The sequence below is a fragment of the Lycorma delicatula genome, chromosome 12 (assembly GCF_047948215.1).
Source record: "Lycorma delicatula isolate Av1 chromosome 12, ASM4794821v1, whole genome shotgun sequence".
Lineage (NCBI taxonomy): Eukaryota > Metazoa > Arthropoda > Insecta > Hemiptera > Fulgoridae > Lycorma > Lycorma delicatula.
Window position 1 is genome coordinate 30,009,418 of NC_134466.1, and position 56,273 is coordinate 30,065,690.

Genomic DNA, 56,273 nt, shown 5'->3' on the forward strand with positions numbered 1-56,273 from the left:
TGCCTAAGAAAAATCTTCCATAAAAATTAAAAAAATAAAAATATTTATTAAAAGGTACACTAAATCACAAAAAGACTGTTTCTATCATAAGACATTTTTTGATTAAAGATAAAAAACTTTTCGTAGGGAATTCATTTTCAAATTTTATTTTATTTGTTTATTCGTAATACATTTTATAATCAGTATTATTTGACAATTTTACTAGAAGTGTTCCCGATTAAATATAATTTATAAAATATTTTTTTATCATTTTCATTTTTTCTCAACTTTTTTTGCAGTAAGACCGTATCATTTCGGCTTTCCTTTTTCCTTTCCTCCCAATATTCTTTCATTGAAAGACCAAAGGCGTGGAAATAATGAAAGATATCGTTCTACATTAAACTCGAAAACATAGGACCGATTATTTTCTTCCGCGATATCGCGCACCACACGCCCAACTTCTGCGGGTGTAATTGTTTTTCGTGATAAACGTGGGGATTTTCAGCGCTCCAAATTCTACTGTTTTGGCTGTTTACGTAGCCATCCAAATGAAACCGTGCTTTATCTGTGAAAAATAACGAATTCATAACGTTAAATCTCTCACGCTAAAATCGACGGAACCGTTGACAATATTGTAGCCGTTTTTCTTTGTCGGGCTCAAGAAGTTGATGAACCGTTTGAATGTGATAAGGTCGTAATTGTAATTGTTTGGTCGCCTGATGAAAAGTCGATTTAGACAAATTAATTTCAGCAGACAAACGTCCGATCGATTTATTTGGCGAGGCGAGTAATCGGTCTTTGATTACCGGTTAAGTGACTGTATCTGTATTCAACACTGACGCAGATCTTTTGTGTTCCTTGTTATTAACAGAACCGGTCTCTCTAAATTTTGCGACTAACCTTAATACTGATGTTTTGTTAGGAGCTAGTTTATAAGGGTACTTATGGCGAAACAAATCTTGCACTGCAACCGCTGATTTCGTACTGAAGTACGACTCGACAATGAAAACACGTTCATCTAGCAAAAACACCATCTTGTCTCTAGTAATACACTGAACGTTATGATTGCATTGTTGTTACTATCGGTAGTGTTCTACTGCGTCGCCGCGATGTTTAGATGTTGGACGAGTCCATTTCAGTAACGAGTAGGGGAGTAAGCTTGACTTTTGAAATTTCATGGATGAGTGATTGATGGGTTGCGTTTTATATGGGACACTGTATTTATCTGCTCAGTATATATTTTTAATTTTATTAATCAGTTGTTAACACGGAACATAACACAACCACCACATATTATTAAAATGCTCATGAATAAGACTTATCGTATCTGTAAAATTCTAAACAACAAAAAGCTTGTTGGCTTGTTAGCCTTAGGCTTTTAATAACATAATCACTTCAGTCAGAGTGATAACTGTATTAAATGAGTGAACAGTGAAATCTCACAATGCCGCGTGACTGTGGAAATAATTCGAAGATTTTTTATTAAGAGTATAGAATCACTTAAGAAAAACATTACACCTTTAATTAAAAGAGGTTATAAATTGACTTTGACTAAAATCGGTGATCGGTACAAAATATGAGCTCCTCATATAATATGTAATAACTGTGCGGTTGACTTACGAGAATGGCTAAAAGGCACGCGAAAGACCTTGCCATTTGGTGATCCTATGGTTTATCGTGAACCAAAGATCACTTATTTCTGCTTAACTAATGTGTCTGGAATTTCTAAGAGGTTTAAACACTGTATTCTATATTTCATTACAATCTACGCTCAGACGTGTACCTCACAGTGAATCCATTCCAATTCCTAAGGTTCCTGAAAATTTGTTTCTTGAAAACAGTAATGAAGAAGTGGACATTATGGAAAAAGACATCATGATTCAGACTTTGAATTATAATTCAGTGAGCCACATCTTATATCACAAGATGAGTTAAATGACTCGGTTAAAGATTTAAATTTATCAAAAAATCAAGCCGCAGGCTTTTAGGCTCAGAATTTCAAGGTTGGAATTTACTTTTAAAAAAATAGAAAAATCTCGTGATATCTAAGCCAACAGATGTTTTATCAATACTTTGTAGAAGAATATTACTTAGCTTATTGTACAAATATTATCGATGAACTTATGTTACAGTTAGGGCAAGTTCGTGAACCTGAAGAGTGGCACCTTTTCATCGATTCCTTGAAGTATATATTAAAGTTCGATACACGTATAATACAGTTCTGCTTTACAATAGTAATAAATATCCTCCCGTACCGATCAGTAAATCTGAATTCACAAGGAGACTAAAAGGAATCCCTTTTATAAGGCGTACAGGTCCGTTTAACAATCGTTCTTTCTAATACTGTCCCTGGCACGCCTGCAACAGATGTTTTTCAATGAGAAAAATTACTGGTCTAGGATAGGAATTTATGGGAAAATGTAAGGGTGCGGATGATAATTCTCTCACGCTTCAACAGTTAAGGGTCTGGTTCTGCAGGTCAAGAGGATAGGAATATAAATACCCCAGGATCGGTAACTAAGAGAACGAAATTGAGCGGGTAATGCTGTAGAGTGTTCGACGCGATTAAAATGACGTCACAAGCATTCCAGTGTGGACTGTGAGTGAATGCAGAAAGTTGTTCGATGAGTTACTGACAGACAATTGGTGAAAGAGATAAAGTACTAAACTCGTTTATAAATTTGTAGGATAGTTTTATTTGTAAACAGCAAAAGTATGTCCAGAGAATGGAATTGAATGAACTTTAGACTAATTTTATCTCCTTATTAATAAAATACTACTTGCAAAAGATGTTAATACTAGCGTTCATTATAACGTATTTTGTCAACTGGACTGAATTATGGTTATTACGACTTAAGTGCCTGTAAATAAATCCTGTCCTTATTTGAAATTTTATTTTGTTGATTTATTGATTACTATTTTTGTCATTATTATTATTGATTTGTCTTATTTAACTTTAAAATAATATATTGTAATTATATGAACAATTTTAATTGTTAAACTCTCAATATCCTGATCGAGCCGCTAATCCGCGACAAATGATATCTAATAACATTAGTTACATAAAGGATTTTAAACCTTTAATTTCTAATAAACTAGGATGATAGAATGATTTTATGTAAAGGTTTATAATGTATAAAAAACACAATACAGAAAAAGGTATCACATTTACAGAAACATTAAAAAAGTTTTATTTTGTATATCAATTTAATAAAAAAAAAGAGATGGACAGAAGATAAAAAGTATAGAAGAAATAAAGATTGGAATATATAAAACAGATAATTGAGGAAAAATATTATAATAAATATTTTAAGGATGAAAGATTAGCGTACAGTGTAAAAGAATATAGAATAGCATAAAACCATTCAACAAATAATTCCCCCCCAAAAAATGGACTTATTTCCAAAATAAAAAAAAATAAACACACGAGTAAAAATTTAAAAAAATTTCCTTGTTTTAGAAAATTAACAATAGAATAATTATTATAATTGTATACAATTAAAGAGAAATGAATTGAGAAGAGTTATTTTTTACAAAAGGAAGAAGAATATGGAAAAAACATGTAATTTAGTACATTTTAAATGTTTAATAATTTTAAATATACGTTGAAGCGGAGGGGATAGAAACATTTATTGCATAGGTAGATAATAAGTATAGTAATTAATTAATAAAGATTATTTCCTTCATTTATCTCCCACTACAATCTCAATAACCTGTATGTACAACTTCTACCAACCCCCCCCCCCCCTAACTAATTATAATAAATAAATTTTTCCTAGGGATATATGTACGTAAACAATTTTTAATGTAACTTGATTATACATAAATACACACACAAACATATACAATAATAAACAAGGTGAATAGTATATATATATATATATATATATATATATATGTATATACAAATCTATATATATGTATATAAGGGTGATGCTGCATACTTATTGTCCAGTTAAGCAGTGACCGCAGGCAGGTACGGTTAAGCTTACTCTGGACCTTGGTAGTCCTTTCTGTTTAACAACAATAACAATATATATATATATATATATATTAAATTACATAAATAGGTATATGTTTATATGTATATATTTAATAAATAAATACATGTAATTGTTGTTATAAAAGTTTAATATTAAATTTTTTTTAAATATATATTGTTTAATAGTAATTAATAATAACAAAATGAAGGCAACAATAAGTAAAGCAGCGGTTACAATTGTACTTACATTGTTGTTAACGTTGGAGTATTCTACATCTTTAAAATTACGTAAGTACCAAAAATATGTATTTAATTAATCTATTTCAATTATAAATATATAAATCACAATTTTGGGTATTTATTTGTATTCAATGTTCGATTAAAAAGTTAAGAATTAATTAACCGAGATGTTTTTATCAATATACTAATTAAATTTAAAGAAAGATTTTAGATAATTTTTTTCAAATTTCTCCATTATTATTGAGTGAATAGTAAAATTTTAATTGAGATCACGGTTTATTTTAAACCATTTCTTTCCCGTCTAGATAACACTGTAGTTCTAGAATGGAAAGTATTTTAATCGGTCCAATTTGGTCAAATACAATTTTCACCGGATCTTGACGTTTGACATCTAAGGAATCTAAAAATCCAAAAAACCAGATCTTTTCCGGATCTTAATGTACGTATGTGTGTTCGGTATTGGCCTCCAAATCACCTTATATCTCCAGAACTACTGGATCGATTTTGACAAAACTTAATCAGATTACTTCTATATATGGGGCATTGGTGTCATTAAATTTTTTACTTAAAAGGTCAAGGGAATGAGGCTATAGAGCAAAGTCACCCTCAGTATCTCGAGATTTTACCTAATTAAGGTCATACTTTTCTTAGACGCATTTTTTAATGATTAAAAAGTAATAATATGCAAAGAAAAATAATTTTGCAAAATCGTATCACCATCTCAAAAAAATTCTGTTGTATTCGTCTATGTTGTGACGTCACAAGTAAACGGTAGAAGTAAATAAATTAATAATATTTAAAATTTAAAAAAAAACCTAAGTCTGGCTGGATCTCGAACTCGAACGCCCGGTTTATTCGGTACCTGATGCATTAAATCACGCGGCTACACAGTTACCGACAGTTCAAGCGAAATTTGTTCTTTGTAAGTTAGTGAAATTACATTAGTTTGGTTAGTGCTGACCGTCGCGGCTTTAGCCGCGTGACGGGAAAGTCCTACAATCGCGTAGTCAGCTTTTCAGCTTTTTTTTCTATTGTAATAATAGTTTTATTCATTAAATATCATTTATATTCTAACAGATAACTTTTAGTTTTTGAAAGTAGTTTTAAAATATTTAATATTGACACATTTTTATTGTGGTATTTCATTATTTTAGTAAAAAGGAAAAACTATTTTCGAAGTATCGTAATTTTTATTATTTTTCCATATTTTTTTTAAGGGATAAAGGTTATATAATTTCCTTTACGAATTTAATATTTATGCATTTTATAAAACTAATTATTTTATTTTCAGATACTATTAAAAAAAATAATTTAAAAAAAAATGTAAAAAAAACCTAATATTTATCAACTCGTTTTTAGTTTACTTTTCTATTCATACGAAATTCTACGAACATCAAAAAATTAAAAAAAATCAGGTTTAATATATTTTTCAGAATTAAACAGATAAGTGTCTTATATAACAATTATATAATATTTTTATCTTTACTTAAAATATTTAACTTTCTGGAACCTCTTTTTTAATGAAAAATTAATTTTTTTACGTTTATAAATTACAGAGAACACCTTAACAAAATTATTATTTAGCAATAAAAATTATAATCACGTTTTGGTGAAAAATTTTATTTCTTAAATAATTTATGATTATATATGTATAATATATAAAATGTGGAAAAACAGTTTGATGAATGGAATAACCAGATTAAGCAATTAATAGATCTTTTTTTTTATTTTTTAAATTCCCCAAGACGACCAGCTCACGCTAAAAAGCTTAACACAGTCGCCTCAGGTTTTCATGTCAGCGCAGTCTGCCCTCCCTAGCTCGTCCGAACTCGGACATCCCATCGGGGTTTCTCGTGCCTCCTCGAAAATATATTAAACACCTCTTCCGGTGATCAGAATTTTTCTCCGCAGGAGAGCACGAGAAAATATAATATATATATTATATATATGTATAATATATATAATATTAAAAAAAATAATATAAATAATAAAATATAATTAAATATTATATTATATATTATAATATATATATATATATAGTTACATCAATAATTAAAGTCATTAGCGACTTCTCAGTGCAATTTAACTGTACCAGTAAATGTGTAGTCTTGAACAACCTCAGGTCGACCATTCCTGAGACGTTTGGTTACTTGAAACCCAACCACCAAAGAGCACCGGTGTCCTTGATCTAGTAGTCAAATCCAAATAAAGGCAACTACCTTTATTAGGAATTGAACTTAAGAACATCGACTTCGAAATCAGTTGATTTACGAGTTTTATCACTAGTTCAACCTGTTGGTTACATTTTTTTTTTACGTTCCTGATCAGAATGTATTTTAGGAAAAAAATCACGAAATATGAAGAACTTTTTTAATAATTAAATATAGAAAAAAAATTTATCAAATACTTCCTCCCCTACCTTGAAACGATATACTTTTTAGAAAGATATTACAACGTTGGAAGTACTATATACTACTTTTGAAAGTAGTGGTAAAAAATATTAAGCGATCCCCATTTTGGTAAGAATTGCGGTAACTCAAAGTTTTTTCAAGATTTTTGTTTTTTATGATCTTAAAATGATGTTTCAAAATTCTATCATTTTTTTTTAACATATCTGAGCTGTTTTGCATGGGATTCCACTGAACGCTTGAGCCTGCGATAATCTGATACCGTAAAATAGATTGTTTTGAGATATGAGAAATTTTATTTTTTTATATTAAACTATTGACTATTATTTAACGGTTGTTAACACTATTTACATATTACACATCATTTTAGACAGTCACTCAATTAAATAAGTCTGGAAAATTCCTGATAGTAGGACACGCACGGTTAGTTGTCACCCATAACAACTCTATGATGATAACACTAAAACTGTTCCAACAGTGCAAATCGCATCCTGATTAATATCATTAAAAATCTTTCCATAGAAAAATACCGTACAGCTGATTTTTCTATGACATTTCTGGTAGATTTATAAAGTTTCTTTTATATTAATTTTGTTTTTTATCAGGAAAGCAAAGTTAATAAATAATAATAATCCTGATTATTAGAAGAAAATTATTAGATAAAAATTACATGTGTAGGGTAAAATATAATTAAATAATAAAAATAATAATAATAACCAATTTAAAAAGTAAATAAAAGAAAAAAATGATTTATGGTGCTAATTTAATAAATAAAACACTACAACTGTCTTTGTATAAACTGTTTTATCAACCAAACTGTCGGCTGGCTTTGGTGGGACGGGCAAGCGGGGTTTGTTGGCTATCAATCCAGATGACATTATCCGATGACACATTTGTACATAAAATGCAAACACAACAGACTAGTAAAATACAATGACTAGTACACTAGATACAGTAGCTGGCGAGAAGCAAACTTTCAGATCACGTATTGTAATTATGATCAAAATATTTTTCATCAGTTGTTCCCGGTAAAAAAGGTAGAAAGAAATAATTGTGTAGGCAGGCAACGTTTGGAACATGTAAAATAAATTTTTAGGGATACAGGATGTAGGGGTATACTAAAATGAAACGACTAGCACTAGATAGGAAATCTTGGAGAACTGCATCAAACCGGTCAAATGACTGAAGACAAAAAAAATCCCTAACTGTCTAAACTACAGGTAACATATTACAAGTGAAATAAGAAGCTATGGTATTAAAGGTTTCTGTCTAGACGCACCAACACGTTACATTTCTTCGGATTTAAATAAAATTTATTTGTACAACACCAGACCAATAAATTATTCATCTCTGCTTGAATAAAATCGGGAGTCACAATCGTTCTCAAAACATGGTAAATTTTAACATCGTCGGCATACATATGAACATTTACACGTGAAAAAAAAACAGGCAAATTATTGACAAAAAACATAAAAAACAGTGGCCTGTATTAGATCTTTGGGGAACCGCAGAGAAAATACAATAATTATCAGGTAAAATGTTTGAGTAATTTACATACTGCCTTCTATTCATTAGATATGATCCATTCAACTGCAGTAACTTATTACAGACCCAAAATAAGCATGCTTTATTTAATAAAACAGCATGATCAACAGAAAAGTTTTAATAAAATCAGTACAAATAACATCTACCATAACCCCTTTTATTTAGAACTTCCAAAACATCTGTTGGCAATAATAAGTTAATAATAGCTGAACAACCTATCATGAACTCATGATGGTTAAAATAAATTTAAGGTATGACTTGCCATTATAAATGTTTGTACAGTATTTTTTCAAACACTTTTAGCAAAAATAATAATAACTGAGATGGAACGATAATTAGACACATCGTTACGTCATCGCTTTAAATACTAGAATAAATTTAGCCATTTTCCATTTATCAGGAAACCAGCTCGTCTTTAGAGACAAACCGAACGTTAAGCAAAACTGCATAGCAATAACTTCCCCAAAATACCCTAACAATATAAATTAGAATACGGTGAGGATGCCAATTCCTAAAATTATTATTATTTCCAGGAAGGATTAAGGAAAAACAGTGACAAACAACATTACTGTGTACAAAATTATAAACCGAAAACGAGATTGTGTAAATTAACAAATAAAAATAATGATTTTATGAAATAATTATGATTCAGCTATGAAAATAAATAAATCTAATCGGTATCCAATAAAATAACAATTACAATTTTAAATGCTGTAATTGCTAAATATTGTTAGATAATGACATATAGCACTATTCCATCACTTATTGAAATGATTATTGCAGTTCAAATGCAATACAAAAGACTTAATTGTTAGGATTGCCAACATATGAAATAAATTATTTGAAACAAATTTAGATAAAATTAATTTTTAATTGGCTTTAAAGATGTGTAACAAATTGTTTTATTTGATTTTTAATTCTGATTGTTTATTTTTCTAAAATATTTAATTATTTTGTTTTGTAATATTTATTTATTTATTTTTTTTTGTCTTCAGTCATTTGACTGGTTTGATGCAGCTCTCCAAGATTCCCTATCTAGTGCTAGTCGTTTCATTTCAGTATACCCTCTACATCTTAAATCCCTAACAATTTGTTTTACATATTCCAAACGTGGCCTGCCTACACAATTTTTCCCTTCTACCTGTCCTTCCAATATTAAAGCGACTATTCCAGGATACCTTAGTATGTGGCCTATAAGTCTGTCTCTTCTTTTAACTATATTTTTCCAAATGCTTCTTTCTTCATCTATTTGCCGCAATACCTCTTCATTTGTCACTTTATCCACCCATTTCATTTTTAACATTCTCCTATAGCACCGCATTTCAAAAGCTTCTAATCTTTTCTTCTCAGATACTCCGATCGTCCAAGTTTCACTTCCATATAAAGCGACACTCCAAACATACACTTTCAAAAATCTTTTCCTGACATTTAAATTAATTTTTGATGTAAACAAATTATATTTCTTACTGAACGCTCGTTTAGCTTGTGCTATTCGGCATTTTATATCGCTCCTAATTCGTCCATCTTTAGTAATTCTACTTCCCAAATAACAAAATTCTTCTACCTCCATAATCTTTTCTCATCCTATTTTCACATTGAGTAGTCCATCTTTGTTATTTCTACTACATTTCATTACTTTTGTTTTGTTCTTGTTTATTTTTTTGCGATAGTTCTTGCGTAGGACTTCATCTATGCCGTTCATTGTTTCTTCTAAATCCTTTTTATTCTCGGCTAGAATTACTATATCATCAGCAAATCGTAGCATCTTTATCTTTTCACCTTGTACTGTTACTCCGAATCTAAATTGTTCTTTAACATCATTAACTGCTAGTTCCATGTAAAGATTAAAAAGTAACGGAGATAGGGAACATCCTTGTCGGACTCCCTTTCTTATTAGGGCTTCTTTCTTATGTTCTTCAATTGTTACTGTTGCTGTTTGGTTCCTGTATATGTTAGCAATTGTTCTTCTATCTCTGTAATATTTGTAATATTAAAAATTAATTTCGTTTAATATCTAGTTAAAATCTGTTATATTTTATGTTTTTAATAAACTACGAAATTCGTACGTTTGTATTTAATTTCGGTGAAATTATTCATACCATTTTACTTAGAATCAAATTCTCTGCAAGCTTTGTTTTAGACTTTTATATGTTTGTTACATGTTAAATTCTACGACTTATTTTATTTTTCGGGTCAGATTATATAAAACTACTAAATTTACCTTTTAATTTTGGTCTCAAGAATTACACTTTTGCTTAAGTTTACAGAAAGCGCAAAAATCAGGGCAAAATCTTTTGTCAGCCTACACGCTAATAAAGCGTTTCCGAACCTATTTTTTGAACTTTGTTTTTTTATTTTCACCAGTAGAACATGTCCTGAAAGTTTGATACATTCTTTATGAATCATTCTATATAAAACTGACTAAAAGAGTAATATAATTAATTGTAAAAAAAAACTTTTCATGTAATTGAAAAAAAAAAACAAAAAAAAAAAAAAACAGAATGATTTAGAAATTATTTATACCATTAGGTAAGCTATTAAAAATGGAAACTGATGGATAATATGCACCTTCTAGAGGCTCCCAATCTTAATGTAGTGTACCTTGAAATTAATTATATGGGTTGATACAGGGAATATTTATTATGATATTATATTATTAAAAATAAACGTCGGAATTTATAACTGTTGAATATTTTCTACTCATATTAATAGACCTTATTTTTTTATAAATAATAAATATCAGTTTAGAAATTTCTAAAACAATAATAAATTCATTGTGCTACCTGCAGGGATTTAAACAATTTTAAAAATTTAAAGTTATAAAAATGTGTTACTTTTTAATTCTACCAGATACTAAAAAGGAACAAACGTCAAATAAGTTTATAAATTATGATTAACGAATGAATCAAACAATAATTCTTAAATATATTATAAAAACATACAATAATCTTGAGTTAAGTAGAAATTAAAGACAATAGCTTTCTTAGAAATGTATTAATAATTGAGATCGCGGTAATAATAATAAAAATGTTCATTCGGGTAAATCTTACAAGACTCTTCATTGATATCTGGTTTACGTTATAATATATATTGATGTGTATAATATATACATCATTATATAAAAACCTTGATAAACCATCCAAACATTTTTTCTTCTTTGTCGGTTCTGTATAAATAATCTTAAATATAGACTACAGCTTATATAAAAAATAAAACAAGGAAAAATCTGTACGGATGAATTCCAATTACTAAATAACCACAAATTTATTACATACGGAATGATTCACGAAGAATATGACAAACTTTCATGACATAGCCTATCGATGAAAATAATGAACAAAATTTAAATAAACACAGGTTTAGATTTTGCCCTGATTTCTGCACCTTCTGTAAAATTAAGCCGTATAGCAATTCTTAGAACCCAAATTAAGGGATAAATTTAATGGTTTTATATGAAATCTGATTTGAAAAACTTTTTAAAATAGATCCCAGAAATGTATTTTTATTATTTTTCGAAAAATCTGGAATAAAAAACAAAATATTGGGGTCGAAAAATATACTACTTTATATTTGGCGTAAAATAAACCTTTTAAATCAAACCTGTAGAGAATGTTATTTTGAATAAAATGGTATGAATAAAGTGCACAGAAACCAAATACAAACATAAAAATTTCGAAGTTTAATAAAAACAAAACATAAAATGCGGTAGTTTTAACTATATACAGTGTTTTTAAAATGGTGGGATGGCTATACTTTTTCGGATTCTATTTGTAAAACTAAACAAAAATATCCTTGAGAAATATGGCAATTTCTTCTTCGTTCTACCCCGTCCGTCATTTTGTTATTTTTATATATATAAGTTTATATCTCAAGTTCGAATAGACGAATCATATTATTATTTGGTAAACGTGTTGGTAATAAAGTTTTAAAATTAGCATAAAATCAGGACTTAAATACCTTCAAAAAATTACAAAATGGCGGCCATGTTTATTTTACAATCCGTTATATCTTCATAAATATTAATCTTATCAAAATTTATGTTTTGATAAAATATCAAACCTTTTATTTTGAACAAAATGACATTTTATTTTTTAAAATCGGTTAACAAATAGTCGAGTTATGGCAGAAAATTGATGCTGTAATTACGTGTCTGTTTTCATGTTCTCCACTTTACGCTCAATTGGATGAAATATTGTTTTTATCTATTTTTAATTCTATAATGTATCAAATTAAGTAATAATTTTCTCAAAATAATAGACATAATAATTATGGCAGAAAATTACAACACCAATTTTCTCCCATAACTCGACTAGTTGTAACCGATTTAAAAAAATAAAATGTCATTTTGTTCAAAATAAAAGGTTTGATATTTTGGCTAACAAACATTTTGATAAAACTAATATTTATAGAGAATATAACGGATTGAAAAATAAACATGGCCGCCATTTTGCAATTTGCGAAGATATTTAATTCCTGATTTTTTGCTAATTTTAAAACTTTATTACCAAGACGCTTACCAAATATTAATGTGATTCTTCCAACCGAACTTGAGATAAAAATTTTTATATAAAAATAACAAAATGACGGACGAGGTAGAACGAAGAAGAAATTGCCATTTTTCCCCAAGGATATTTTTTGTTTAATTTTACAAGTAAAATCCGAAATATAGCAGCCCACCATTTTAGAAATACTCTGTATATATTTTTTTCCTAATAATTTAACTATTATTAGTCGTGCATACAATTTGGAAGAGTTTTTTTAAAATTAAAATGTTTAAAAAATATCTAAGACATTTCAAGGAAATGGGGCGTGAAACAAAAAGAAATTACGCTAGTTCATGTTTCTTCTGATGACAATCCCGGATTCAATTCTGTAAAAGATCACTTTGTTTTGCAAACGAGAATAAAAATAAAATGTAAAGATCAAGGGCGATAAAATGTAAAAAAAAGTGTATAAAAAAGAATTTACGTTTGATAATGATTCAGAAATAACATGTAATTACATACAGAACCGCTAATAATTGTTATTCTTAACATCAGAATGCAATTATAAAAAAATATTTTTTTTTGTAAAACAGAAATAAGAAAAATATTATAATTGTTTATTTTTAATTGCTTTTGTAAAATAAATAAGAATTCATGTCGTGCAAAGTTGTAGGAATTTTATACAACTTATATGTGTTCGTTTAATAATACTGAAGTACATTCAAGGTCAAATAAAAGTATAATATATTCCGGTAGTAATATGATAGAAAGAAAAAAATTAATAAAAATAAATCGATATTGTTATTTAAAGGTATTCATTTTTACTTCCATGTACGAAGTAAAGGAAGTACTGTGATCACGAAAAATGTCGGTTTCCAGATTTCAACGGAAATATCCATTTTGACCATCCCTGAATTCAGTTTGACTAGTTTCGGCGTGACGGCTCTACATACTTACGTATGTATCACGCATAATTCAAAACGATTACCTGCAGGATGTTGAAATTTTCAATTTAGAACTGTTGTAACATGTAGTTGTGCACCTCCCCTTTTGATTGCAATCGACTAGACTAAAAGTGTCCAAAAAAGCCCAAAATCCAAAACATTTGGATTTTGGACTTTTTCTTAAATGCAGTAATAAGCCCTCATTGAGAGCTTTTCAATGATATATCATAAGTGGTATTTATTTTCATTGGTTCCAGAGTTATAGCCAAATAAAAGTTTAATTAATGAAATAATTGGATCTTACAAGGGGAAGGCACATTGGTTTAAATATAACATCATCTTTCGATTTTTTAACTTTTTTTTAAATTAAAAATATATTGATTATTAATAATTTATTAACCTCAGCAATAATTTATTAATCTCCTTATTGTAAAAAAATGTTTACAATAAATAATAATTCAATAAAATAAAAAAAAAAAGATGAAAAAATATCAGAAGTTATTATTGAAACAATATCTTATATACTTTTAAAAATGTGTACATGTAATTTAATAGGCGTACAAGAAAGTCATGTAGTGTCTACATCAGATTTTAAATAATAGCTAATGATATGACGTTTCGTACATTTATCTTCAGACAGAAATTTATAAGAAGCGAAATTAGTTCTAGAGCATAATAGGTCTAAGCTACACTGTAGGGAGGAAAGTATGGAAATCAGCAAAAACATGGGATATGGGTTTTTTCATTTCTCCAAGTTTCATGACCCAGGGACCTAAAAAAACAGAGGAGAGTAATGCTAGTACGTACGTATATATGTACGTGCGTTGGCGTAATTGAAATTAAATAATTTTTTACTCTTTTTTTTTCTGTTTAGCCTCCGGGAATTACCGTTATGTATTACTTCAGAGGATGATATGTATGACTGTAAATGTAGTCTTGTGCAGACTCAGTCCGACCATTCCTGAGATGTGTGGTTAATTGAAACTCAACCATCAACGAATACCGGTATCCACTATCTAGTATTCAAATCCGTATAGTGGTAACTGCCTTTTTTTGGCGTTTTCGAAGAATATGGGGTAAAATACAAAAAACTGGGGACGAAAAAACATTATTTTGTTTGCCGTAAAATAACTTTGTTAAAAGGACAATACACACATAAAAATTAAAAAAAAATATTTCTAGAAAATTTGATGTCAAATAAAATTACAAGAATAAAGTCAATAGAAACTAAATACAAGCGTAGGAATTTTGAAGTTTATTTAAAAAAAAAAAAATGTAACAGATTTTACTGCGTATTAAAGAAAAAAATTGTTCAATATTAAGAAACAAAAAATTAAATATTTCATAAAAATAACAAACAAATTGGACTTACAAATAATTAAACTACTGAAAACATCTTCCGCAAGAGTAGTTACAACTCTGCGCTACAAACAATATTTATGATGGTTTTCCGTATTTCAAAAGGGTTTTTTGTCTTACTTATAACGCACTGAGAATGCTAATAACAAAATTTTTCTCTTGAATTACGCTTTTGTTTGTATACTAATAATATCAACTGGCCACATTAAACATTTAAATATAATTATATTTTTTATTTTTTCTAAAATATTCGTATTTAATTCTTTTGTTCTGTAATACTGAAACTTAGAAAATTTCTTTTAAAACTTAGTTAAAATATGCCACATTGATACGTTTTGTGTGTAATGAACTTCGAAAATCTTACGTTTGTATTTTTACTTACTTTATTCATAACATTTTACTAAGAATCAAATTCTCTACCGGTTCTGTTCAAAATTTTTATGTATTTATTGCTCGTTTAATAAAATTATTTTACGCCAAACATAAAATAGTGCGTTTTTACCCCAATCTTTTGTCTTTTACCCCAGACTTCTCGAAAACTACTAAAAGTAAAGTTCTGAGACTTTTTTCAATTTTTTTATATCAGATTCCACACAAAATTACTAAATTTATCCGTTAATTAGAGTCTTAAGGATTACAATCAGGCTTAATTTTACCGAAGACGTAGAAATCAGGGCAAACTCTTTGCCAGTTGATACTCTCTAAAGAAGCGTTTCCGAACCTATGTTTATACAAATTTTCTTCTTTATTTCCACCAGTAGAATATGTCCTGAAAGTTTGTTACATTCTTCACGAATCACTCTGTATATGCTCGGACATTAATCAATAACTACCGCTATCCAGATCAATCAAAAAATCAAACTACATGCTCCAGAGTGAGAATGGATGGAGAGAGGTAGAGTGGCTCGTCTCGTACTAACAGCGAAGAGGGAGGAGGAACCCCCTTGACGCGCACACGGCCCTCGATGTCATCAGAGGCGTCGAGATGTGTTTTATTTTTGTAGTTGTTAATGTACTTTGTTAGGTTAGGAATTTACGATCGTATTATGTGTCTTTGCTCATGTTGTTGTTGGAATATGCTACCGGATATATCGATGGACATGGAGTGGGGGGATATTGTGTGCGGTGCTCTACCGCTGACGCCGAGGAAGACATGGCGCAACAAGTAATGAGGGGTCATGGGAATGCGTGGGGGATCGAGGCAGGTACAAGTCCATTTTGATGCGTGTAGGGGCCAGGGAGGCAGCCTCTATGCCTAGGGTGTTCGGGCCTATTCACGCGCAAGAGTGGGTGGGTTGGAGCTCCCCGATTATGGCATGAGGCATAAAAGTTTTTCTTAATTTTAATGTGGAAATCTTTTTTATCCCCTACTTAACACCGGTGAAATCTACCTCCACCTTCCGGCGTGCCAAAGGGATTTTTTTTACATGACAATCAATTCATACTTTCACCTTTATTTCGCCGGGAAAGTAAAAAATATGTAAGATCTAATGTAAAACCCAAACATTTATTGATGTTTTAATGAGATATTTGCTTCAAAAGTTAGAAAATACAGAAATAAATGATGGAATTATTTTATTTTACCGATAATAACAATACGCTATTGATAAAACCATAAAAAATAAAAATTAAACTCCATGTATTAATGCGCTTCGATGGAAGTATGTCTGATCGGCCGAAATGAAGCCGCTCTGCTCGGCTCGTGGTTCTAGGGCCTTCAGACCTAATAATGATTTAATTATTACAAAATTTGTTGCTAAGAAACAAAAGAGGTTTGCCAAAATCAAAGTCGCCAGATGCTTCTTGGGGTCTCTCGCATCCGGCCAAAATATTTAAAGCATTTAATTTTTTATTTATTTCGGATCCCTTTCCGTATATACAAATATACTCTTATTTTAAGTTTTCAGTTATTTAAAATTATTAAATAATTTTTTTTTGTAGTAACAGATAATAAAAATATTCAAAAAAACTCTGGAAGTTCATAATAGTATAGAACAAAAATGCAAGGATTTATATAGTATAAGAAACTCAAATGTTTATTAATAATTACAATATAATAGGAAATGAAAGTTGATCAGTACATCAAAAGAAAAATAACAATAACCTTGACAAAAAACCATTTAAATGTCAGTAAAGTAATCGTATAATAAAATTGCTTTAATAAACATGTATTCTTTATTAACCTACATTTTACTTATGTAATATACGTCTACATTAGGCTGAAATATCATTGTGTCTGTAAAACCATTCAAGTAGGTAAGTAGCCAAGTCTGTAAAAATCTGTGTAATCATTTGTGAGTTTATTTTCAATTTAAATATTTATGTTTGATATGTCTACGAATTTTTCTCCTTTTTTTATTCCTTGTACGCCTATTAAATTACATATTCTCATTTTTAAGAATACATGAAATGTTATTTCACTAATAATTTCAAATTTTTTCATATTTTTTTTTATTGTTCTTCTTGAATTATTATTTATTGCAAAACTTTTTACAATCAGAGGTTAATAATTATTAATAAATCAATATATTTAAATTAAAAAAGAAAGGCGATGAAGTCTAATTCGAACCGATATGTCTTCCCCTTGTAAGATCCAAATATTTCATTAATTAAAATTTTATTTGGTTGTAACTCTGGAACCAATGAAAATAAATATAACTTATGATATACCGTTGAAAAGCTCTCAATCAGGGCTTATTACTGCAGTTAAGAAAAAGTCCAAAATGCCAATTTTTGGGATTTTGGGCTTTTTTGGACACTTTCGCTCTAGTCTATTGCAATCAGAAAGGGGAAGTGCACAAGTACCTCCCCTTTTGGCCTCCCCTCTTCGAAATCAGATGATTTGCGAAGACGCGTTCAGCACTAGACCAACCACGTGGGTGTAGGAATGGTCGAACTGACATTGTACAAGTCTACATTTCATTTATATTCATTCACCCTCTGAAGTAATACCTTAAGGTCGTTCCGGAGGCTAAACAGAAAAAGAAAAGAAAGAAAGATGCTACAGCAGCTGTACGTTAGTGCTATTCTAGCGCTCCCTGTAGTGAGAGCGGGGTACTAATGATGCACTATACCCACTTAGCTACTAGTTTATTTAGAACATTTTTTGGAGTGAGAATTCGATTTTGCAAATTTAAAAAAAAATATTATTTTATAATTGTAAACAAAATTCCTAAGAAAAATAAAATCTTAATTAAGCGAAATCTCGAGATACCGATGATGACCTTGTTCTACAGCCTCACCCCTTCACCATTTAAGTTGAAAATTTAATGGCATCAATGTCCGATATATAGAAGTAATTTGACCAAGTTTGGTCAAAATCGGTCGAGTAGTTCTAGAGATATAAGATGTGAAACACCGAACACCCTCACGTACATGTGAACGTCAAGATCCGGTGAAAACCGCATATGCCCAAATTGGACCGATTTCAATACTTTCCCTTCTAAAGTTATAACGCTAGGCGGGAAAGAAATAATTTATACCTGTACTTTTTAAGGGTAAAAACGTATTTTGCAGCTTCTTAGCGTAACCCCGATAAGACGACGAGGAGCTGACCGTACTTATTTCTAACTTATTAATTTTTTTCTTTATTTTGTTTTTAACTTTGTTGTCTTTGTTGTCGGACACACTCCGGAAGCTCTGGAGCAAGCCAAATACGGTTGGACTCTCTAAGTAAAGACCAACCATTTGAAGCGTTTGACCTTGTGAGTAATTTATTACCATCAAAAATGCAACTTTAAACTGAATTTTTGATAACAATAAAGCTGTCATCTGAAACTGGAGGCGCTTGAAAGTGAAGCGCAAGTCTAAAGAAATATACGCCCTACACTGTTGCTCCTTTAAAGCTACTTTCCTCGATAACCGAAAAAGATATTTAAAATGACAAAGGAACCTTTTTATTAGACACTTTAATTTCAAATATTGTTTCAACAGATTCGATTTGACCGACGGTTTTGCCATAGTAGAGTTGAATATCGGCTGAATATCTCACAGAATATGATACTTTCAATTCTGTTCACCCCAAAGTGATACTTTCGATTGGCTCGACATTCTGATATTTATAGCAACAAAGAAGGCATTGGAAAAAAAACCCCTTCACTTCTCAAATTTCTTAGTAAGCATAGCACGGGATGTTTGTTATTCTTAAAAACTTATACGCCACTTTTACACACAGGCGTAAAAATAATTAAAAATAAATAAATAAAAATCATTGTTCATAAATAATTATATAAATAAAAAGAAATGCTGCTATAAATAAACGGAAGTATGTATGTATGATTTATCCAATTATTTATATGTTTTACCACGAAAAAAAGTTGAAGACGTGTACATTTCTTCTTATTTTTCCCAAATTATCAAGACTCCCGTTTAGAAGTCAGCGAATTTCCGCCAGAAAACTCAAACACGAGTGATAATAAGAAAACGAGAAATGGGAGTTATTTACAGAAGTGGTTAAGCTTATTACGAAAAGTGCCAACTTACCGTTCCCTAAAAAAAAACATGAACATAATAACCGATAACACTGCTTTGTTTGCACTTTTCTTTATATAAAGTTATTTTCGCTATTAAATATATCTTATCGCACAAAATGATCCGCCATTTTTATTCTTCTTCAACAGCAAGCAAGCGTACGTTGGCTTTAAAAAAATCTGATATGGACACCACATGACGTCCTTGAACACCTATTAAATTACATACACACATTTTTTGTTGCTCTTCCTTTAAACTTATTTCATTTGAAAGTGAGATACGATCCTCCAATTATGTAATAAAGTGGTCGGTTACACAATTGCTGAAATATTATTTTTTATTAATATCAAATATTTATATAATTATTAATTCGACAATCTTATATGAAATAATAAGACACGAGTAAAAGTCCCTTTATTACTCATATTACTAGATCAGTATTATTCGTATCTTCGTGAGTTGCTGATTAACAAACGTTACTATTCCGTTTAGTGAACTCCTGAAAACAAATGTTAATTTCGACCTTACCGTGTAAAATATTCAGTTTATTTGATTATTTGATGAATCAAAAATGAAAAAGAAACAATCATGCAGGAAAAATAAAGATAACATAAAGAAATATATCTCAAAAAAAATGACAAGAAGATTAATATGAAGAGAAAGAAAATGTTAAAACCAAAGAAAGAATAAAAAGGAAGAAAATGTTCCAAACAAAAAAGTAAACGGGAAGAAAATGTTGCAAACAAAGAAAGAATAAAAATATTAAGAGAAGATGATAAACATAAAGAGGAACAAAATGTTAAGACCAAGGAAAGAATAAAAAGGTTGAGGGGATGATGAATATAAAGAGAAAATTTAAAAACTAGAGAACGTGTATACAAATTAAAATCAGAAGTAATATATCAAACCAAAGAGCGATTAAATGATTGACAACAAAAAACAAATAAACGAAATGATGATCAACTCCGACTAAGGGAGAATGTTGTCCGACAATATCAGAGGAGTAATGAACTAAAAGATAAGAATTTTTTGCAATCATCAGAGTTCGGGCATATATGCCTCAGTGGCAATAAGACACGAGTAAAAGTCCCTTTACTACTCGTATTACTAGATCAGTATTATTCGTATCTTCGTGAGTTGCTGATTAACAAACGTTACTATTCCGTTTAGTGAACTCCTGAAAACAAATGTTAATTTCGACCTTACCGTGTAAAATATTCAGTTTATTTGATTATTTGATGAATCAAAAATGAAAAAGAAACAATCATGCAGGAAAAATAAAGATAACATAAAGAAATATATCTAAAAAAAAATGACAAGAAGATTAATATGAAGAGAAAGAAAATGTTAAAACCAAAGGAAGAAAATGTTCCAAAAAAAAAGTAAACGGGAAGAAAATGTTGCAAACAAAGAAAGAATAAAAATATTAAGAGAAGATGATAAACATAAAGAGGAACAAAATGTTAAGACCAAGGAAAGAATAAAAAGGTTGAGGGGATGATGAATATAAAGAGAAAATTTAAAAACTAGAGAACGTGTATACAAATTAAAATCAGAAGTAATATATCAAACCAAAGAGCGATTAAATGATTGACAACAAAAAACAAATAAACGAAATGATGATCAACTCCGACTAAGGGAGAATGTTGTCCGACAATATCAGAGGAGTAATGAACTAAAAGATAAGAATTTTTTGCAATCATCAGAGTTCGGGCATATATGCCTGTGTATATGTTCTTGTGAGGGACTATTTTTCAGCCACTGTGTAGTTAACTTTAATGTAGATAAAAATAAACAGAAATTCCAGAATAACTGAATAAAATTAATTAGAAATTAAACTAGAAAATTAAAAAATAATACGATTCTAAATTATAATTTTCAATTAATATTAAATAATCAAATCTATTATATATACACATACTCGTATGTAATAATGACTATTAAATTTCATATATCTTTAAAAGTACATAAAATTTTATTTCACTAATAACTTCTGATTTTTTTCATATTGTACATTTTTAGTTACTTTTATACGGATTTGAATACAAGATCGTAGATACCGGTGTTCTTGGGTGGATGGGTTTCAATTAACCACAGATCTCAGGAATGGTCGACCTGAGAATGTACAAGACTACACTTCATTTACACTCATAATCATCACCCTCATTCATCCTCTGAAGTAATCCTGACGGTGATTCCGGAGGCTAAACAGAAAAAAAAGAACAATAAGCAACCTCCCATTGGCCCAATAAAATGAAGATGATATATATAACATGTAAATGAGGTGTAGTCTTGTATAGACCCAGGTAGACCATTTCTGAAAACGTGGTTAGTTGAACTTTCTAGGATTCAAATCCGAATAAAAAAGTAAATAACTTTTACTAGGATTTGAACTTCAGAACCTTAGACTTCGAAAATCAACTGTTAAACAAGTGAGTTTACCACTATACCAGCCCGGTGAGCTATTACTAAATAATAAAAATTAATAAATAATACACATATATGAAATAACTGTTTTTACCGGGAAAATCGGCAACCACAATTTAAAAGTAAAATGGTCCATTTGTTTTTTTTTAATTTTCCGTTTAGATAGCGCTGTAGCTCTAGAAGGGAAAGTATTGTAATCGGTCCAATTTGGACATAAGCGGTTTTCACCGGATCTTGACGTTTTGACGCCTAAGGAACTCAAAAAAATGGATGGAAATTTTCCGGCTCTAAATGTTCGGTGTCGCAGTCTAAATTACCTTATATCTCTAGAAATACTGAACCGATTTTTACCAAACTGGATCAGATTACTTCTATATATGTGGCATTGATGTCATTAAAATTTCAACTTAGGTAAAGGGATTGCGGCTGTAGAGCAAGGTCACCCTCAGTATTTTAAGATATCGCCCAATTAAGGTCATATTTTTCTTAGGCACATTTATTAAAAATTAAGATATAATAATATTTACAAAATTGCAACCCCACTCCAAAAAATGCTGTTGAGTTCTGCTATGTTGTGATATCACAGGTGAGCGATAGAATTAAATAAATGAATATTAATTGAAAAGTAAAAAAGTAACTCGGTCTAGCCGTATCTCGAATCGATCGGCCGGTTGACTGGGTAACTAGTGCCACGCGGCTACGCCGGTCTGCCGATCGTACAAGCGAAATTTGTTCTACGTTAGTTTAGTTAGCGCCGACCGTCGCCGCTACTACCCCCACACCCGCGCGAATTAAATACGCCATGCGCGTCCGCTTTATTTAGAATCATTGAATTAAATAAAGGAAAAAATATTACCTTTAAATAAAATTATATTTCCTGTCACGCGGCTAAAAGCAGCGTGAAACTGTTTAGAAAAATCAAGCAAGATACTTAATCGTTAAGGCGTCTATTTAGACTAAGAGTAATATTATTTTACTATTTAGTAGTTTGTAATTTAAACATCCCCCTGGCGAGTGAATCTTTGTAATTTTAAAATTATCAACTTTTGATTCGGGGCAAGCAATTATTTTTTTTGGGATACTTTCATGCTGTAAGTGTTTTTTGGAGAATTGTATTATTCACCATTTATTTGATTTCATGTTTTTCTCATAATGAAATTCACTAACAATTTTACAATGACATTGTTTTTTTGGTGGTTACAGTAAATAAGATTAGAATAAATTAATTCAACCCACATCCTTGGTCTAGTGGTGAACGCGTCTTCCTAAATCAGCTGATTTTGGAAGTCTTGGAGTTTCAGCGATCAAGTCGTAGTAAAGTCAGTTATTTTTACAAGGATTTGAATACTAGATCGTGGAGTAACCACGTAGCTCAGAAATTGCTGACTTGAGACTATACAAGACTACACTTCATTTACACTCATACCTATCATCCTGTGAAGTATTATCTGAAATGTAATTACCGGAGGCTAAACAGGAAAAAGAAAAGAATAAATTAATTCAAACCTTTAATTAATTAAATAATGTTAGTTTTTTTATCGTTTAAATTAGCAAGTAAGTTAGTTTTTATATAATGAATAATTAAAGTTGATATATGAATAATATATTGACCACAAATTTCTAACGTTAGGATTTTAATATACGAAATTTCTTAAATAAGTAACCTGAGGGTTAGAAAAAAAAATCATAATTGATTAAAGGCTAGAAAATAATTATTTTATTTTATTTTTTTATCATCTTTATGTTACAGCCAATTATATTAAGCCATGCTCAAAAAATGATCCAAAATTGAACGAGTGCGCTTTAAAAAATGGCAGAGAAGCAATACCAAAGATAATTAAAGGTAAGTACTCGTACATATTACTACGTAATATTATCGCATTTATTTCGATTTAATTAGATAATATCGGTAAATCATTCATTAACATCTTGCGATAACTTAGAAGAGTTATATATTTTGAATCGACTAAAGGAAAAATGTTTTGTACCATATTAAAATTTGATTGTTTTTTTATTCTATTCATTTTTAAAAATAAAACTGTTGTAATTATATTTTGTAATGGATAAAAAATACTGCCAATTTTCTCAGTAATGTGATTTCAATGTTCCATAACTTCATTAATAAATAATACAAAAAAACAGAAAGTGTATATAGCACGACCCTGCTATAACTCGGCTATCCGGATACATGTTATACCCGCGTTATTTCTAAGATAATAGGATAGACGAAAAAAAATTAAACATTGATTTAATATTGTAACACAATTAAAATATTACAGAATTTTACAGCTAAAAAGCGGACAATAAAGTTGATATATTTTCCTGGTATTGATTATTTATTTTTGTATAGTGAAAAAAATGATACGTGGAAAAAGTTTTAAAAAATTCTTTTTTTACTTTTTTTCTGTTCCCATTTCCAAAATTAACTCCTAAGAAATTTTTTTTCTAGATTTGTTGATTTTACTACGTTAAGTGGAAAAAACTAAAAAAAAAAAAAAAAATGCATTGAAAAATGTACAATCAATAAAAAGTTAATAGAGATTTCTTATTTTTGTGAATTATGATGAAATTTGATAATTATTGAATTATTTTGAATTTTGATGAAATTTGTAACATTATTATTAAAAGTTTAAATAAACCAAAATTTTTTAAATATTCCAATAATCTATATTTTTAAATTCTGATTTACTCCCCTAAATATATATATATATTTTTTTGCTTTTTGGATTAATACTACTCTTAGAATAAACAAAAAGTCGTTTAAAAAATATGGAATAAATAATAAGATAATTATTATTTTTCAATTTTCAGGAAAGGAAAAGAATTTGTGAGCACTTTTTTTAATGATAAGATATACATGTACAGAGATTAATACATAGTGGCATTATGTTTTTGGTTTGCTTGGCATTTCTCCCGCCACTACCCCATTCGGTCGCCTTAAACCATAAGAACGAACGTATGTCTGTGCCACAAACGGCTACTGAGCCTCGAAACAGTTTAGCGACCAGTGTTCTAAATAACTCCTAGAGCTTACCTAACAGCGTGAGCGGACTAAGCGCGATGTCATACACCACCGGCTTACGTGTCCCAACCGCTCACTTGTCATATATTTACTAAAATGGGTAGGTGCAACCCGTCAACTACTAAAAATATATATGACATCCATAAATTAAAATTTATTTTGTCAAGACAGCAATTCGCTGCCACGCCTAGGTCTCTGAATGCTAGCAAGTACCTGTCCACCATATTCAAGCGCTTGGAACTCTAATTGGTTGGTTATCAGCCATGTATCTCAAGGTTAGCTTCCCACAGCAGTGCGTTAGGAGTCTTTCCCATAAGTAAACTACTGATGTTGGTTGAACATAGCAGCAACCGCATCAAGGAACTACTACACGGTCCGACAATGCGGCTTTCGCCATATTGACTCGCCGCTTGTGAGTGGACAATTTTTCCCTTGACTTTTAAGTTCCAGGGTGGCCCGGTCTCTGGTTCCCACAAGAGCACGGCAGTCAAACATCAGGTGTTCATTTGACTGGACCTCCCCGCAGACGCACAGCTCATCAGCTGCCAGGCGGAACTGAAACAGATATTGGTTCAAATTAACATGGTTGGTGAGCACCTGGGCACCCGTTGCCCTTAAAAACGAAATCGAGGCATACCATCCCCCCATATCCCGTATAAACTTGTACAGGGATCTTCCCTTAGTCGTGGTGTCCCATTCCAATTGTCATGCTTCCATCGCGAGGCTCTGTAGCCTCTTTTGCAGGCGGGAGATTGGCAACTGAACGAAATTTAGATCCGGTGCATTGTGATCGCCGTTCCGTTCCGGTACTGGCCCGGCTCGAAACCGCATCCCAAATACCTCGGCCTCACGGTCTCTTCGCATTCTCCACATGGCTGCCCGAACTTTCACCACTAAATCGATTGGGAGAGCCTTTCCCAATACGGTGGTAGCCTCCTAGGAGGTTATTTTAAAAATTCCAGTGCATACAATTAAGGCTCTGCGCTGGGCACTCCTTAAATTTTGAATTTATATCCAACCTATGCACTCACGTGGCATTATGTTTGCAAAATTGGATATGACATTTTTGCTTTATAAATAATTTCCATCTAATTTTTCTACCTCGTAAAAATACGTGAGTAGCATGTCCGTGAAAATAATTATTAAAATGATATATGTATACATATAAAGTATGACGTGTTTGTTGTGGTCAGAAAAGAAACATGAGTATATATAAATTATTTTCATTAGTATATATATATATATATATATATATTATACTCATCAAATTAAACAAGATGCAACAATCATTTATTATAAGTACAAAAATGAAAAAAATAAATTATACTGTAATAAAATATGATTGGAATATAAAATATACATAAGTATTTATAACCGACAAGAAATAAAAATAAATGATTAACCAGTCGTCCTTGAAAAGAATACGTTTAAGCTCAAACAAATAAACAAAATTAATACCCAACTAAAAAATCTATTTAAAGTAAATTACACTTTTCAAAAGTATAAAATCTGAAGTATTATAATTTTATTAACATACTTATGGTAAATATTTAAACCATAATACACATTCATGTGGGTTGGAACGGTCTGGGATCAGTATGTAGGTCCATCTGCCTTTTGTCGGTTGATCCCATAAACGTCTATAATCTACCAAATTCTTGGTATACAAACGTATCATTTACCGAATTATGTTTGTTTTCAATTTGGCCATTGTCAACAGGACTAGAAACTTTTATTTTCTCTATTCTGTTGTTTTTTTTTTTGTTTTTCCAATATTCCTTAATGATTTCACTGCCCCATTTCTTCCTTTTTTTGACCATTGCATCATAATTCCTGGGTTTTTTAATTTCCTTATTAAAGGAAAGAAAATGATTACAATTTATATAATGGATAATTGGGAATGAGGAAAGTTGTAAATATATTTAGATTAAAAAAAGATTAGCATATATAATAGAAAGAAATGGAGATTATCATAAAAATGGCTGATAAAAAAAAATTTAATTAAGAATAACCTGTATATTTTTTCAATATCTAATAATACAGTCCAAGATGTGGAATGAATAACAAAGCAAAATCGGTATAAAAATTAAGCGTTTTAAGTGAATTTAAATAGCGAGTTAATTATAAAAAATTTAGAAGAATATTGTTGCGTTTCGCCACGTTCTAATCTTTATTATGACCGAGATGCGAGTAAAGCATCTGAGATATCAGATGCACCAGACCTTTATTTTTTCTAATAGCAAATATGTTCACTGTACAATCAACTCTGTGGTGAATGCAAGAATATGTTACTTATACCTTTTTAGGTTAATTTTTCCTTCATTACTCATTTTGCCTTTAGGTGGGCTTGGCATACAACCTTATACTCAGTACTGGCCTTGTAAACTTGAAAAGAACTTGCAACTGTAATCTTACTTTCTCAGTAAGTGTGTACATAGGATGATTGCTTTTCTTCAGTGAATACATTATTTTCAGGACTGACTAGAAATTCATGTCATGATGTCTATAATCATTCTGATTATATATAATAACTATTTACTTCTTTTTAAATAAACTTTGAACCATTAATCAATAAAACTACTTACTGCTAGTTATCAAGAATAATATAAGCAATACTCCTTATGTTTCCATAAAGAGAAATTCTTTAACTTATCAAAATGCTCTGAAACATACTGTATCAACTTTTTGCCACTTCAGGAAGCAGCAATAAAAATAATATTAAATAAAAAATTAGTATTAAATTGAAACCAGACAAAGGACAAAATACACGTGGGGAAATTTCTGAATTAACTCAAACATGTCCACCATACAATTCAAAACTTCTCTAAACTTTTAAGTTAAAATATATTTCCAACAAGCAAATATTTGTCAAGGGAATCTCCACATGAATTAAAAAAAAAAAATCTAAATTCAATTTTCTTAAATATTTTATTTTAGCAAAAAAAATGCAACTTAATAAATCACGACAAAACAGTTTTTCCAAACTAAGATAGGGTATTTTTTATAGACAAAATTTTGAATATTATATAAAAAGAATATATATATATAAGTTTTAAGGTTTTAATTATTGTCTCTGAAATCTTTTCTTATAAATTCATCATCGATGAATTAACCTCATGAAACAGTTTGAGTAGAGACATTGTTTAGAATTGAATTCAAGTTAAAAAAAGTTTCATTGAAAGGTTTCAGTTAATTAATGAGCTTTGAATAATTTTACTAATTTAATGTATTAAATTTTGAATTTAAATTTATTCTATAAATTTTATTAAAATTGCATAGTATTTAATGCATTTTATCTGAAAAAAATACATATAGGTCGAAATAATGGGTTAATTTTGCATCAAACAATAAAAAGAATTTATATATATACGCTATATATATTAGGTAATAACAAATACAAACTTTTTCAGAGTAATCAAATAAAATAAGTAAAAATAAATAAGCAGTGCACATTTAAAACCTGTTTGGATGACCTTAGTCAGATTTAATCATTAATCCAATAGGTGGAGTAAAAAATTACAAAGTTCATGAAAAAGTTTTTTTTGACCTTTATTATTCAAGGCAGAGGACGATGTAGCTGAGTCAATTATTAACATTATAATTAAACTTTCCAATATAGCTTAGATAAACTTTTTCATATGAAGGCATTAAAACATCCATAACTTATGAATTTATATGTAATTTTAGAAAAAGCTCCCTTATTAAATAATTGATTTATAAAATAACAAGTTAAATTATCATTTATTTAGAATATTCTTTATAAGTTCTGGAAGGGAAGTATCTGTAAAAATTACAAAACGCTCCATAAATAGATATGTTTGCTGATCTCATTGGCAGAGTGGTAGCATCTCAGTCTTTCATCCTTAAGTACTGGGTTCAAATCCTGGTCAGATGTGGCATTTTTTCTATGCTAGAAAATTCCATTTTCAGGTTCCCATGTACAAGCTTCTGTAGTGAACTAATTCATCAATTAAAACAAAAAAAAAGTTATTTTAAAACTTATTTAATTTTTTTCTTCAAAATTTTTATACTAAAATACCTCCCCAACAAATTACTTCCCAAAATGGATGAACTTTGATATATTAAAAAAAATTGTGCATACTATTTGCTCTAATTTAATTTTTTTCTCGCTCTTTGTGTGCCTTCTAAATCCTCTGCCATTCTTTTACCTCTACTGAGTTTTACCTTTATCATTCTAAATGGTCACAATTTAAATGAGAGAAATCCGACATAAATTTTCATTTCAATGATTATTTCTGTTTTCTTTCCTGTGAGAGAAGTAACATTAGAAGTTCATAATTATAATGTTTTTCTGTTCCAAATGTTTCCTAAAATTTTACCAGTTTCCTTTTTTTTTGTTAATATTAAATCCTTTTTGTTAAAGGGAATCCAGGTGGATGAGCTGCTTTTTCATAAATCCCTGATGTATTATACAAATGATAAGATACTTAACGTACAATTTATTGCTAAAATGTCCCACATTACTAACTAGGATGCTTGAATTTAGACTTAATTAGTCTAAACCACATAGTTCTGATTCTTAGTTTTTATTTATTATTTGTAGTTATTTTGTTCTATAATTACATTATTAATTTATTGTCAATACCTGTATTTATATTTAGAATTAAATATTTTTTGGAAGTGGATTAATATTAATCACTTTTATTTATTATTATTAATTGTATACTTTAGTAATATTGTTCCGATTTACCTTGGTTGAAGCTTTTATTAAATTTGAAAAAATATTCATCAAAATAAGGCAAAAAAATATAACATACAAATAAATAGTTATTTTATTTTGATCAGTACATAATAATACTTTAAATAGAACATAATAGTAATGGATAAATACTGCACATAAATAAAAAAACTGCCCTAGCATTTTTCTGGATATATAAAAAAAAATAAGGTAAAACCTTCATCAGAACAGCATCAAAACTGTAAAATTTATTATAATATAATAAAAAAAAATTAAATACACTTTTATTTATCTAATGAAAAGATTACATAAAAAAATACCCAAATTAATAAAGTATATTGTTTGGAAAAATTTTCCAATACGTATATATTTAAAGATGCACTAAAAAAATGTAACTTTCGTATTAAATCAAGAATAAATTTTTATAATAAACTCTTTGAATAAATTCAAATAACATTTTATACTGATAATGACAATCTATAAATATGTTTCCTATTCACAACAGTGAATGTACTTTACGTGAACATTTGTTTACTAGATCTCTCAGCTACAAAGGATTGAATTGTACGAAAATAGTTGTTGACTTATAAAGGTCATTATTTGTTATTTTTTAGGGACAAACTATTTTTTTTTTAGTAAAGGTGCAAATTTGCTGATATAAATACAAGGAATATACGTAAATCATATTTATGGACACAAACACTGGATAAATAAGCAGACAGAAACTCATGTTTTCTTCTGCTTCAGATTTTACTCATCATATTTTTGTATGGAAACTAATTCTCAGTCAAAATTCCAATAAATCTAAAATGATTAAGAAGGAAAAGTAACAAAGGTTCCTTGTAAAAAAGGCGTAAAAAAATTAATTTTGCAGGGGGGTTAAAATTCAGATGAAACAAAATAGAATTAACAGTTTGCTTAAGATTCTTTTCCTGGTAACACTTTAATATGTTTACATTCACCAAGATTTACAGCCAGAAATTAATTAAATAATATATATTTTCTATTTATATAAATATTTTCTTTTCAGGTGATGCAAAATACCGTATTCCAAGTTTAGAACCGCTTGAAGTTGATGAAATTATAGTAGGAGAAGGTTCACAAGGAAATATCGGTTTAAAATTGTCATGTAAAAAATGTAAATTTTATGGACTTGAAAAAGTTAAACTAGAAGATGTAAAGTGAGTAAATAAATAAAATATATTTTTTAAAACAATTTCAGACAAATCAAAAATTATAAAAGTACAAAATTATTAAATAAAATTATGACAGATTTCATGAAGTCATAATAAAATGAAAAAAAAAATGATTTATTATTCATTATATATAATTATAATTATTATATAATTTTTTTAAGGTAAAAAATACATACTATACAAGATTAAAAGGTAAGGGTTACAAACACAATTAGGTGTGCAGAATCATCAGGAAATACATATACTTTTAATGGCTGCTCGGTGAAAATACACATAAATTTTAGATTTACAAATAGCGGTACATATTCATTTGTCAACAAGTAAATCTTGAATATATCAACTCATATGGAATAAACATCAATTTAAAAGGTGTTAATGTATATTATTTGCACTGTTAAATTAACACGAATACAAAGTTTTAAAAAATTAATATCGTTTAAAAACTCATTGACAGAGTAATATGTTTTCTGTAAAATTTTTCTAATTTGATATTAAATAAACCGATAGGAAGATATTTTAAACGGGTTAACAATTTATATTAATGCAAAAATAATAAGGGCCTTCCTTATACAATGGAGTATTGTACTGTATAATATGAAAATGGTCAGTTGTCTGGTTTTAGCGCTTTGGAAATTATGGAATATATTTTTTTCAATAAAGGGAGTACAGCTATAAAAAAAAATACATAAATAGACTGGGAGAAAAAGAAATACACTTTACAACTAGAACAACAATAAAATATAACCAAAAAAGGAGTAAAAACAGATAATTTTTTCATTCCATGATCATTTCTGTGAAAGTAGATCTGATCCTACTACGTTCTTCATGCTCATGATGTCAGGACCTGTAAAGATAGTACATATTTGGTATATGATAGGAGGCTGCTATGGACCAATACAGGGGCTCCTGTGTGTTCCTGTCCTCTAATTGCATAATAAGTCTGATGACTAAAGTGCTTCACAGGTACAGCTGGACCTCTGAATCACTCCTCCCAACAATCAGTAGAAATGATGGGAGAAGATTAATATTACAAAATTATGTGACTTGAAAACACAAACAACAAACAGGATATAGATATAAAAATACTACTTTATAGAAAGTTTGAAATCTGGTCATCATCTTGAAAAGTGGTTCAGTTTTTAAAATAGTAAAATAATTTAGTATATAATTTTCATGTAAAATTTTATTAGAAAAATGATGGTGAAACACATTTTCTGATATCTACCTGTTTTTGAGATATTAGCCACCATTCAAATTTAAATAAGAAAAGAAATATAGGATAACATGTTGTAGAAATTTTTTTTATCATGCTTCAACTTCAAATTGCATTTAATAATGTACTTGTTATTGTTGTAAAACAAACAGTATTAACTCAATAATTTAGTAAAAGTGGACACAAATTGTACTTTAAAAATACTTTTCAATATTACTGTAAAATTACATATCGCTGTACATACATATATTTGTTGAAAAGTATAAAAATTTATAAACGATTAGTAGGTAAATGTTAATGTTGATCAAATTAAATCAATATTTAAGATTAAATAAAATAACAATAATAATGTGTAACTCTAAAATTTTCAGAATAGATCTGAATAAGAAGCATATTCAAATTGACGTCTCTTGTCCTAAAATTCAAATTGCAGGAAAATACAAGGCATCTGGAAAAGTCCTTATTTTACCGATTACTGGAGATGGTGATGCAGATATTAATCTTAGTAAGTAAATTAATTTATAGAAAAATCATTTTTAATTATTTATTAAATTAAAAAAAGTATATTTTATATTTAATCGTTAGTTTAAAGAAATGGACATGATGGTTTTTAAGGTAGTTTACTAATAATCACAAAGAAACCATTCATTAATGAATGTAGGGAACACAAAGAATGTCAATATTTAACAGGAGATGAATTTCAAGTGGCAAAACTTGTAATGAAGCATCTCACTTCTCCAATTTAAAAATAATTCAAGATCCAACCGTAAAACGTAGTTCTAATAATCATTGGGACTGCTACAGATACAATTTTATGTAGTTTTATTTTTTAAAAAACAACAATCAACAATTAAAGTTTAAAAAAAGCATGTTAGTGAGAGGTCTAATTTTCTACATTTAACTTACAGTCCAAACTCAATCTTACTTGTTTTTTCCTTGGCTCTTTCGTGAAGTAGACATGAAACATATTTCACTGAAATAAAATTTAAAAAATGTTTAATGTACAAAACTAGCTCAAACTTCAAGTCGACAAACCTTTTGCTCTTGTCATAAAAAACATATAAAAACAAATTAGCAGAGAATAATGTTGACAGTTTAAATAGATAAAGTGAATTAAAATAATAGTTATCTGTCTTTATTTATTAAATGACGCTTCTATATCACAAATTTTACCTTAGTTTGTAATCTTTAAGAAACCGATACTGTTATGTGATACGTGATGAACATAAATGCATTATTTTTTTTAAGATAAAGGTATTTAGTAGCGTTTTCTATAAAAAAAATAAAAAATAAAACAGTTGAATGAGTAACTTTACTTATGTTATCGTTTATCCTCCAAATAAGAGTTCATCAAATTTTTTGTAAGAAAATTAGTTATAATTTAATCTAGATTACAGAACATTATTTACAAACTTTAGTTAATCTCAGACATGCTTTTCCTACATTATGTGAAAGTAAGAATTTACAGAAACAGACTTAAAAGGTAAATGGCTAACAAATATTCTTCTATATATGCAAAAGTGAAAAATATAATTTACCCGATCTATAATTAAAAACTGTTATATAGCTTAGCTTTAAGTATAGACTAAGATCAAATAATAATCTGAAAAATTTGTAAAAGAAAAGACTTAAAAATGGGATAATCGCAGAAAGGTGTATTTTCACTTTTACATAAAGTACAGATTAAAAGAAAAATAAGAAAACTTCATTATTAAATAACTTACAACCGATTCATGTGGTAAAAATCTTAAATTAGATGTAAAATATTGTTTTACTCCTAATTCAAAAACAGATAATTATATCTAACACTAAATATAGTACATTAAAGAAAATAAATTAAAAAATTAAAGGATAAATAAGAAAAAATGTATAGGTACCTATTAAAATTAATTCATATGTGTGCATATTTCATTCATAAAATGCAAAAACGAAATTTATTAGTTGGAATTGTAAAAGGGTCCGTCTGATTGTAAGATAAAAGGCAATACTATAATAGAACATTATAATGTAGAAGTTAATCAAATGGAGTTAGCCACATCATCACCTAAATTAATTCTAAATGATTTATTAATCATGTATCTCATCGTAGCGATAAACTGCATCATTCTCTACATCATAATTGATAGAACAGTTTAGAATTAACTCTTTTAAATCTTTTTCAATTACCTTTCTACAGCTCTCATTCTGTTTCATTTTATCGAATGAGTCTAGGACCAGCTGGTTAAAAACATCATAAACTTCCTTGTTCCCATTTGTTTTTTACTTTTATCAATCTTTAAATGGGAGGCCTTCTATATCTACAGTCTCAAACTCTACTTTCAATAGACACTTGCCCTTTTTGGATAGTGTCTAAACAAGTAATTGCCTCTCATCCATTTTTCATTTCGATAGACTGTGTATATTTTTATGGGTCTCACTAGGGAGTTGTTTCTTCATTGAAAACATCTTCAATCGTCCATTTCTTAGAAACAGATTTCATGAAGCTCCCTAGTGCTTCATGTTCATTGACCTCAGACTGATCAAACTGAATTCAATTAAGACTGCTCAATTGATTTCCCAAATGACAATATTTTTGTACAGATTGGTACAGGTAAACAGGAAATTTTGAAAGTAATAGCCGCAGCCCTGAGGAACTGGTAGAAGGATGGGAGTGGCATCTTTCCATGCAAAACTACCTGCCATGTAGTAATCATGAACCAGTGGGTCAGCACACAACATGCAAGTGCTATGAAAACATTTTATAAAAATGGTGACAGTGTGACTACTGCTGAACAGGAATTCTGATGCCGTTACAATTTAGGACGTCATAATCACGTTCCATCTTGCCACGCCATCAAGAAATGGGTTGAGAATTTCGAAGAGACAAGGTCAGCTCTAAAAAAACCCACCAGGAGGTCAATGAACTCAACAAACCCCAGACAACATTGAAGCAAGCCCACGACGACACAACGCAGCAGCATTGAACCTAAATCGAACATCCATCTGCCAAATACTTCACAGTGATTTGAAGTTTATCATATGGACACTGTTTTTAGAAATTGAAATTTTTTGTTTTGGGAAACTTAATGGTATGTAATTTACTTTTCATTTTCTACAATAAAACTTGTAAATTCTTTTTTTTTACTTTTGTGAGTTACTTCAACTTACAAATTAAATTAAGGATGCATTGTTTCTAGCATCAAGATACCAGCATCCAACCACAGAACTAATAACAGGGAAAAAGTAATTAAGGACAAGGAAATGAGTTGGGTGACGAGAAAGCATAACCTAGAAATAAGGGTAATTTATTATCTTGCCCAGACCTTAATAAACTTACAGATGTTATAAGATTTAATTTTTTATTTGATGACCCCTTTAATTTGCATGATATTCCATAAGTCTGTAATATATAGTATTAATATATAGTCTATAATATATAGTATAGTATTATTATTTATTTGGGGCCTGTAGATAGCTGTCTCTCTTGCTTGTGTAAATTTAACTTGTTACATCTCTGGATTTGCAGGCCTTTACTTTTCAGGCCAAAAAGTACTTATAATTAGAAACCAACAAAATAACAGTTAAGAGAAATTATTGAGAAACCATTAGCATAAGAAATAACTGGTCCAACTAAACCGCAAACTGTTTAGCTCACTCATAAGAAGGCATATTAATCCTATTCACTGCTCTAACATACATCCAATTCATAATTTAGTAATATATATTCATGAATGTTTTCTAATTAAGTAAAAAAAAAAAATTATTAATAATTAAAAATTTATTTTACAGAAGATGTAAAACTGAGATACATTAGTGATTTCGAACTTGTCAAGAAAGGTGGCAAGGATCATATTAAATTAGTAAAGCCAAAATTAGAAGTCGAAACTGAGGGTATGACGTTTAAACTGACCAATCTTTTTAATGGAGATAAGGTTTTGGGTAAGTAAAACCTTAAAATATATTTCTGAATAACATTTACTATAAGAAAGTGTCTGAATCTGTAAACTTGTAATTAAACAAAACTGCTACTTATGAAGTGGTAACATTATAAATGTTTAAATGAAATCTTGGAGCTGTAAACACAAGCTTTATGTGTCAACACAACTTACTGTGTCACGTTTAAAAATATTTTAGTCAATTATCAAGAAACATCCAGCTTATAAGGAAATCATGAATGAAGTTATTTCCTTTTAATTTCTTCACCAAGTCAAATAGATAACTATACATCAGCATGCTAAACTCACTGAAATGTAGGTGATATTCTAATGTAAACTAACAATTTCATTTATTTTACTGTTAGACTGGCTGTTTAATGAACATTATTGCTCTCAGACAAACCAACTTTGATTGATGATTCTGTGCTTCACATGCTGCTTCTGTCATAAAAAATTCTGCTAGAGAAGAATAAGTAGAAATAAAAAATTTATGTGCCATAGAACTATGCTGCTAATATTTAGATAATATCTTTGCCAATTAGTTTAAGGATTAATAAGTCACTTCATAATAAAAATCCAATAAAATTTATAAATAATTTCCCATCTTTCCTACTAATCTATCAAATTTATCTTTAAAAAAAGGAATAGCAACAAAATTTTATTTTTTTTTATTGATTTTTAACCTAACTTAAATAGTGTCAAAAATACAAGAAATACATAGTAAAAATTTCTCTATTAGTTGCTTCCCGTAAATTATCTTTCTTCCATTGTTCTTACAAAATTTGGGTGATTTCCTGATATTAACTACTTTTTTCAAAATACAGCAACTTCAACAAAGAATGGTTAATTTAAAAAAAAACTGAAAGTATCAAAATATCATTTGTTTATCTTTACAAACTAAATAAGAAAATTTGTACATACAGTAATAAAATTAACTACTAATATGATAAGAACAAAGTGATATTTAAAATAAAATTCTTTTATTCCTTTGGAGAGGAACAAATTACAACAATCTGAAAATAAATAGATCACATACAAGCTGCTATAGTGAAGTTATATTTATAAGACAAGGCTCTGCCAAATCATTCTTTTTCAAAAGTTACTAAACTGTATTAGCATAGAATATTTTATCACATTTTATTTACAAATATCATTCATTTGAGATGCATAGTGTTTTTCATCACTACACGTTTTTAAAACAAATATTCCTCTCTGAAGCACCTACTGCTTGAAAAATTACCAATAAGAGAAAAAATTCATTATTTCAGAAATATCAAATTTAGTTAGTAGCGATGAGAAAATATTTATGGTTAGGTAGAGTTAATCATTCACATATATATATATATATATATATATATATATATATATATAAAACTTCTGAAAACTGAAATAATTCAACATACTGACCACCTGCCAATTAAAATCAAAAAAACAAATTAACCACCCAACACAGTAATAAGAAACTAATAGCCACTCAACTTTTGCAGAATCCCGCATCATCAGTCAATCTATAATTCTACAGTTACATCAACAAATAACAAAAACAAAAGAAGTAAAAACTTATAAATCTAGGAAACATAAACTCTAACAACTATAAAATTTGTAACACACAACTTCAGTCATACTGGAATAATGTAAATTTAAAATGACACAAAACTGCATTCATAAACATTGTTGCCAACTGCTACAACCCACTATGTCTTTAATTAAAATATCATCTTCAAAAATGATCTGTTGTTTAATCATTTCATACTTTTGTATGAATTTATAAATATAATATTTTTCAAGTATATTCATTTTTCTTTATTTTTGTTACAAATTTCTAAATTATTTTTATAATCAATAATAATATGCTTACATTGCAACAAATGATCGGCCATATTAGAAACCTCTCTTTCTGTTTCTATAAGCATTGAAATGTTCCATAAATCTTTTTTTAAAACATCTTGTAGTTTTAACAGTATAAATTTTGTTATAATCATTACATTTAATTTATTTTTCTTTTTTAAAGGTGAACAAATGAACACTTTTTTGAATGAGAACTGGCGTGAAGTACTGAAAGAATTTGGTCCAGCTGTAATAAATGTGTTATCGGAAGTGTTTACAGTAATTGTAAACAATATTACTGATTTGGTATCTTATGAAGATATATTTTCAAGCTAAATATAATTTCAAAAACTAAATGCAGACCATAAATTGTACAATAATAATAATTATTATTATATATTTAGTGATACTTTATACTATGTTGTTATGTTGTCAAATGTAGGATTAGTTTGGTAAAATGTTATTATTATTAAAATAAATTTGTTTTTAAGTACTAATTTTACTTTTATTAACTGACTTCAATAAAAGAAAGAGGTTTTCACTTCACCCAAGTTTTTTTTTCTTATTTTTATGTACAAACCTTAGTCAAACCTCTTCACCAAACCGAGTTTTTGATGTTGATTCCAATATCCATGATATGTTGAATTGCTGAAAAATGAGTTCGAGATGGGTTTTGAGACCATTAACTCAAAATCACAAAGACACCAGAAATTACATTTGTATAGAGCTTAAACAATGTTTAGAGTGGAACAAAACATTGGTTTAGTGGAAGATAAATGCTTTTATAGATTGTACGTTAACTTACGACAAAACTTAGATTCATCATTTTCAGTTGGTATCCAAATGTCAGAATATGGAATGGAAATATTTGAGTTTACACACCAGGAAAAACTGGTAAAGTATTGCATGACTTTCACGGCTATGTAGGTCAACCCATACTATACCTTGCATAGTTTTATCATTGCAAAATTTTTCCAATTTTGCCAAAAAGTATTTGCAATTCAAAGATTAAGGGTCTCACTTCCATAATAAAATAACTTCATCTTTTTATAAAACAATCAAAAATGTACTTGAATTAGATTAGAAAACTATTTTGGTAACAAATTTTTGAATGTTTCTAATCAAGACATCATAATGTTAAATATAAAACTACAAATTTACATTTATAACAAAAAAATAAAATACATTAATATACATGTAACATTTTACTATTTTTTAAATTTTTACTTATTAAATGTGTGTTGAAATAAAATATATATATATATATATATATATATATATATATATAAAATAGAATCAACCTGATCCACCCAAAGAATTGTATAAAATAAAATGACACCTTATTTTTTCATACAATCTCTACAAAAGCGCTCTTGTGGCAACCCGCACCTTCAGTTGTAGATTTTTTCTTTTTTGTACAATATTTGGTGTTAAATTAGATATTAAACTCAAAATTAAAAATTAAAGTATAATAAATTAAAATATAAAACTAAAAATTACATATAAAAATATGACATCAAGCATTATAAAATAAAATAAAATATACTGTAGTAATTAAATTACTATAGTACTGGCTGGCCAAACACATTTAGTATATTATATTTTATTTTATTTTATAATACTTGACGTCATATTTTTATATGTAATTTTTAATTTTGAGTTTAATATGCAATTTAACACTAAATATTACACAAAAAAGAAAAAAAATCTACAACTGAAGATGTGGGTTGCCACAAAAGCACTTTTGTAGAGATTGTTATGAAAAAATAAGGTGAGTGTCATTTTATTTTATTCAATTCTGTACTTGGGTGGATGAAGTTGAATCTATTTTATATATACAATAATTATTAGTACAGAGATGATATGGATCTTGAAAAGATTGACTTTAGAAAAATAATATATATATATATATATATATAATCAAATGCAAAAGTATAAAAACCATTTACCATCAAGAGTACAGAATTCAATAATGCTTCTTACCTTATGCCTATTATTTTTTTCTAATAGCACTTTTGAGGTTTTCCTTCATCATCAGTTAAAATTTTCTTCCAAATCACACATTAAATTCAAACCATTAAAATTATAACACATAAGAATATGTAATCATAAATATTAAAAAAATTTTTTATTATGTGGATAGCCACACATTCAGTACTGTACTGAAGTTATTTGAATTTATTTAAATTATGTGCTGCTATCTAAGGTGGTTTTGATAGCAAAAAAAGACGGTTTTATTTTAAAAAAAACAAAAAAAAAATTGTTATGTTTGATATGTAATTTTATATAATTTACATACAACTGACGATGGAGGATCCCATGAAAGTGTTACTGTGTTATTGGAATAAAGAAAAGAAAAAATAAGGTAAGTGTCATTTCATTTACTTTGTAATTTTGTACTTGGGTTGTTCAAGTTGGTTTTTGATTATAAAAAATACAATATATTGGTACAGAAGAATATGGGTCTTATAAGTATTGACTTTAGAAAAATATATACTATTATATAAAGAGGAAGAGGGTTTTTGTTTGTTTGTAATAAACAAAAAACCCACTTGATCAATCACAAACAAATTTTTACCCATGTTTCTTGGCATAACTGAGAAGGTTTGTAGATATATTTCATCTGGAAAAATCTCATATATAGTAGTGGAGATTTACCGGTTGAAACGCAAACTTTAATGAACTGAATTAATGAACAGTGAACTGTGAGTATCTACCTCTGTGTAAGGTGGGTTTGAACTAAATGATTTGAATAAATCAAATGAATAATATTACAAAATAATTAAATTTACGTTAAATAAAATAATATTAAATAAATTAAAAAATTTCTGTTTAACAATAATGGGAATCTCGTGGGACTGAGTGTGAGGCTAGAATAGTGAGGTCCAAGCACCTTGAGGGAGGCTAGAACAATCACCACCAACCAATAACAACCAGTGTGATCTTATAATATCTCTGCAAACAATCGTCCGATTTTCAAAATTAAAAAAGGGTATTTGTTAGTAGGTTGAAGGCTAACTTTTGCATGCATCAGGTACAATCTCTATCTAACAGATCATGGTTATTTGGAAATGTGTATATATAAAGTTTATCTGCTTGCTTATTACCACATCATGTGAGAACCAACTGAGCGATTACACTGAAATTTGCAGGATACATTCAGGTTATCCCAGGGAAGGTTTTAAGCCATCGCCGAGGCCGTATGGTGCATATATAAAATAAACATAGTAAATTATATTTTTATGCAGTAAATACAAGTATAGTGCATGTTTGTAAGTAATGATACTAAGAGCTAAACAAACAGTAAAACAGGAAGAAGTAGGGAAGATATGTTACAGCAAATTAGAAAAGTCAAGTCTGATAGGAAGCAGTTACATCTCTTTAGACAGACTTTTTTTGGATACAAAAAAAAAGAAATTAATATACAGATACATACAGGATGTATCTGTATTTTGGAGCTTTAAAACGTCAAAATGTGGATTTTGGGATGAAATAAGAACAGAACATAGGTGGATTTAAAGAACAGTGTTGAAACAAATTGTTGTGGATAAATTGGGAAGAAATTGTAATGAATGATGAGTTACTTAAAAAGACAAAGGAACATAGAGCTGCATAAAAAATTCTAAAGACAAACTGTTAGTATTATGTATTTAGGCACAATAATCTTTTAGTTAATCTTTTAGGAGTAATACATAGATAACAGGCTAGAGAAAGGCCTTGGTTACACTTTTAAAGTAAATCACCAAAGATGCTGCAGCTGACAATTACGAGGCAATGAAGCGAATGGATTGCGATATATATTAAGATGAACCATTGCCAGCCAATCATTAGATTGAATCAATATGAAGAAACAATAGAATATGGATAAGCTAAAGATACACTGATATCAAGAGGCAGACCAAACACTTAAGTAATGTACGTTTATTTCCGTTTATAAAAACACACATCTAACAGCACTGCCTTTCAATATAAAACAAATCTACGGATTAACAAGGGTTTTGATAAAAACATATTTAAAAATAGGATTAAAATAATATTTATTAAAAAAGTAATACAATATTAATGTATAAAGCAAATTCAATATAAATTCCATAATGATATCCTACGGTCAAGGCTACAACACACTAATAAATAATCACATGACCAACTCTGCACTTTATTATAAGAAAATAGTATTTCTTGAGTAATTTCTTTATGAAAGTCTAAAACTACTAATAACTTTAATGATTTACATGAAAACAGTCTTATAAATTTGTCCCAACAAGCAGTAACAAATAATTTACAATCAGGTCTAATCGCTATAAAACTTACACCAGGATTCGTTAATTTTACTTCACGCTTTTTTACAACTGAAATATCTGAAGTTTCATTTCTTAAAACTAAATCAAATTCTAAAATTTTATCTGTATTTGAACCAACATAACCAAATAATTTTGAATTATGATTAGGATAAAATTTTAAATCGAGTGCCATAGGGCAATCCGATAATAATTTTGTAGTATTAACGCATTCATTACATAACAATGACCAGATTTTAATAAAACCAGACTCGTACAGAACTAGAACAAAATGAATAAATTGTTTTATAACCATTATTTCACCAATATTTTCAGATGAATTAACTTTAAACAAAATTTCATTATCAACATTATCATCAAATGAAATTAACTTAATGATGGAATTATTATCAGGACAAATAATAAATTTATTTTTATAATCAATAATACTTTTACAAAAGCCAAAATATTCTAATTTAATAACCCTTTTAAATAATAATTTTTCACCTATTTTATTTTCTATCCAAAATTTATAACAACCATTTTTTTCTTGAGTTAATAATATCCTATTTTCGTCACTAGAATGTATTTTATGTAATGCAAGACATGTTTCATCACCAATTTTATGAGATGTAATTTCTCTATTATTCTGAAACACATTTACAAATTTAATTAAATTACATACTAATAAAATGCCAATGTAATTAAGGGTGCATTTGTAGATTTTCCATAACCAGAATGTTTGATTTTTGTATTATAGTAGAATGCAAGAATATGGTCCACAGCCATAGGTGGCGGCTGCATGTCAGTGTACTGCAAAATGCACATTCGGTATCATGTTTACATTAATAAGAAGCAAAACTTATATTATTCACATCAAATGTTTAATTTATCTTCATGAATTAGATTTTTAGCAACTTATTTCATTATAGTTTATTAACAGATATCCAAAAGCAAGGACCATTTTCGTGCTGTCAATTTTTATAATTTAGGTTATATTTTTTGTTGGCACATCATTGTTTAATAACTTATCATTAAAAATAAAAGTGAAATGAGCGTAAGGAATCAAACAATACAATTTAATATCCCCAGAAAATGTAATATATGAACATTTGTAACCTGAATTATCACACACCATTTAAGAAAGGAATAATATCATTCATTAACAAATATGATAAGAATAAATACTTAGTGTTAGAATAAAACGTAGGTAATACTTTAAGTTAAAATAAATTTTATGTTAAAGGAAAATTTTTTTTTATTTCTCCCAAAAAGCAGTACCAAACAGATATTCTGGCATGTTGTGGCTTCACTGCACCCCTGAATGTAACATTACATTGATATAAGTTATGGCAAACTTAATTAGATCTACAGTTTTAAAACCTTTTTTTAAAGTATTAATCCAAAAAAAGACAATTGACCAAACTAAACAGAAATGATGCATCCAATGTACAGGGATTGTTTTCTTAATATGGTTTCAATTGATGGCATTTACTTTTACTTTAAATCATTTTCTTTTTAAGCTGTTACTTCCTGTGTACCTGAGATATTTCACATATTGTTACACCAGCACGTTGTAATAAATCGAAAGGTATTCAATGATAACTGTATCAACCTAAGCTCCAAAAAATAGACCTTAAAAAACCAATTTCATAACAAATGTTCTAACATTTTTTTTTTAAGTTACAAACATCAGTTGTTACATGCATTATACTAAGAATCTAACCCAAAAGAAACACTTTGCTGTACTTATAATAATGAAGTAGGCACAACAATTTTTAAACAAAATACAATTCAGTAATCAGACATTTTTCTTTACAAAATCAATCAACTACCTAGATTTGTTGCAATTTAAGTATCCTCAACTGTATGTGAAAATCTAGTACTTCAACAAGGTGCCATTCTATCATAACATTATTCATAAGTTTCTACATGTTATATTACCACTGTGCTAGATAGGAATGGTTGGGTGAAAAGCAATAGCCACCACAACTGCTGAAGATTTCAATTCTGGGGCTAATTATATAATAATCAGTGTATAGTGTTTGTATATAAGTAGTATTGATCACTCAGAAGCAAGTATCATAAAAGCTGTGGTAAAGTAAACGTTATACAAAACAGAATTCCAAATGGGTGTTAAAAAACTGACTACCATAGAAACAAAGGATCAGTGCAACAGCCAACAAACAATAAGCTTGTGATAATCTACCTGCCATCCATTCTTTTCCGTGTTCATAATATGTGCAAAAAGAAACATAGAATCTGTCACAATCACTCAAAACAACTGCAAGGTGCATGGATGATGCAACAAGTTATGACCGTCTCTTTAAGGGGTTTAATTCAACAAACGATCAGTGCATCACTATTTTTGATTTTGAAATTTGGTACATGATAACTACCCACCTTGTAGTGTCAAAAAAATACTTTTTTATATTTAATAAAATTTTTTTTCTTCACTAATAGACTATTTTCTAACTCGCCAACATGTAAAAACAGCCATTTTCATCACTTTTTCTATGAGCTGTAGCATTCTTATATATGATAACTACCAGTCTTATAGTGGCCAAAAAATATTTTTTTATATTTTTAAAAACATTTTCTGAGTAATAAACTATTTTCTAACTTGGCAAGAGGTAAAATCAGCCACTTTTGTCACTTTTTCCACGAGCTGTAGGATTCTTATTTTACATCATACAGAGGTCAAGAAGAGCTTTTTGGAAAGAGTAAAGATGGAACTTTATCTAAGTATACTCAAAATTCATTTACAAATTGTTGTTTTTTTTTTTCAAATTTTGGACCCAAAATAAATAATGTAGGGCTTAGGGTAACAGGTTGTTTTTTACATTTTAACTCTTAGGTACTACGAGTAATTATTAAAAAAAAAACTGGACTGTTACCGAGTGTCCTTCATTAAAAACAATGGCCGTCAAATCGTACGATGAATTTTGAGAACACTAAGATAAAGTTCCATCTTTACTCTTTCCAAAAAGCTCTTCTTGACCTCTGTATGATGTAAAATAAGAATCCTACAGCTCATGGAAAAGGTGACAAAAGTGGCTGATTTTACCTCTTGCCAAGTTAGAAAATAGTTTATTACTCAGAAAATGTTTTTAAAAATATAAAAAAATATTTTTTGGCCACTATAAGGTGGGTAGTTATCATATATCAAATATCATCAAAAACAAAAATGGTGATGCAATAAAATTTTTGACAATTTGTCGAATTAAAATGGAATACCCCTGCATAACACACTCATAGAATTTTGAAGAATGTCACAAACAGTTATGTGGCAATTATTAAATTAAAAATATCATGTTACATGATATGATGATATTCTAACACAATATAGCATCATAGATGACAAGAAAAATCCATGCAAATCTGGTATGAACTAAATCCAAACAACAAAAGACCACATTATTGTCACGGCTGGCTAACACTAATGACTTTCATAAACATTTTAAACCACTCATTTTACCATGCTTCCTTCAATGACATTTCACATGGTATGTTTAATGAAAATGGTAATATGCATGATGAACAGCAATTGAGTGCAAGCTTCCTTGGTAGCTACAGTAGTTCATTTATTATATGGTTCTTAAGTGGTTAGTAACTGAAACATACATTGCAGTTATTAAGAATAAAGACAAATGTGTGACTTCCATGATTAATGGTGTAACATTATTTAAGATATGACAGTAAACACTGACTGAGTAGCAATACACTCAAGTTTGGTGGAATCCACTTGATATGTTATGAAGAAGAGCCACTATTCTGATACACAATTCAGCAGTAAATATACTGCTTTAGTATGTCAGACAAAACATGTAAACCCTACCCTACAACCAATCACATACAACAGAATCACAGAGGTTGGACCAATCAATGTAAATTCTGATCTGATAAACTATTGATTTTTATTTTCTTAAAGTAATTTTTTCCGAGTGCCCAACTTTTATCATTTGATGCATTTTTAATTATATTTTGGTAGCAATGAGCTAAATTTTATCAAACTGATGTAAGATACCAGATTTCATAGTTTTATATAATTTTTATTTTTTATTTTTATTTCATTCTTTGAAAAAAGGAAACAATCATTTTTAACCCAAACAATGCAGAAGAACTTAATTGTTTAATTCCACGTAAGTGTCAGAGAAGTGGAATTAATCAATAGCCTCGCACTTTTTATATTATAATTCATTACTTTCTTGTAATTTTAAATGTTTACTAAACCGTATACTGGATGCTTAGCAAACCAATGTTTTCTTTCTTAATACTTAACAAAATGATAACATAAAACAAGATCTGAGCTTACTGGTAAATTACCATTGTAAATTGGTACTAAGATATTTATACAACAATTTAAATCAAATATTCATTAGTAATTATTTTAATATTTTTAACACTAATGTTAATTCAAACTAAACATTTTAGCAGCAGGCATACTGTTATTGTAAAGAGTAAGGTTAGATAAACAGTTAACCTGAAAAAATGAATCAGAGCATCAGTCTTGACTGGGCCCCCACCTGCTTACTAAACACATTACAATATTATTACAAATGCAAAGAAACCAAATCCTTTTTTTTCCTTGATTAGATCTTGAAATTGGAAACTGGAAAAATCAATAAAGTTGAAAAATTTAACACTTAGATGAAGTTATTCAGTTGAATTATTCAGAAAAATTAGCAATCAAAACAAGGACAAAGAAAAATGGAAATAGCATATTACGTTGTCAAAACATCTACAATAAAAAATTAACATCTGTAAACACATAAATAAGATATTATAAAACAGTACTTCAATCAGCATCTTTGTAAGGATCAGAACGCCTTAGCAACACTATAACTAATAAAACTGAAAAACAAAAGTATGAATTCAGACCACAACAAAATGATTAGAAATATAAATTAAATTCAAATAAGAAAGTTAATCAAAATACATAAAAGAATCACAGACAAAATGAAAAAGAGGAGAGTAATGTTCTTTCGTGATATTTACAGAATGGACAACAACAGACTAAGAAATTGTTTAACCACTACTTAAAAAATAAAATAACAGTTTGGTTAAATTAGCAACTAATATTAAAAATTTATAACTAAAAAAGGAGGAACAAAACAAGAAATAAAATTTAAAAAACAAAATTCCAAGAAAATCCCAAACCAAAAGCAGGCAAAGGTCAAGAAAGTGGAAAAATCATTCTGATAAAACGAAACAGTACTGGCATAGGATCAAATGCTAAAACAAGAAACAGCTGTAACAAAGAAGTTACATAATTTAACATAAAAAGAACTTCAGGAATCATAATTTCCACATAATTTGAAAACAAGTTAGTAATATTGTTTTATTTTTATTTTTTTAATTATTGTTTTGTTTGCCATATTAGTCAATAACAAAAGACTGTTGATCTGTTTGCCATACTTGGATACCACATATTTATGTGAACTGGTAAAGTTTAGATATATTTAATTCATTAAATATAAATATAATTTATGAAAAAATAAAATAGAAAAAACTCATTGGTAAGGAGCAATTACTTGATCTACTTCAATTTTGTTCATACTTTAATATCCTGTAGTATATATACTCAGGACTGGTAAAACACAAGATGTAAATGTTGGAAAGCAGGTTTGTATAAAGGGTGACCCATATGCGGTCAAAGTTTGCACTGAATTACCAGTATTCTAGTCAATTATGTATTAGTTAGTTATCAAGAGCTGTTACGATGCTAATCCACTCTATGGAGAAAGGTTAGGATTAAGGTTAGACTTTTGTGGAGAAATATTATGGATAAATTATCAACTTATGGCAACACTTAACACCATCTTAAACGCTTGGCCAAATTTATGTTTAAATGGGAATATAGCCACTACAAAGAGTGAGACTACACTCCATGTTCCATGCTGTTAGTCAGGTGTATGATGGATAATAATTACCTTATTAAGAGTGCTGTCAGTCATCTTCAATGTCTGACTACAAGTCTAACTTTTGTAACTATTAAGGTTAGTTTATGGTTTATTCCTCCTTCCACAAAACTTTAATCTTAATCGTAGTCTCTCTCCACAGAACAGTCCCCACACACAGAACAGAGGTCCTCATAACTCACAAAACTGATAAGTGACTACAGTACTGATAATGCACTGCCGACTTTGACCTTGCATAGGTGACCTGCTTTCCACCACTTAGATCTTGTTTTTTTCTGATCCTAACCATATCACATCTATTATGGTATGAAAAAATTGAGGGTGATCTAGAACAAATTGCTCAGAATTGCAACTAATTTTACCAGCAATTACCTTTATCTTTAGATAATCTGAAATGGATAGTTTAACCTAAACATACAACATTCCTTAAAATAACTTGTGCAAATAACATATTAAGATCCATATGCATGGATCTAAGTTTTAGGAAAGAATACAGCAATCAGCTATGATATTATAATAACTTAGCCTATTCAGAATTAATAAATTGTGCAGAAACTGTAATAATATTTTAACTCTCTAATGACAGGAATGAATAAATCACAAGTGTACATTACCTAACCACAGCATTAACACTAGCAACAATACAACATATCACACTGAAATCAAAACAGTAACAGAGTCTTCCAAAATATTTATATTCAGGATTATGCAAAGATTCATGTCCATGCATGTCTATTCACTTTCGTGTTTAAACATGAGTTTGTATGTATGAGTTATACTTTAAGTACAAACTATCTGGAATATAAGCTATATCATTACAGACATCTCAAAATATTTGTATAGTAAGCCTACATTATTATCTGAAAAAACATGCTGTGAATTGTTTGGATACATTGTTCACAGTTGGAAGGAACAGTGTTTTTAGAGGTTTTGATGGCTTCATTACTCGTCAACTTTGAGTAACAAAAAAAGTTTCATATAGTTTTAAAGCACATATAAAGTATTTCCTACTGTAAAAATTTCAGATTTTTTCCACCGGTCCCACAAGTGGTTTTTGGGTCCCAAAAATGAGACAGTCAAATTTTTTTTAAAAAAGTACTCATAGTAACTCAGAGTTAAAAGGTAAAAAACAGTCTGTTACCCTAAGTCCTTCATTATTTATTTTGGGCCCAAAATTTGAAAAAAACAACAATTTGTAAATGTGACTTCGGTAAACATTACAAGATTTGGTTATGTAACAAAATGAATTTTGAGTATACTAAGATAAAGTTCCATCTTTACTGTTTCCAAAAAGCTCTTCTTGACCTCTGTATGATGTAAAATAAGAATCCTACAGCTCATGGAAAAGGTGACAAAAGTGGCTGATTTTACCTCTTGCCAAGTTAGAAAATAGTTTATTACTCAGAAAATGTTTTTAAAAATATAAAAAAATATTTTTTGGCCACTATAAGGTGGGTAGTTATCATATATCAAATATCAAAAACAAAAATGGTGATGCAATAAAATTTTTGACAATTTGTTGAATTAAAATGGAATACCCCTGCATAACACACTCATAGAATTTTGAAGAATGTCACAAACAGTTATGTGGCAATTATTAAATTAAAAATATCATGTTACATGATATGATGATATTCTAACACAATATAGCATCATAGATGACAAGAAAAATCCATGCAAATCTGGTATGAACTAAATCCAAACAACAAAAGACCACATTATTGTCACGGCTGGCTAACACTAATGACTTTCATAAACATTTTAAACCACTCATTTTACCATGCTTCCTTCAATGACATTTCACATGGTATGTTTAATGAAAATGGTAATATGCATGATGAACAGCAATTGAGTGCAAGCTTCCATGGTAGCTACAGTAGTTCATTTATTATATGGTTCTTAAGTGGTTAGTAACTGAAACATACATTGCAGTTATTAAGAATACAGACAAATGTGTGACTTCCATGATTAATGGTGTAACATTATTTAAGATATGACAGTAAACACTGACTGAGTAGCAATACACTCAAGTTTGGTGGAATCCACTTGATATGTTATGAAGAAGAGCCACTATTCTGATACACAATTCAGCAGTAAATATACTGCTTTAGTATGTCAGACAAAACATGTAAACCCTACCCTACAACCAATCACATACAACAGAATCACAGAGGTTGGACCAATCAATGTAAATTCTGATCTGATAAACTATTGATTTTTATTTTCTTAAAGTAATTTTTTCCGAGTGCCCAACTTTTATCATTTGATGCATTTTTAATTATATTTTGGTAGCAATGAGCTAAATTTTATCAAACTGATGTAAGATACCAGATTTCATAGTTTCATATAATTTTTATTTTTTATTTTTATTTCATTCTTTGAAAAAAGGAAACAATCATTTTTAACCCAAACAATGCAGAAGAACTTAATTGTTTAATTCCACGTAAGTGTCAGAGAAGTGGAATTAATCAATAGCCTCGCACTTTTTATATTATAATTCATTACTTTCTTGTAATTTTAAATGTTTACTAAACCGTATACTGGATGCTTAGCAAACCAATGTTTTCTTTCTTAATACTTAACAAAATGATAACATAAAACAAGATCTGAGCTTACTGGTAAATTACCATTGCAAATTGGTACTAAGATATTTATACAACAATTTAAATCAAATATTCATTAGTAATTATTTTAATATTTTTAACACTAATGTTAATTCAAACTAAACATTTTAGCAGCAGGCATACTGTTATTGTAAAGAGTAAGGTTAGATAAACAGTTAACCTGAAAAAATGAATCAGAGCATCAGTCTTGACTGGGCCCCCACCTGCTTACTAAACACATTACAATATTATTACAAATGCAAAGAAACCAAATCCTTTTTTTTCCTTGATTAGATCTTGAAATTGGAAACTGGAAAAATCAATAAAGTTGAAAAATTTAACACTTAGATGAAGTTATTCAGTTGAATTATTCAGAAAAATTAGCAATCAAAACAAGGACAAAGAAAAATGGAAATAGCATATTACGTTGTCAAAACATCTACAATAAAAAATTAACATCTGTAAACACATAAATAAGATATTATAAAACAGTACTTCAATCAGCATCTTTGTAAGGATCAGAACGCCTTAGCAACACTATAACTAATAAAACTGAAAAACAAAAGTATGAATTCAGACCACAACAAAATGATTAGAAATATAAATTAAATTCAAATAAGAAAGTTAATCAAAATACATAAAAGAATCACAGACAAAATGAAAAAGAGGAGAGTAATGTTCTTTCGTGATATTTACAGAATGGACAACAACAGACTAAGAAATTGTTTAACCACTACTTAAAAAATAAAATAACAGTTTGGTTAAATTAGCAACTAATATTAAAAATTTATAACTAAAAAAGGAGGAACAAAACAAGAAATAAAATTTAAAAAACAAAATTCCAAGAAAATCCCAAACCAAAACCAGGCAAAGGTCAAGAAAGTGGAAAAATCATTCTGATAAAACGAAACAGTACTGGCATAGGATCAAATGCTAAAACAAGAAACAGCTGTAACAAAGAAGTTACATAATTTAACATCAAAAGAACTTCTGGAATCATAATTTCCACATAATTTGAAAACAAGTTAGTAATATTGTTTTATTTTTATTTTTTTAATTATTGTTTTGTTTGCCATATTAGTCAATAACAAAAGACTGTTGATCTGTTTGCCATACTTGGATACCACATATTTATTTGAACTGGTAGAATTGAAATCTTCAGCAGTTGTGGTGGCTATTGCTTTTCACCCAACCATTCCTATCTAGCACAGTGGTAATATAACATGTAGAAACTTATGAATAATGTTATGATAGCATGGCTCAGAATTGCAACTAATTTTACCAGCAATTACCTTTATCTTTAGATAATCTGAAATGGATAGTTTAACCTAAACATACAACATTCCTTAAAATAGCTTGTGGAAATAACATATTAAGATCCATATGCATGGATCTAAGTTTTAGGAAAGAATACAGCAATCAGCTATGATATTATAATAACTTAGCCTATTCAGAATTAATAAATTGTGCAGAAACTGTAATAATATTTTAGCTCTCTAATGAAAGGAATGAATAAATCACTACTTTATTATTTCCAGAAGAAAAATTTTAAATTACATAGATATTAAACGTAAATTAAAAATTACTAAGTATATCATGTAATAACTGGCAAACGTTTTGCATTCGTTATTACAACTTATTTGTCAACTTTGTTTATTTACGGTTTGTTAATTAATTACGATTATTTCAATAAATTAACAAAATTACATTTTAAAAATAGCTTTGAAATTGTGCTTTTTTTATTAAATAGGTTACGTGATTTAAATCTCAAAATACAGACTGCAACTGGCTTGGATACTCTTCACATCGAAATGTCAATGCATGGCAATAAATAAAATATGTTAATTCATGTCTCAATGTAATTTCAATAATATATAAATCTCACAATATTATGTATACCTTTAAATCCCATATATGAACTTTTCCTTCTTGTGTTCCAGCATAAAGAAATTCTTCGTCTTTGTTTAAATCAAACATTATACTATGTACCGGTTCCATTAACCCTTTCAAAGTAAACAGTGGTGTTGGTGGAGGACGAGCCATCTCATTTGATATCAGTTAACAACTGCAATTTACGTACAACGCAAAATTTTATTAAATTCTGATTGAAGATTCAACTAAATATAGCTGTATCTAATAAAAAAGTTTCAATCTGATATACAAATAAACGATATTACGATTACCTCCACTAACCTCAAACAACAGAGAAACATGTGGGCAGTAACTAAATGAATTAGTTATTATGGTGAAGGCAGCACCTTAGCTCATACAGTAAAAAAAGTAACTATTAGTTTGTAAATTTACAGAGCTAATTTTTACGTTTTTAAGATATTTGTAAAAACGTTTTATGTCGTCCTCCGTTATACTCTTGGGATAACTGTTTATTATTTGCATATTTCATTATTACCAGTCTGTGCCAAGCACTGGCTTTTGAAAAAAGCAGTGTAAAAATGCAGTTAACTGTTGAAGAACGTGTATTCGTGAAGGAAACTTATTTAGAGATGACATCTCATGTTGCGTGTCGAATTAAGTTGAGGGAGAAATTTGAAAGGAAACACCAGTAAGAAATATTATTCAGAAGGTGGTTAAAAAATTTCGTAAAACAAGTTAGGTGTTAGAACAGAAACGTTCCAGACACAGGTTAGCTTTAACGATGCAGGTCATACAGGACTCTAATGCGGCAGTTACAAGATCTCCTCATCAATGTTTGCAAATAAAGACGGAAAAAGAACATCTAACTGGGCTTATTTCATTGCAGTAAGGAGAATGCTAAAATGTTATCTGTATTGAATGAAGTTTTTCAATGAGCTAACTGATGCTGATTATGCTAAAAGGGTTCACAACTGTCAATAGTTCAAGAACTTCATTAGAGGATGCATTGGTATTTAAAAATCAAGTATTTGTCACAGATGAAGAAGCATGATTTCACCGTAGTGGGTATGTTAATAGTTAGGACCACTGGACCTGGGGTACTGAAAACCCACACATTTTCTTTGAATCTCTCCTATACCCCCAAAAAATAGGCATATGGTTTGTGATTTCAAGGCAATAAATAATAGGCCATTTGTTTTGAGAAAAACTGGGTTGCACTATCTACAAAGAAATTATCTATCAATTCATACTCTTAATGCAAGAGGATGAGCAAGTGTTGACTATAACAGGACAGCTCCATTTGCCATACAGCTCGCTTTAATAAGGAGATGTTGCAGGATTTTTTCAGTGGAAAAATCATTTCTAAAGGATTATGGCCACCAACATCCCCTGATCTAGACTTTTTTCTGTGGTGATTACTTAAAAGAAATTGTTTACAGGAGCAATGTACACACTCTGCAGTAACTGAAACAAACATTACCAATGGCATCAACAAAATAAAAAGGGTGCAGCTAACAAGAGTAGCCAGGAACATGATCAAAAATGTTGACAAGTGCATAGAAGTGGATGATATAATCTTCAACAACTTCTGTAGATTGTTATCTAATTGTTAACCAATAAACTATTATTTATAGACTAATCTAAGTGATGGGGTCTCTTTTAAGTTGAACACTTTGTTATAAAAGCTGTGAATTACATTTTTTTAATAAAAAAATTATACTCTCACCGGTCTGGCGAACATCTTTACTCAACAATTTATATTACATTTATAACTGCAGATGTAAAAGACTATTAAGGCTTTATAACTTAAGCTCACATTCATTTCTGTCTGTTTTAATTTAAGACAGATCTCGGCAAGAGCTGGTGCAGATATGATTATTATGTTAGACATTAGCAAGCATGTTTATATTTGTTTGATTACATAATCATACTAAAGCTACTGTTATTTGGATCGTTTGATATTTATTTTTAAAATTACATCAGTGGTTATGGTTATTCGATATGGTGGGACTGTTATTGTTACTGTTGTAGTAATTAAAATTCATTATCATTATGGATCTTCCTGGGAATATATTAGAATTGCTTGTTTTACCAAGAAATAAAATGGATTTTATTGTTCTACTTTTATTTATTTCATTGTTTTGGTATTTTCTCAAAACATATACTGTGTAATCATGAAAACTATGGGCTGAAGTATTTTGAATGGCCAAGAATGAAGGCGGTGAAAGAAAAGGCTATGTCAAATGGATGTACAAATTGGGGAATGTTTCATGTTCGAAGTAGGTAATAGTTCTGCAGCTATGTTACTTCCGATTATAATAGAGCACATTGCACTCGGTTCAATAATATTTTTTTCATTAATGAGCAGCATATAATGGTATTTTTAATTTCAACAGGATTAAGTGCACAGTACTGAACTATTCAAAGAAATCCATTAATCCATGTATGGGGACGCATACTCAAAAAATAGAATGATTGGGGAGGCCACCAAAAATAAAATGTGTTGTAAATCAGGCATAGCAAAAGAATTTCTAGACAGCTACTTATATGAATACTTATTACGGAAAAATGTGAAAACGTATGATTTCAATATGTTTTAACCAATTTTGGACGATATTACCACATTTTGGTCCACGCAATAGCTATTTGTATATATATGTGTGTATATATATATATATATATAAGTATTCAATGTTTCAAATATCTCAGTTTTAACTTTGTTTAATTTGTATTTAATCAATTAAAAAATGACAAAGTTCATGCTTTCATTAAGAACCTTAATATCTGGATTATTCACCTTAAAAGAAAAAAAGTGTTAATGTTTCCACTCACTTCCAGTTGTATTGAGAAACATTTGAATGAAAGACACTGTTATTGACGACAGTTTGGATAGCATAAAAATGTATTTCTGTGACTAAAAATTCAGTTAACGAAGTATTTTCTAGAAGATAAAAATGATTTCTTTAAGAGATCAGTACTGAATCCATTTAGGGAAAACATTGCTAAGTTACCAGTTGAGATTCATGACCAACTCATTGAAATGTCTGCTGATAAAACTTTACAACTACAATTCACATCTGAAGATTTAGATACATTTTGGATTGCTCATTGAAGTGAATATTAAGTTACAGAAACACTGAAAATATTAATCCCTTTCACAGTGTCTTACATCTGTGAAAAGTGTTTTTTGTCTATTGCTGCGCTAAAAACTAAATATAGGAATCATCTTTTATCACTTGAAAACAATTTGCTTTTATGTATTTCTAACACAGATTCATGTATGGAGAAAATTTTAAATGAAAAACAAATGGAACCATCTCATTAATTTATTTTCTTTACATGTGTACTTACAAATGTAAGTAAAATGTTTATAATGAATGATTTTTTTCCCCATAAAATGATTTCATTAATAAACAAGTGTAAAGTTTTAAGCTAATTTTGTGATCCCCCTTTCATGTCACCACAACCAACAGGTTTAGAAAATGCTGTGTTAGTCTAGCAAGAATATTTATTCTTATGTGATTACATCATCATACTGCAGGTAATGTTATTTGGATTGTTTGATATGTATTTTTAAAATTACATCAGTAGATCATAGTTATTCAAGCAGCGGTGGTGTACTGTTACTGTCATCATTGTAGTAATTAAAATTTGGTATGGTTGTGGATCTTCCTGGGAATATGATTATAGCATCAAGAGATAAAATGAACTGAGTTGGTTTACCGTCTTTTTAATACCTTTTGGTATTTTCTCAGAACATTAGCTGAGTAATCAAGGACATGATGTGTGGCTAATTATTTTGAATTGCCAAGAATGATGGTGGTGAAAGAAAAGGCAGTGCTGAGTCGATTTATAAATGGGGGAATGTTTTATGTTCGAAGTAGATAATCA

At 29.0% G+C, this 56,273-nt stretch overlaps 2 protein-coding genes across 2 annotated transcripts; one reads left to right on the top strand and one right to left on the bottom strand.

The window, feature by feature from the left end:
• The first annotated feature begins 3,926 nt into the window (after nt 1–3,926).
• Nucleotides 3,927–38,255, top strand: LOC142332732 (protein takeout-like). Its single transcript, XM_075379330.1, has 6 exons — nt 3,927–4,249; nt 23,589–23,681; nt 30,590–30,740; nt 32,340–32,473; nt 35,737–35,886; nt 37,894–38,255. The coding sequence occupies exons 1-6, from the start codon at nt 4,165–4,167 to the stop codon at nt 38,043–38,045; spliced, it is 765 nt and encodes a 254-aa protein (XP_075235445.1). The 5' UTR covers nt 3,927–4,164; the 3' UTR covers nt 38,046–38,255.
• A 3,474-nt stretch (nt 38,256–41,729) lies between these two features.
• On the bottom strand, nt 41,730–52,718 carry LOC142332902 (guanine nucleotide-binding protein subunit beta-like protein 1). The gene is made up of 2 exons (XM_075379597.1): nt 52,410–52,718; nt 41,730–42,635 (listed from the first exon to the last, which is right to left on the bottom strand). The coding sequence occupies exons 1-2, from the start codon at nt 52,551–52,553 to the stop codon at nt 41,787–41,789; spliced, it is 993 nt and encodes a 330-aa protein (XP_075235712.1). The 5' UTR covers nt 52,554–52,718; the 3' UTR covers nt 41,730–41,786.
• Nucleotides 52,719–56,273: the final 3,555 nt, after the last annotated feature.

Bases quoted from the DNA above. Each gene is read 5' to 3' on its own strand.
- LOC142332902 (XM_075379597.1), bottom strand. From the start codon at position 52,553: ATGGCTCGTCCTCCACCAACACCACTGTTTACTTTGAAAGGGTTAATG. The intron at 42,636-52,409 runs GTATACATAATA...AATGTGTTTCAG, and splicing joins TTCATATATGGGATTTAAAG to AATAATAGAGAAATTACATC.
- LOC142332732 (XM_075379330.1), top strand. From the start codon at position 4,165: ATGAAGGCAACAATAAGTAAAGCAGCGGTTACAATTGTACTTACATTG. The intron at 4,250-23,588 runs GTAAGTACCAAA...TTTATGTTACAG, and splicing joins TTCTACATCTTTAAAATTAC to CCAATTATATTAAGCCATGC. The intron at 35,887-37,893 runs GTAAGTAAAACC...TCTTTTTTAAAG, and splicing joins TAATGGAGATAAGGTTTTGG to GTGAACAAATGAACACTTTT.